Below are 72,089 nucleotides of genomic sequence, written 5' to 3' on the forward strand. Positions count from 1 at the left end.
AGAGAAGGCAAACAGAGATTTCGCCGGGGAATTGAGGAAGACAACGTAGAGATTTTGAACAAAAGTCTCAAAGGCAAGTTTTGTATTAACTCTCTCCCATAGGCTCGTGTTCTTTGCACGTTTAATACAACTCCAGGATTTAATAAGGTTTAAAATTAAACTGGGTTCCTATTGACACCCATTTTGGTAATTGGGTTTGGGCTTCAATTGGACTTGATGATAAATGATATAGTAATATGGGCCAAGAACGTAAAGCCTGGTCAGTGATAATGCGCTAGGAGTTTGGGCCGAGAAGGATATATGGGTCATGGAATGTGATTGGATTGAAGGTGGTTTGGAATAGCATTTTAGTTGGAATAAAATCCATTAGTGCTATACATGAACAGTGACGTGGCAGTTCTCATACAAAATAACGTTATATGCAAAGATGCTACATGGATAGAATATTCTTGAACTTTATGTTAGATAAGATTTATGTGTTTACTTGATTTTTGAATTAGTGTTTATCTAGGAATGTTTAGTTTGAATTTATTTTTAGTTGGTTTATCGATAGGATTAGATTTTATTTGGAATTAGTATTTAATTAGGATTAGTTTAATTTAAATAATTATGTGGTTGTTTTAGAATATAATTAGGATGTTTGTATTTAGGAATTTGTTTTACCATTTATTCTATAAATAAACAGATAGGCACGCTGTATAAGAGGTCTAACACCCTCAGAATCATTATTATTATTTGTTTGCTTCTTCAAGCCTTTCTAAGAATAGCATCCTTGCTATTGCTTCTTCATCTCTCTCTCTCTCTCTCTCTTCTTCTCTCTTCATTCTTTCCTTTTCTTTTCTTGTTATATCCATTATCTCCCCATTTCTATTCTCTCGTTACGTTACTATAATTTGTTTACAGAAAGTCCTTTTAACTAAGGCAATTTTAAACTAATTTAGGAGTTTATTTGTTCCCTATCTCCTATAATCGCCTGAAGTCAACATTCCCTCAGAGACTATAAGTTGACAATTAACAATTGAACCATATATTTGGTTCTGGCACACCCGCAACTCATCAATTTAAGATCGGCTCTAATCGGCCGATTTTAGCGTCAACAGTTCCATGGTTAGATGCTTGCAAACTGGATGTGGTTATATACTTATATTGTTCTGTATTAAATACTTTCTGGTGTAGATTATGTTTTAATTTATGTAAATTGATGAATAATGAATTTTAGTAGACCTGTAACATGTTGGAGAAACACTGGAAGTAATTTAGTTGCAAGGTTGATTTGCTAAAACAGTTGGTGTTCATGAATGGAAATTATCCAGGTTTAAATTCCTTATGGCATAATTGATGTATAATTAATGTCGTTGAGTGAGTAAGGAATTTAGTTATTTCTTGAGCACACTGGAGTCTAATTAAAACCTTTAGGAACCCTAGGGATGAAGAACAGTTCGTCGAAAAATCTCCGGACGCGAAAGGGATGAAGAACAGAGAAGAGACGGCTCAAAGTTTGAAAGAGCAGGCTCTTTGGAAACAAAGAGCAGGCTCTTTGGAAACAAAGAGCAGGCTCTAGGGGACTTGAAGCCGACTCCAAGTCTAGGAGAGCTGGCTCCAAGCAAGAAAGAGCAGGCTCTTTCTTTTGAAAGAGCAGGCTCTTTCAACCGGCTTCCAATTTTATGTTTTCTGCGACCTGTTTGGCTATGAAACTCGGATTTTAGGATTTTCAGATTCTGTAGGAAGCTATACTTGAGTGTTTTGAGATGTTCTAAGTCTAATTAACACTTGTGAGAGTGGATTAATGCTTAATAAACCAGTAGGTGTTTATAACTTGAACATTGGTAAGTCTCGGCGGAAGTTGTTTTATTTCAGTACAGATGAATTTTAAATTACTGAACCTTAATTTATTTATTCTCTGTGAGTGGAAATTTTATTAATATGATATTATTAATAATGGATAAGCATGATAATAAATATGATATTTTTATTAGACTGGTCATGGTTCATGGACGAAAGGAATAAATTATCTGCATGCTCAAGTAAGATAATTTGTAACGGAGTTATGGGATGAACATGATGCTTATCTATTTAATTTGTATTCATCATGGAATTAATTGATATGTCTTATTATTTTGATCTATCAGTTACTGGAGTAAGCATTTATGCTTGTTATGGCTCAGTTGCTATGTACATTGATTATGTATTCTATCAACTGTTGGATGGATTGGATTGTATGTACCAGTATGAGACGGTTACATTCTAGGTTTGGATTAGCTCAAATTGCTAAGTCCTACCTACTTTGGAATAAAGGTATGGATCACAAAAAATAGAATCCTCCTTATGTATAAGTATGTGCAGTTGAATAAGTTGAACGACTTAAGTCTGTACGGTTGAATAAGCTGAACGATTTACTGGATTTCTTATAGATGAATGTGCACGGATTTTAAATATATTATTATGGTACCGTGACTTGAGCTTGAGTCTCAGAGTCAACGGTTAGGGAGCGTATATGCAATAGGACGCGTAGCTGGCTATGCTGGTTGAGGTGTACCCTGTTAGGCTTAGGTAGTCATGCCCAATCAGGTGCGTTTTGCATGTTACCTTCTACTCAGGTTGAGACCCGTATCATAGTCCAGTGAGAGCTCATAGTGTGGATATATATATATATATAGACGCGGATTATATAGTTATTGTTGAGTTGGTTAAAGTGTATATGCGTATCGAGTCTCTACTTAGATTGTAGTAGGATAGAACTTGTTCGTGGGCCTGACCCACTCCTATTTTTCAGGTGTGCGTCAGTTCCAGACTTGAGCTTGTTCGTGCTGAGCAGAGGCGACCACTCATTCTTCAGACAACGTAGGAGCTCTATTTTTTTTATGGTTTTTCTTATAGTTTCAGTTCAGTTTGGTTTTCTTATTAGGGGTCCACAGGATGGATTCCCGAGTTGTACCCTTAGAGGTTTTAGAGTTGGATTATTATTATCTGGGATTTTAAGTATTTAATTTTAAAGGATTTATATTTAGTTTCTTTCAGCTTAAAATTTATTTCTTAATTCAATTTGTATTCTGTGTTCGTTTTAACATATTAATTGTTTGATATCCTTCGGGTTTGGGCCTGGGCCTGATCAACCTGTGTCTCGGATCTGAGGGGTATCACAGTTGGTATCAAAGCACTCCAGGTTCAAGTGTCTCTAGGATGTTTCGTATTAAGTCTTCCGCGTAGCGTTTTTTCTTGATTAGAGCTTAAGTTTAGGATTCGTTGAATTCTTTTACGATTCGCTTAAGAATGTACTGATGTCTGTCTTTTCGTGTTAACAGATGGTTAACGGTAGGAGAAGAGGACAGAACATGCAAAGAAATAAGAGGTAGAAGAGAGCAGCACGTAGGCAGCAAGAACGCCTACAGCGTCAGCTAATGGAAGAGGAGCAGCAATTGCCTGGATTTGAGGATGACAATGGTCAGTTTCGTAATGAGCAGAAGGAAGTTCAGCAAACTCCGGGTCAGGTTAGAGATCCAGAGTTTCCTCCTCACCTTAATGACTTCGTTGCTCGGGCCATAGAAGCTGGGGTAACAGCTACACTTCGGAATCAACCACCGGTTCAGCAGGCACCTGTACTAGCACCGGTTGTTCAGACTGACTCATGGGAAAAGGCTAGGAGTTCTTTCACAAAGGGGAGTCCACCTGTGTTCTCCGACTCTACCGATGCGAGAGCAGCTCACCAGTGGAAACAGGACATTAAGCGACATCTTCATTTGGTTCAGTGTATGGAGGTTCAGAAACAGATGCTTGCTACCTTCAAGCTAGTTGGAGATACACTACAGTGGTGGGACTCAGTTACCACCGCAGATGAGAGGATGTCATTGACCTATGATCAGTTCAGTGCACGCGATGAGAAGTACTTCCCTTATGCAGTCAGGGCAGTTATGAAGACTGAGTTTCTTAATCTGCAGCAAGGGAACATGACAGTGGCGGAGTATGAGCAGCAGTTTACGCGCTTGTCTCTTTTTGCACCAAATGAGATGGATACAGAAGAGAAGAAGCACAACAGTTTCGTTAAGGGATTGATGTGGTCTATCAAGAGAGCTATTACAGGTAGTCCAGCTTATACTACATATGCTCAGGTGGTAGACGCCGCGCTACAGCAATATCAGTTGACTGTAGATATCAGACAGGCCAAGGGTGAGAAGCGGGGTGACAAAGACACTGCTAATCAGTCAGTTAAGAAGGGGAACGTCAATGGTCACCGACAGAATGACAAGGGCAAGTTCCAGGGACAACAACCTTGGAAGAAGCACAAGGGTAGTTCAGATGCTCACAGGAATGGGACACCTATTCAGAGGCAGCCGAATGGGGGACCACAGGCAGGACAGGGTCAGCCACCGGTTAACTGACAGAGGAGGCCATTTGGTACTTTCCAGGGTAGTTGTTACACTTGTGGAGAGTATGGTCATACTACCAAGCAGTGTCCTAAAGCAGGACTTGGACAGGGATAACATATGCAGCCGGGACAGAGGGCGCCAATGCCTCTGCCAGCTTCACAGGTTCCACGGATTCAGGGACAGACACATCTGGCTTTACCGGCACCGCTACAGACTCAAGGACAGGCACAACAGCAGTTGCACTATGGCAGGGTGTACAACCCCGTGCCACAAGATGTTCAGGCACCTCAGGCTGTTGAGGGCAAGTTTTCTATTCATTGTTTGCATGGACGTGTTTTATTTGATACGGGTGCTACACACTCATTTGTAGTTAGGACTTTTGTTGTTTTATCTAGGATGAGGACGAGGGTATGCACTAGACCTCAGGGTATTTCTACACCATTGGGCCATACAGCCATTTTACATGAGAGTGATGGGCTTGTGACACTAGATATTAGCAGACTCAGATTTCTAGTCAATCTACTGGTCCTGGACATGAACACTTATGACGTGATACTTGGGATGGATTGGCTATCTTACTACTATGCCCAAGTTAATTGCTTTGATAGATCTATTATGTTTACCATACCTGGTCAGGATATGTATGTTGTAGCTATGCCACGTTCTAATAGGGGCGGTAACACGTATTTGTTCCATGTGGAGGAGGAAACGGAGGAGGGGACTACTGTATCATTGGATAACATACCGATTATACAGGATTTCCCAGATGTATTTCAGGAGATTTCAGGGTTGCCACCTAGTCGCGAGATCGATTTTGTGATAGACTTAGCTTCAGGCACTGCGCCTATTGCTAGGGCACCGTATAGGATGGCACCAGTGGAGATGAGAGAGCTGAGGGATCAGATTCAGTAATTACTCAGCCAGGGTTTTATTCGTAGGAGTACATCACCTTGGGGAGCACTGGTGCTATTTGTGAAGAAGAATGATGGTTTGCTTCGCCTCTGTATAGATTATAGGGAGTTGAACAAGGTTACTATTCGTAACAAGTACCCTCTACCCAAGATCGATGATTTGTTTGATCAGTTATGGGGAGCCAGATATTTCTCCAAAATTGATCTGCGTTCTGGGTATCATCAATTGAGGGTTAGGGAGCAGAATGTTCCTACGACAGCGTTTCTCACGAGATATGGTTCTTAAGAGTTTCGTGTCATGCCGTTTGGGACGACTAATACACCTGCAGTGTTCATGGATTTAATAAACAGAGTCTTTCGGGCTTATTTGGATCAGTTTGTTATTATTTTTATTAATGATATCTTGATCTATTCTAGGTCTGAGGATGACCATGCTAGATATCTTCGCATAGTCTTGCAGACACTTCGTGAGCACCAGTTATATGCCAAGTTCGAGAAATGTGAATTTTGGCAGCGGGAAGTGAAGTTTCTGGGTCACGTGGTGTCAGAAAGGGGGATAGCGGTTGATCCAGCCAAGGTTTCAGCTATGGTAGAGTGGGGACAGCCTACTTCACCTACCAAGATTCGGAGTTTTCTTGGTTTGGTAGTATATTATCGTCGGTTCATCCAGGGGTTCTCCAAGATAGCAGGACCATTCACTCATCTGACCAAGAAGGGTGTACAGTTCGTGTGGGATGAGCACTGTCAACGAGCTTTTGATGAGCTGAAAAGGAAGTTGACTTCTGCACTGGTTCTGGCTACTCCACAAAGCGGGATAGAGTATCTTGTCTACACGGATGCTTCGTTGCAGGGTCTTGGATATGTTTTGATGCAGGAGGAGTGACTGATTTCTTATGGATCTCGGAAGCTTAAACCTCATGAGCTTAATTATCCAACGCATGATTTGGAGTTGGCAGCTGTGGTCTTTGCTTTACGTATTTGGAGGCATTATCTGTTGGGTAAGTCCTTCAGGTTATTTAGTGATCACAAGAGTTTATAGTACTTGTTCACTCAGCGGGAGCTGAATATGAGATAGCGCAGGTGGTTGGAGTTTGTAAAAGACTATTATTTTTCTATACAGTACCATCCAGGAAAAACGAATGTGGTGGCGGATACACTCAGTCGCCGACCTGTTGGTAGTCTTTCTGCTCTATTCACTACTGAGTGGAATGCGTTGAAGAATGTGGATGAATTGTCGGATGCGTTCATGGCTTGTATGGTAGTTACACCTTCTATCATTCACAAGGTTTTGAAGGCACAACTCACGGATCAGCAGTACATTGACAAGGTTGCAGAGATAGCTTCCGGAGAGGTTCCATTCTACTATGTTGGGGCTGATGGAGGTTTGAGGTACAAGGGACGGTTAGTGGTACCTTCTGCTGATGATTTGAGAAAGGATGTGATGACTGAGACTCACCACTTTGAGTTCTCTATTCATCCAGGAGGCAATAAGATGTATCAGGATATGAAGCAGCAGTTTTGGTGGGCAGGTATGAAGAGGGACATTGCTCTTTTTGTCTCACGATGTAGTACTTGTCAGATGGTCAAGATTGATCATCAGAGGCCGCCAGGAGCTCTACAGCCATTACCAATACCGGAGTGGAAATGGGAGAGCATTTCTATGGATTTTGTGGAGGGATTGCCAAACTCTTTCAAGGATCACAACTCTATTTGGGTTGTCGTGGACAGACTGACAAAATCAGCTCACTTTTTGCCTATTCGTACTGACTACACTTCGGAGCAGTTGGCGCGATTTTACATTGCCGAGATTGTGAAGTTGCACGGCATTCCTTTGTCTATTATATCGGATAGGGATTCGAGCTTTGTGTCAGGATTCTGGAAGAGTTTTCAGCAGGCTTTGGGTACAGAGTTGCATCTTAACACTGTTTATCATCCTCAGACTGATGGATAGACTGAGCGGGTGAATCAGATCATGGAGGATATGCTTCGGTCGTAGGTTCTTGATTTCAAGGGCCACTGGGAGGATTACCAACCGCTTGTAGAGTTTGCTAATAACAATAGTTTCCAGAAGACTATTGGGATGGCACCATTTGAGGTGTTATACGGCCGACCGTGTCGATCGCCTGTTTGTTGGATGGAGATTGGAGAGAGCAGATTCTTGGGTCCTGAGTTTATTAAGAATACTTCTGAGAAGATTGCTCTTATTCGGGATCGCATGCGTACTGCTCAGAGTAAGCAAAAGAGTTATGCTGATCGGCGTACTCGTGCTTTGGAATTTAGGGTTGGAGATCAGGTTTTACTCAAAGTGTCGCCTATAAAAGGTGTTATGTGCTTTGGGAAGAATGGGAAGTTGTCACCGCGATTTGTCGGTCCATTCATGATCACAGATCACGTTGGAGCTGTTGCTTACAGATTAGCACTTCCGGATACTTTGGATCGCGTTCACAATGTATTCCATGTTTCCATGTTGCAGAAGTTTCTACGAGATAAGGATCGGTATCAGCATATCGATGTTGGGGAGATAGAGTTGCAGCCGGATGCGACTTATTTGGAGCTACCGTGTCGTATTGTCGACCGGTGGGATCAAATCCTTCGTAATAAGGTTATTCCTTTGGTTCATGTTTAGTGGAGTCATCACAATGAAGCTGAGTTTACTTGGGAATGAGAGGATGTCATTCGCTTGCAGTTTCCTGAATTATGGGAAGAAGATAAGAGTGAATTTCGAGGACGGAATTCCTTTTGTTAGGGGGGAAGAATGTAATACCCCTAATTTCAAAATAATAGTCCTGGTATTTAATTTATTATTTTAATTGAATTTTAAATTGTTTAAATTGTTGATTGGCGTGTTTATTTGCAATAATTGATGACTTGTTATTTAATGGTGATTTTGTGAATTAATTCATTATTAAATTGTATTTTATTTTCTGTATTAATTATAAAATTGTTTTATTTTCGATATTACGTTACATTAGAATTTATTGTTTCCTTTAATTGAAGTAATTATTAAATGGTTTAATTAATTATTAAATATGAAAATATCGTTAGGGTTTTACTTCTGTTTAGGTTTAAGTTATAAACCGACGTAAATTTGGGTTGTCTAGGGGTCGGCTATGATTCAGATTAGGGCTTGAAGTAAAATTTGGTTTCTTGTAAAAACCTATAAATGTAAGTATTGAGTTCTGCCTAGGGTTTTTAGAAAAACCTTATTCACGACAGTGGAGGCAGAGAGAAACCAGAGAAGGCAAACAGAGATTTCGCCGGGGAATTGAGGAAGACGACGTAGAGATTTTGAACAAAAGTCTCAAAGGCAAGTTCTGTCTTAACTCTCTCCCATAGGCTCGTGTTCTTTGCATGTTTAATACAACTCCAGGATTTAATAAGGTTTAAAATTAAATTGGGTTCCATGGTTAGACGCTTACAAACTAATTGTGGTTATAAACTTATATTGTTCTGTATTAAATTCTTTCTGGTGTAAATTATGTTTTAATTTATGTAAATTGATGAAGAATGAATTTTAGTAGACCTGTAACATGTTGGAGAAACACTGGAAGTAATTTAGTTGTAAGGTTGATTTGCTAAAATAGTTGGTGTTCATGAATGGAAATTATCCCAGTTTAAATTCCTTGTGGCATAATTGATGTATAATTAATGTCGTTGAGTGAGTAAGGAATTTAGTTATTTCTTGAGCACACTGGAATCTAATTAAAACCTTTAAGAACCCTAGGGATGAAGAACAGTTCGTCGGAAAATCGCCGGACGCGAAAGGGATGAAGAACAGAGAAGAGACGGCTCAAAGTTTGAAAGAGCAGGCTCTTTGGAAACAAAGAGCAGGCTCTAGGGGACTTGGAGCCGGCTCTAAGTCTAGGAGAGCAGGCTCTTTCAACCGGCTTCCAATTTTATGTTTTTTGCGACCTGTTTGGCTACGGAACTCAGATTTTGGGATTTTCAGATTCTGTAGAAAGTTATACTTGAGTGTTTTGAGATGTTCTAAGTCTAATTAACACTTATGAGAGTGGATTAATGATTAATAAACCAGTAGGTGTTTATAACTTGAACATTGGTAAGTCTCGGCGGAAGTTGTTTTATTTCAGTACAGATGAATTTTAAATTACTGAACCTTAATTTATTTATTCTCTGTGGGTGGAAATTTTATTAATATGATATTATTAATAATGGACAAGCATGATAATAAATATGATGTTTTTATTAGACTGGTCATGGTTTATGGACGAAAGGAATAAATTATCTGCATGCTCAAGTAAGATAATTTGTAACGGAGTTATGGGATGAACATGATGCTTATCTATTTAATTTGTGTTCATCATAGAATTAATTGATATGTCTTATTATTTTGATCTATCAGTTACTGGAGTAAGCATGTTAGTCTATATCTCTATTTATGCTTTTTATGGTTCAGTTACTATGTACATTGATTATGTATTCTATCAACTGTTGGATGGATTGGATTGTATGTACCGGTATGGGACGGTGACATTCTAGGTTTGGATTAGCTCAAATTGCTAAGTCCTACCTACTTTGGAATAAGGGTATGGATCACAAAAAATAGAATCCTCCTTATGTATAAGTCTGTGCGGTTGAATAAGCTGAACGACTTACTGGATTTCTTATGGATGAATGTGCACGGATTTTAAATATATTATTATGATACTGTGACTTGAGCTTGAGTCTCAGAGTCAACGGTTAGGGAGCGTATATGCAATAGGACACGTAGCTGGCTATGCTGGTTGAGGTGTATCCTGTTAGGCTTAGGTAGTCATGCCCACTCAGGTGCGTTTTGCATGTTACCTTCTACTCAGGTTGAGACCCATATCATAGTCCAGTGAGAGTTCATAGTGTGGATCCGTATATATATATATATATATATATATATATATATATATATATACGGATTATATAGTTATTGTTGAGTTGGTTAGAGTGTATATGCGTATCGAGTCTCTACTTAGATTGTAGTAGGATAGAACTTGTTCGTGGGCCTGACCCACTCCTATTTTTGAGGTGTACGTCAGTTCCAGACTTGAGCTTGTTCGTGCTGAGCAGAGGCAACCACTCATTCTTCCGACAACGTGGGAGCTCTATTTTTTTTATGGTTTTTCTTTTAGTTTCAGTTCAGTTTGGTTTTCTTATTAGGGATCCACAGGATGGATTCCCGAGTTGTACCCTTGGAGGTTTTGGAGTTGGATTATTATTATCTGGGATTTTAAGTATTTAATTTTAAAGGATTTATATTCAGTTTCTTTCAGCTTAAAATTTATTTCTTAATTCAATTTGTATTCTGTGTTCGTTTTAGAATATTAATTGTTTGATATCCCTCGGGTTTGGGCCTGGGCTTGATCAACCCGTGTCTCGGATCTGAGTGGTATCACACGATTCATTGGACCTTTTGAGATCTTGGACCGTGTAGGAGATGTTACCTACAGATTAGCATTGCCACCGCAGATGGACAGGGTCCATAATGTTTTCCATGTATCGATGTTATGGAAGTACGAGCCGGATCCGTCTCACATTTTGAGTTGGGTTGATGTGGACATTGATGAGGATGTTTCCTACGAGAATGGACCAATTCAGATCCTTGACACACAACAGAAGGTGTTGAGGAAAAAGACGATACCGTTGGTAAGGTTCTTTAGAGGCATCATGGAGTTGAGGAGGCTACTTGAGAGCTCGAACAGGAGGTTCGCTCCAAGTATCCAGAGTTTTTTTCTCCCTCAGGTATGACCTGATTTCAGGGACGAAATCTTTTAAAGTTGGGGAGAATGTAATGTTGTGATATATATGTATATATATTTAATGTTAAAAGAAAAAGAAATAAAGTTGGTGGGCCCCACCAATAAATTAAACATAACAAAAGCCCATAAGGCCATTTCTCAGACTCGTGGGTTTTCTCTCTCTGCTGCATCATTCCTCTCGGTAGTTTTCTTATTTTTTTCTCTTTTTGCAATTTCAAGCTTGATCTAGCTCTATCCCTTTGAAATTTGGTAGAACCTTGTGAAACAAAGTCGGAGAGCTCATCGAGGCCTTCAATTTGATAGGAGCCAATCATCATTTGGTGCACTCTAGGGAGTTCAAAATTTTATGGTTCTTAGGCTCAAATTAGGGGTTTTCATCAATTTGAGGTAGGGGTGTTCTAATCTACAACTTCTTAGTTTTTTTTGTGAATTTTCCCCTTAAATTTGATCATAAGCATGCTAATTTTGATTACCTAGTTTGTGGTTGTTGTAAGTATGATTAACTAAAATGAAAGAAGTGTTTCATGTATTATTTGAAATCATATATATGACTAAATTTATTACGGTGAATGAGCATGCTTAGTGTTGACATATTGTATGCTCTAAGATTATGTATTTATTTATTTATTGTTTTGAAAAATTGATGATATGGTCAATAAATAAATAAAAGAAATGAATGTTTAGAAATTTTTATTAAATTGTGATGATGATGTAAATGGAAATGTGTGAAATCATATAGTTAAATTGATGATTTGAAGCATGAAGCATTCATGCATCCATTGGGAAAGAGAAAGGGGGGAAAATATTTGTTAGAACAAATAAAATTGCTTTGGGGAAAATATTTTTCAAAAGTGTTGCGAAAACCGGACGTCTATGAGGCGCCTAGTGGTCCGTGATGTTGGTGTAGTCTAGAAGGGAATGTAGTTGAGTTAACTAGGCCGGATGCGACGCCTTGGAAGTACCTTGTGGTCGTGGATAGTTAACCAACCTTCCTTTCGTAACGCCATGAAGGTGCCTTGAGTCGAACTACACTAACGGTTTAGTTGTTGAAACAGAATTGTTTCAGAAATGGGGAGTGACATTTGTATAACATTGCACTTCATGGCATCGTGGTAAATTTGTGATTGGTTGATATTTGTTACATATTTGTTATTGTGGTTGAGAATGTGTGTTTCCCGATGGCATGATCCCGTTCACTTTTTATCTATTCGTTGTATGGATTCACGAGTACATAAGAAGTATGTCTTAGACACTTCCTACTGAGCTTATGCTCACCCCATTATTTTTAACATTTTTCAGGATATGGAAAAGAGGTGGCGGACGACGATCCACCACAAGTTTAGATGAGCTTGGGGATCTATTATATTTTTGCTATCTTTTGTATTAGAATTCTAATATTTTATAAATGTAATATTAACTATCTTGTGAGACTTTAGTTTAATTAGTATAATGTTGTAAGTTATGGACTTTTAAATTATAACTACATTTTTGGACTGTAAATTGATGTAACTAAAGTGTGTCCCTTGTTTAGATGAGATGGAAGAACGGGACTTTTGTATGTATGTAACCATTTTGGGAATATAATATAATATCTGTATTGTGCGTTGGGACAAGATAGGTTGAATTTAAGGCCCAGTAAGGCCATTGCATTTATTTTTGTATTTCAACAGGTTGTAGAGGGACTTTTTCTGCGGAGGTCATGCCGAAATTTTTATAAATATTATTATTATTTTGGTATCTTTTCGGGTCATTACATTCAGTACCTGGAACTCGAGGGTGGTGAAACTACAAGTCTCAGTAGGAAAAACCATAACAAGAATTTCATGGACGTTTAACAAAATAACTTCACAAAATATACATATTCAAGTGAATATACAAACAAAATATATATGCATTTAATTAAAGCATTTAATAAAAACTATTAAAGCAAAACCACTTTAAGCCATTCAAGATACAGAGACCTCTACACTGAAAAAGAATTATTTCCTCACGAGATCATCAAAGCCTCAAACCTCCGGCCTCCTCTGCAACTCTCAGCTCCTCCTCAATCTCAGCCCTCCTCTGTCTGTCTCTCTCATTTTTCAATCTTTATCCTTCTGTTTTCCTCATACAACCCAAACACATACACCTTAATTAAAAGCCATTCCACCGACACTACACAAAAATCAGCCAATAAACCCACGTGGCTATTTTGCCAAAGTCAAAAAATTGCCAAAAATACTTTTAAGTGAGACCCCACCAAAATCATTTCCATTTTTATACAACAATACACTCTGTCCAAACACATCAGACCAAAGCCCATGTGAAGGCGAAACAACCCACAAGTGGGCCTGCCAAAAACCATCATCACACAACGCTTTCTCTCTTTCCCACTTCAGCTGCTCCCTCTTATCTCCTTCATCAGACAATATAAACATATATATATATATATATATATAAACATGTGACAAAAATCAAAACCCATTACTAAGGATGGCAAATTCCCCATTCCCATCGGGTCCCTGCCCCGCCTTGTTTATAGCAGGGTTGGGGACCCTTTTATGTAAAGAGGGATAGGGATGGGAGTAAATTTTGAAAACCCGCCCCGCCCCGCCCCGCCTCGATTAAGTATTAAATTACTAATATGCCCTTACATTTAATAATTTATTACTAAATTAGATCTATTATATATATGAAAATAAGAAAAATTATGCTTTTTTAAAAAAATAATATATGTTAATCAGGGCCGGGGCCGGGGCCGGGGATGGGGATAAGAGGTCGGGGGCAGGAGCAGGGGCTGGTATAGGGGTGGTGGTGAAATTTTAAGCGGGTATAAGGGTGGTGGTGAAATTTTAAGCTGGAATGGGGGTGGGGGTGGGGATGGGGATTGAAAAATTCAGCGTGGATGGGGATGGGGATAAGGAATGGGATCCCTGCCCCGCCCTATTGCCATCCCTACCCATTACACCATTTCTTGTGTGGTCTGCAAAAACCATCGTCACCATTTCAATTTTTCTTCTTTCTTTCTCCACTGTCGGCTGCCTCTTCCTTCCACAAACAAGATGCAATATATATATATATATATATATAACAACAAAAAAACCAAAATCCAATCCCATTAAAATATCCCGCGGGACCGACCAAACACGCCTTACCCTTTTTCCCTCGTTTCTCCATTTCGACAGCCATGCTCCCTTCACATGCTACACACAAAAATATATATATAATGCAACAAATCCAAAATCCACTAAACAGAGTCTCCAATTTAAAATTAAATAAGATCACTAAAAATTATAAAAAGAAATATTAAATTAAAATGTCAAAAAAAATTCTGGTTATCACAAGAAATTTCTAGAAATGTACAAGGGAGAGTTCTAGACTTCTCTACACAAGTGTGGACCCTTCTGAAACTTTCTAGAACAGTGTGGAGTTGTCTAGACTTGAATAGATGTATATAGAATTCTCTAGAACACTCTGGCCCGTAACAATAGGCTGAATATATGAATTCCCTCAATTGAATTAAACATTTAGAACCTAGATTAAAGATCACATATTCAATAAATTACCTAACGTTGGCATGTGATAAATAGCCGCTCTTGGTTTGCAATTTGCTTCAAGTAAGAAGGGGAGTTTCCATCCAGGTATGCTGTAATGTTGTAAGATACAGGTAGAATTAAACTCTAATGGAGCATTTCAATGGAGAGAAGGGACTTGGTGTTTGCATATGATTGGCTTCCTGAATCTGTTTTTCTTTTTCTTTTTTCCCTAATGTTCACTAACGAAATCAGAATTGGTTTTTTTTCCTTGATTAAGATAATTATCCGATATCCAAACCCTATAATCATGCTGTGATTTATTTCCCTTTATAACATGATCGGGTCTTTTCAGTGGATTAAAGTTAGCTGAGATTTTTTATTTCCATTGACTATAATTTCAGAGAGAGATTTTGGTATTCCTGGAAAATAAAAGGCAATATATTTAAAAATCAGTCAAAGGGTAAAGACCTTAATCCAATCATCTAGGCTTGACCAGATAGGTCCCAACTCCTAACTGGTTCGATCAAAAGGATCAATTAGGCTGACTCTATCCTATATCCCAATGACTTTGAGCACGTACTTGAGAAGCAATTTTATTTTTTTTAAGTACAATTTCTTTTTACTATTATTATTATTTGGTAATGTAACAGACATTTATTATTATAGATCACCTAATTAAAATGTATCCATGAATGAAAGTAAACGAAAAGGATGCAATGGAATCAACTAGTGGTTTCAACTTTCAATACAAGGTGTTGCTAACAGCCTAATGCTTTCTTTTTATACCATTTAATAACAAAAAGGAGACTTCTAAACTTTTTCTTCTTCTTCTTCTTTTTATTCGAATCAAAAGCTTACAAAGTAAAGTAGATTATTTTATAAATAAAATTATCCTTGAAATTTTTTTTTTTTTTTTTTTTTTTTTTTGGCAACTTGAGTGAAATTGTTGTTCAGGGATAAAATAGACATTCAACAGACTAACGGACATATATGCATGTCAACATTTACACGCACAAAAAAAATGTATTTATGTGTGTAATATTGGCATGAGAATATATCAAAAGATTCCACTTTCCAAGAAACTTAGGAAATTAAGTTATTATATTGGTACTCGAATTCTCAAATATATACATATTTCTTGGTGTTTGAGCATTAAAGAGCAAGATCAGCAGTTTAAGGGATTGTTGTCCCCTTCCTATCACCTTTGATAATTGAGAGAGTTCTAGGGAGTAAAAAAGAAAGCCAAAAAATTATAGTTGTAAGTAACATCACAACTTTATAGGTTGGTCCCACATACCTTGCTCCTAAGCATCTGGCATCTAAGAGCCATATATCTAAATATTCCTAATCAGGAGGTTAGCATTACAATTTAAAAATAATGATGGAACTTCAAAAGAAAATAATAATCAAACATTTAATATACAGATTTACCAAAATTATTTGCCAATGCCTTCTTTAAAGGTTTTATGCCAAAAATGCCCATTACGATAAATAATTAAGGGTTGAAAATCCACTCAATCATAGGCCCACTAAAGGAAAAAGATACTGAGAAAATGACCACCTCCATTGAGAATGGAAAAACACAAAAGCGCCAACATAGAGTAAGGGTTTGTTTATGGAATTAATTACATCATCTTGCCACAACAGTACAAAACACACACACACTCTCTCTATCTAGTTTTCTTAGATGGGTTGTCAGAGGCTTATCTTGCTAACTCGACTCCCACACCTACTTCAGAGAACGCCCTCAACCACCATTCCAATCACTCCAGTTTTCTCAAAACCCCAAAATCAAGCTCAATGTTTAAAAATACCATCACCTTCATAGCCCTAGCAACACCTCTCTTCTTCCTCATCTTTTCAACCCCTCCAAGATCTTCCTATCACTCCCTATACATATCAAGTTCTCTTTCAGACAATGCCTCAATATCACGCCACCTTTACACCCTCACTCGCCGACCTCACGTTGCGGGCTCACAAGCCAACGCCGATGCTGCAGCCTACGTTCTATCCACTCTCACTTCCTGCAACATCCGATCACACATCGTGTCCTATGATGTGCTCCTAACTTATCCAGTTTCACGGTCCTTGACACTAACACCCTCACCTCAAGAGGCACCAACAACGTCGGATCTCACACAGGAGATCTATGAAGGTGATCCATATGCTGATGTGGCTAACGAAGTCCTACCCACATTCCACGCATACGCAAAGTCAGGTACCGTTTCTGGACCCGTGGTTTATGTGAATTATGGGCGAGTAGAAGATTATGCGAAACTAAAAGAGATGGGAGTCAACGTGTCTGGTACTGTCGTATTGGCAAGGTATGGACAGATATATAGAGGGGACATTGTGGAAAATGCTTACGAGGCAGGTGCTGTAGGGGTATTAGTGTATACGGATAGGAAGGACTATGGTGGCGGCGGAGGTGATGCAAAATGGTTTCCAGATGACAAGTGGATGCCACCGAGTGGAGTCCAGGTAGGATCAGTGTACGGTGGGACTGGTGATCCTACCACACCTGGTTGGCCAAGTGCCGGTGCGTGTGAGAGGATATCAGATGATGAGGTGGCGAGGCGAGAAGACATTCCTAAGATACCTTCATTGCCTATATCGGCAGCAAATGGTGAAGCAATCCTAAGGTCCGTTGGTGGATTAGTAGCAAATGACGACTGGCAGGGAGGTGCAGATGTCCCTGTTTACAGGGTTGGACCAGGGCCTGGAATTGTTAATCTTAGCTACGAGGTAAGTGTCAATATCAGTATGGTTCAACCTTTAAGACCTAAGCAAAAGCAGTAGAACATCTGCCCATTGCAAATTGATGAATGGGTCTTTTATGGTTCTTTCAGGGAAAGCAAATCATAAACACAATCCAGAATGTTATTGGTGTTATTGAAGGAGCAGAAGAACCTGACAGGTAATTTCAAATCATTCAAAACAGTAATGCAGGTATTCTAAAAGTCATGGGAGCTGCCGTTGCATATGAAATAATCAATTAGGGATTTCAGTATGCCAACAAAAAACTACACATCCACAAAGTGGCACAATAACTCATCTATGTAGAACATTAATTTTTAAAGAAACTCACCTTATAACAATTTAATCACTGAGTTGCAACTATATATAGGTTTGTCATTCTGGGAAATCACCGGGATGCATGGACATTTGGAGCCGTTGATCCCAACAGTGGAACTGCAGCCCTGCTTGAGGTAATTATGTTCCAAGTGCATTCCGTTGTCTACTCAGAAAAGGGGGGATAGAAAGAAAAAAAAAAAAAAAAAAAAAAAAGGATTCCCAAGTTTCTAAATAACAATTAGCCCTTTCCCTGATCTTTTATGTGGAATGGAGGTTGCGCAAAGGCTAGAGAAGCTGCAGAAAAGAGGGTGGAAACCTCGACGGACAATTGTCTTCTGCAATTGGGATGCTGAGGAGTATGGTCTGGTATCTCTCTCTCTCTCTCTCTCACACACACACACACACACACACATAACACACAAAAATTTGACCAAATTCAAGCAACCCGCCCCAGATAGGATCGACAGAATGGGTTGAAGAAAACAGGGAAATAGTAGCTTCAAGGGTCATTGCTTACTTGAATGTGGACAGTGCAGTATATGGAGCAGGATTCTATGCTTCTGCAACTCCGCAGCTTGATGAACTACTCAAACAAGCTACTCAACAGGTATCTCCAAATAATAACTAATAATACTGGCACTAGTATACCTAAGCAATATTTGCAGTTACAGTAATTATCACCAGTATCAACAACTACTACAACAATAAAATACTTCTTCCAGATGTCAGTGTTCTTAGCCAAACCTATTGTATAGCAGCTACAGGAACAAATATATATTAAGAATAATAACAAAATTTATAGCAGATTCTTGATGTCAATGTATTCCAGCGATTTATTTCACCTTCTCACTCATCTTTTCTTTTTCTTGGAAAGTATCTTTTCACAAATCTTAATCAAACTTATATAACAAATTTTGAAGGTTCAAGATCCAGATAACTCATCGCAAACTATCTATGAATCCTGGGTTGGCTCCAGCAATTCTCCCATTGTATGTATTTTAAAGTTGCTTCACTGCAACACCCCCAAACAACTTCAATTAACACTACAAAGAAAAATTTAGTTATACCAATTTACCTGAACTTTTTTATCAAAGATTGGAAGGCTAGGAGGGGGAGGATCAGATTATGCAGCATTTGTACAACATGTAGGTGTTCCAGCAGCTGATTTGTCTTTTGGAGAAGGTAACAAACACATATCTTTTTTAGACACATTTTATCTGGTAGAAGCACACGTAGGCTTATATATATTCCGTTTATGACTGCATACCCGTATTTCTTTATGTATTATGTAGAATAGTTTTCCTTACAAGTATGGTGTTTAAACTTTACAAATTTTCCTTGGTAAAAGCTTTTTAGGTTCAGCATGCGCACAGCCCCACTAAGCATAAACTTTCTAAACTGAGGGGGATAAAAATTTAGAGTGAGTTGTTCAATGGTGCATATGCTAAACATAAGCACAAAAAAATTATCATTTCACACAGGTAGACCCTAAGCATGAAAAAACCAAGAAGACAACCTTGAAAGAACTAGAAAAGAAAAAAGGTGTCACCGAATATAGCTACAAGCAAGCTGAAATAAGATGGTGATGGGGATAAGACTATAACAATGATATGAGGCCAAGTAGTTAAAAATCATTCAAATCTTGAAGATTGGTGGTGATATAAAACGAAATTGTAGATCTCTTCCTAGTTGCACCAAACAAGATAATAAGAGGGCTTGGCTTCCTTTTAGTTTTCAGAGCATTCTGACTAGATTTTGCACCTCAATTCTCAATTACTCTATGCATTGAATTACATGGTAAACAACTTCATCACCATAATATTAGTGATATTTCACATAATCAATTCTAGAAGACAGATCAGTTTTTTATGTCACAAATAATAACTTATAAGAAAAAAAGCAATCTTTGTCATAAAAGTAAATGATAAATTATGCCATTACTAGGGTAAGCAGCATATCCTCTCCCTTTTTCTCAGTTAAAATGATTGCCAAGTGCTTGTCTGTGTCTAAGCCTACTCTAATTACAACTATATTTATTTGACATCTCGATGCATGGTTGTAAAAACACTTGAGCAAGCCTAGGTGATAGCACAACTAGTTGCCCTAGTCATTACCCAATGTACAAATCATACAAGTACTAACATGTTATACATACTATATGTGGCACTCATGCTAAATCATGCACTAGCTGTACATACCCAATAATATGCAGTGAGGCCTAATAATAAGATAAGTCCTAATAAAAGTTGTCTCACCAACAAATACGGAGGAAGAAGGAAACAGGAGTCACTACTTCAGAATCAAGAACGAAGGGAAAAAAAATAATAAACAAGTATATCATGGATATATAACCAAGAAATGAAAATCTGTCAGAGCAACTGCAAAATACAATTTGTAGCCCCAAAATGAACCAGTAAAACAACATTAACTCATGTCAGAAAGACAACACTAGCGATGTTATTATTCGAAGATCCACTGTGAACACTAGAATACAGTGTGGGTAAAAGTAAACAAAAGGCTAGAGAACTACAAACAAGATTTCATACAAAAAGAACTTTTCCGCCCCATGACTTGTCCATGTAAGTGCGACTTTATATGCATGGCTATACACAAATTTCCACTGAGCGAGCTTTAACTTAGTTCAACTCAGTAACCTAACCTTAACCACAACCACCTGAGACTGGCAACATGGTCTGTTTTTTGTTGTACTGTGTGGGGACTCTTGAGCCAAAATCATGTCCTCAAGGCAATCACATAACATACATACAAACAAAAGACATAAGATATGCCTTCCACATATAAAGCCATCAAGATTTATCCCATCTAATCCACTACATCAATATTACAACTAAATGCCCTGTGTCCAGAGAACCTTTACTCTAGATTTAGTGGCTTCATACTCCTAAAATACAGCTCTACCATGGAGTTGTGATGTTCCCATGCATATGAGGTTGTTGCTAATGTCTTAGCACATGATCATTCCATGACCTTTGACTTTAACGTGACAACCATGCTCAATTATGCTCTATTGTCATGACATCATAACCTTGGCAATGGTACTTTTCAAACAACACCATTGTCTCCACATGAGGCATAACCCCTCATATTCCTCACTCGAAACAAATGTCAGGAAAAATGTGCATAAATGCTAATAGGCTTCACCTTGTTCTCTCCCATGATCTCCTTGTTCAAGACTCCAAGCATTCAAGCCAAGTCTTCAATGGTGGTTACAAGGACACAGACAATGCCTCCTTAGTGCATTATCCTTATCCACATTCCAGATTTCATTGGTGGTAGCCCGTATCATGCCAACTTTAATTCCATCACCAATGGCGGGAAATCCTCAAACTCCTCTCTGCCTTGTGCATCAATCTGTGTCGAACAAGAAGCAAGCAAACCATAGCTTATGTAGCATCAGCTACAGAAATATCAAGCTTTATCTACCATTCCTTGTGAGGTAACAATCACACTTGTACCACTTAGGCGTAACATCCTTCATTCTCTATCAAAAAACATAAGGCCCCACAAGAGTGTTAGAAGTTGTGACCATTGCTTCCTTGTTCCACTTGATTGACTCCCCAGCTTCTGTCTCATTAATTCCTACTTGTGCAACCAATCATTACTTCCATCTGTCAGCCTTGACAAACACCTAACAAGTAGGATCGTACCCAGTACAAGCGCTCATGTTTTGGCATCTACTCAATCACTTGCCCACTCACTCACGCCCAATAACCCACTGCCTTCTTGAACTTATGCTTGGCTAAGTCAGGAGCCACCAGCCCAATTCTTACCACTCCTACCCCTAGGGACATGGAATTAGTTGTCACAGTCTAAAGTCCCTGACTGATCAATTCAATGGTTAGGGACAAAAAGTAACCTGAGGCCTTGCGGGAATTGTCAACCCCTCCCAAAAGGATAAGTGGGCAAAATATACACACAAAAGTGCACAAGAATCTCGGAAAATGTAGGGACTTCCAAAACCACCAGCCCAATTGCTACCACTCATATCCCTCCCCTAGAGACAACCTACTATGGCATTAGATGTCACGGGTCTACAGTAGCCCTAACTGATCAATTCAATGTTTAGGGACAAAAAGTAACCAAAGGACTTGCGGGGACTGTCTACCCCTCCCAAACACACAAAAGTACACAAGAGCCTAGGAAAATGTAGGGACTTCCAAAACCAACACTCAGATGTAAAATGCTATAATTGGTGCAACCCTCACTCACCATGACACCCAAGCTCCCACTTCATAGGTCAGCATATCGCAAAACCACCTCCTCAACTAAGGCTGAGCACCAAGACACATATCTACACCTACTGACCATGGCCAATAGATCTTTACAACATTAGAGAACTACTAACACATTGCTGTGCAACAGAAATATCTTCTATATAAATATTAGCCAGTACCAGTAATCAGCTAACTTACAAGCATGTAATAAATCAAGATTGCTTATTGTTGATAAAGGGAACTTTCACTTAAGATGCTTTCATTATCTTCAATGTAATTAATATTCCAAATTGTTTAATAAGGGATTCAACTATTACACTCTTGCATAAAATCAAAAGTCACCAAATTCTGCAGCCACTAAAAGGTTAGATCCAGTTTGAAATGTGGCATCTTGTTTAGAAATTTCAAAGATTATTTACAGAACTTGTAAAATGCAGGTTACGCTGTCTATCACTCGATGTACGATGACTTTGTATGGATGATGAAATTCGGTGACCCTATGTTTCATAGGCATGTAGCAGGTATGTTTTATTTCTTTTTTCCTAATGACAGCATCCAAAACAGTTAAAGATCTCCATGACCAAAAAAAAAAAAAAAAGTTACTTGTGGATTTGAAAGATTACATCATGCTAAGATACGAAGTTCAAGGCATTTTATATTGTTACTTACAAACAAAAGAACACTGGTTTACTTGCTCAATATCAATTATTTCTGTTTTCCTTGTGAAGCACGTTTGCTAAAATGAGTAGTTGCACATCTGATTTTATCAATTGACGAAGTCTGAGTTTTATAAATTGTTCGCAACAATTATTACTATATAGTATGGTTATATGACTATTTATTAACGAAAACAGTGGCAAATGTTTGGGGTTTAGTAGCTCTTCGGCTTGCAGATGAGGAATTTTTGCCTTTCAATTACCTCTCCTACGTTAACGAGCTCCAGGTATGTCTATGGAAATTGGGATGCATCCTAAAATAGTGCATGCGAATTCTATTTGGTGTTCAGTGGCAAAGTAAATGCAACATAATGATCAAAATCCCTGAAAACAGAAAAGCACAGAAGACTTAAAAGGTGATGTATCAGATAAAGGAATAAGCCTTATTCCCTTGTTTAAGTCCATAGAAGAGCTAAAAAAAGCAGCCACCAATATAAATAAGCAGAGAAAGGTATTGCTCAAGTTTCTAACTTTCTATTATTTTTAGATATCATGTCTTATATTGTATCAAATGAAAAAAATTTAACTTTCCAGGCGATAGAAGAAAATAAAGGTTGGGCATCGATGTGGAAAAATGACCCTTGGAAAGTGAGGGAATTGAATGATAGACTAATGATGGCAGAGCGAGCATTCACAGACAGAGATGGACTCACTGGAAGGCCATGGTATAAGCATTTGGTATGTTTCCCACTAAACAACAAGTGATTCCTCGTTGAAGTAAATGCAACTATTCCTTTGTTTCTTTCTCATACATCTCTAAAAAAGGTAAGATATAACTTGCCACTCCTATATATAAGCCTAAATAAACGCTCAGCACAATACTTCATTGATGTCTATGTGACTGTTCTTTTGTTACCTTCAGATCATATTCCCAACAAAAGGTGAGACAAAACTTGCTAGCTCTATATGAAAACTAATTAGAAAAGAAAAACAAAGCAGATTCTACCCAACATATATTATTACAATATGGTAGTTTATATAAATGGACCATATCTAACTACAAATTTGCCTCTCTCAGATTTATGCACCATCAAAGCACAACGATTATGGATCTACATCCTTCCCTGGAATAGGTGATGCCATAGAAAAAGCTAACAATCTGGACACTGCAGAGTCCTGGCTTTCCGTACAACACGAAGTTTGGAGAGTATCTAGGGCTGTCACACATGTATCGCTAGTCCTCAATGGTGAATTAACATGAATATGTGCGACAAAATCCTACATGTAGTTCATGCTTTTCATTTTAAAAGTTGAAGGAGTCAAGTATCCTACATGTTTCTAAATTCTGGTCTTACAATTTCTGCTGGAAACTTTTGATTTAGATCATCACTGTGTCCAAATTCCAACAATTCAATAGTAGCAAAAGAAAGTTGCAGGCACATTCTCCATCATAGGCTGAATATGTGACTCCCCTGGATTGAATTAAATATTTGGAATCCTGATTAAAGATCACATATTAATAATTTAAGAGTACAATCTGATTGAAAAAGTGATACTATTAAAGGGAAATATTAATGTATACCACCATGTAAGGCTTGTAAAAAATTAAACTCAACAGATCAACCAAATTTTGAGAAAGGTGGTCAAGTTTTCTTACCATTGGCCCAACTATGAGGGGACAAAGGTTTTTCAAATGAAAGATTTTCTACCAACTCCACCTATTCCTAATATAAGCCTCTGTTTTGGAAGCCCTCCTTGTACTAGAGGGATCATCAAGCACCATGATATGAGTATATCGGTCAGACAAACTATGACTTGGATGATTTCCACATTTAAATAATTTCTAAATATGCGACTATAACAGACAAACCATGTTACCTAGAGGCATCACCCCAATTGAAATTGCACGTGCAAATGCAAAATCATAGAGAACTCATAATGGAAATAAAGTAAAATTTGACATTCAAACAATATAAAATCTTATTTATCCCAGTATGCTTACTGTACAAATCAGGCACGGTGATGTATTAGAAACTATGACGGTGGTTAGAAAGTTGAATTCATTATCTGGGTGGGAATTTCCCCTTCTACTCTTACTGTATAATTTACAATTTTAACTAGCATTGACACTACATATGTACAGTAAATCACTAGTATGCTTAGGTCCTTTACTTCCAAACCTTGATAGCGCCATCTCTCCCACTGGATATCAGAAGTCTCTGGTTCAATTTGACAGAAGCCAAAGAAAGGACGGAGTCACGGTGACAACCAGCAGAATCAGTGGCAGCAGCTGCAAGGACTGACTTTGTGGTCAACTTGTTTGCTAGAGGCCGTCTCCTTGTCTCCTGTTAAACAGAAGGGGAACACTTTAATTTCAGTCCTACATACTCTAATCCCATGGGGTCCAGCAAATTACAAGATTTTCAGTTACCAGATAAAAAGATACATATGATAAAATTTCAGGGAAAAAGAAGAAAGAGTGACCGTTTCAGAGCTCTTATCAGAAAATCACTTAGTTAAAAGTACAAAATGTCAGTTTCAAAGTTCATATAAGAAATCACTAGGGTCAAAAGAACAAATTAGAGTTGATGGAATTCTACATAGAAAAGGAATTTCTTGTCAATTGTGCTTTGGAGTAATGAATCTAATCCATGATTTTCTGGACCAATAACTTCTTGAATATAGAAAATCAAAATAGAAAAGAGAGCATGGATTATGAGACGACTGATCTCTAGTTGGGCTATAGTGCATGACAACCTACTTTTCCATTAAATATAAAAAGAGAAAAAAGAAAATCTACCACTGCAGCAAGTTCTCTGACCAAAAACTTATTATTCAGACACCAGGTCCACTTTTATGCAACAACTCTTTGATTACAAACATCTATGCACCAGGCATAAAATAAAAAGAAACAAGGGTGAAAAAGAAAAAGGAAAAAGGCAAAGTCCCTTGACCAATTACCAAAAGTATAGTTGAATATGCCCAAATTATTTAATGCAATTTTACTCATTTATTTTGGCAGAAAACTCAGATTGAAATACACCCACTTCCCAAAGTAATTTCATCAGTTTTGGACTCTCCGTTGTTTTGTAACCTACTAAATACAAAATGTCCTACCATCTTACCATCCCACCATCAGCAGAAAGAAAAAATTAAGAAATCCTTTAAAATATTTGAAATACCTGGACAACTTGCACTCCAAAACTAGATTTTGTTTCATAGAAATCATCATTTCCAACTCCTTTAATAGATGGCCCACAAATACAGTAACTTCGGTCAGGTCTGCAGTACGGAAAAACCAGGGTTGATTAGATAAAAGAATGATCATAAGAGAACCAAATGAGCAGAAAGGGAGAAAAACCAAAACCTGCAGTGGTCCCAGCGACGTATCTTCAAGTCGGTACCACCAGTCAACAGATCTCCCCCAGGTAAGGGGAGCAATGAACGGATACCAGGAAGACGGGAAGGAGGTTCATTCAGCTCATCAACTCTGTACTTAGGGTTGACATTCTGTCTTAGATCTGGTTTAGAATTTGCCTTTCTGGATGATCTGGCCAAGGCCCAAGGCAGGTCAGAGGATTCAGCATCACTATCATTATTTGCCACCCTAAAAACCTGCAAACAATATAATACAATGCAAGAATGAATCATCCAGGTAGAAATCTGTATGAACTAATTAAAGACTATTAATAACACAAAGACCTCGTCTTAAATATTTTGAATCACTTAATAGAGTTTATTTCATAAATTACACAACTCGTCCTCATCACTGGCTCACTCAAGACAAGAAGTGTTCTGAATTAATAAATTATTAATCATTTGTCTATTCCCTATTTAAGTATCTCTATAGTCAACAACTTGATACATTATTTTTAAAATCAATAATACAGCCTGTTGCTAAAAAAGCAGGCATTCACTTCATACTGGGTCATCATTGGCCATCATTGTGCATTTCCAGGCCATATCAGATGGCTCTACCCCATTTTATCACCTTATGGGATTATGATATTTCTAGTTTATCAAATGTTATCAATATTGACTTTCTATGAACAATAACCAAAAACATCCACGTACCTGGTGGCAGCTCCCGTTTTCTGCATTCCAAAGAGAAACTTCATTACAACCTGCTGCAACGTAAACAAGGGGCCGTGCTGTAGTGGAAACAGAGTTATTCTGAGGAGGAACAAAAAGACACATTTTCTCTATCGGGCATACAGCAGAATACTGCCATGAATTAACAGGTACAAGGAATCTTAGATCCCAAAGAGTCAGCACACCCCTTGAAGAACCAGAAACAAACCAATTCCCACAAGGGCCAGTTACCAGAGAAGACACATAGCCCTCCTCGGGAGTTACTTTCGAATTCCACGAATTTGAATTTGTTCTGATATCCCAGAGATGGATCCCACAATTTTTGGTGCTGTACATAATCATCTGATTGGCAAAGCCATCCTCAGAGTAGTTCAAAAGGCTGAGTATGGCACCTTCTCCAACACTCTTCTTTTTTACATCAGCAATGCCTGAGTACTTCTCAACAACATTCCCAAGTCCTCTGGAAATGTAATCAACAGAAAAAATATGTATCATGCCGTCACAGTCTCCAATGATGACTTGAGCTGAGCCCTGGAGTGTCGCAATGCACAGTGCTCGGCTTCCCTCAAGAGAATAAGTTAGCCTTGACCTAAATGAGATATCCTTCTCCAGCTTTCTGGAATCCCACACCTTAACAGTGGAATCATCAGATGCACTCACAAAAAAGCTATGGTCTGTGGAAATGGCAATGTCATTAACAGCAGAACGGTGCTCCTGGAGGTGTGCAACCAACACCCCACGTGGCCTCCACCCTGAATCAAGAACCGATGCTCGTCCAAATGATGGCAATCCCGCTGCATCAGTTGGAGTGGAGGCATCTTCTGCTGTAATAGAACTTTTTGTTGTGCTTGACAATCCTAGGTCTTGAAACTTGTTGTTGATATATGCTGTTTGATCAGCTTCCCTGCCTTCTGCTTCATGTACCACCCTGTGAAACTGTTTAGAACCACTACTAATGCTAAATGAGTCGGACACCAGCTTAGGTGCTGGGACTGAACTAGCCATGCTAAAGGATTTATTTACGGGATCCATCCAAGGCATGGATGATGAACCAAATCCAAGAGAGTTCAAATGAGACGGAGAATCAGATGCAGCAGGAGCATTTGCCACTGCTCGTTTATCCACGCTAAAGTAGTACAAAGGTATGCCTTCAGATGATTTATCATAAATGAAGCTGTTCACACCACTAGCCTGTGGACACATCAATCCAGAGAACTGTAACTTTTCTGAGCCTAGAGGATCATGAATATCAAATGTGCTAGAAGCATTGCGCATAAAGGTTCCCATGGTACTCATCTTAGCATCCCCATCATCACGCTTAGCTAGATCCAGCTGTTGCATTGAATCAACAACAGATTTGTGACCCTGAAGATCATGTTGCTTGTCAGACCAGCCTTTTGTTGTTTTCAACTCCCCAGCTCCACTATGGTACAAGTCCAAAGGTTGCCATTGTTTGGACTGTGCTGATGAATTGTACCATATTTTCCTCTGTCTCTCTAACATATCTGAACTCCTGGCATTTTCTAGGACTTGGTAAAACACCTGTCTCGAGACCGGAGGCTTTAGACATGAAAGAAGAGCCTTTTCTGAAGCTAGAGACCCAGGTTGTCTGCGGAGAAAAGGACGTATAACTGGGACAAGGAACACATAAGAATCTACTGCACCTAAGCTCTCACTACTGGCTGCAATAAAGTTGACAACTGACCTCCTTACCCATTGACTGGGATAACATAACAACAGAAAAGCGCGCTCTATCATTTCAAGAAGTATCCTCTTCCGCAGAAAACCACTTTTGCACAGAAAGGCCAAGCAATCCAATGCATTTACAATTACAGCCTCTGATGCATCACTTAAAGCTTGCTCAATGTATGGTAAGAGATATTCCTCGACACTTCTTTGACCCACAAAGAAGCAGACGTAAACAATCTGCCCATAAAATACTGCCCTTAATTGCTCATCTCGATCATTTAGAAAAGCAGGGAGGATGGGCAATAAGAAGTCATTACTCTGTCTCTGGCCAAAAAACCAGCATAGGTTGCCAATATCCTGCAAGAGTGCCCTCCTGATATTTGGAGTTTGCTTTGGGCCCATTACAAGTTCTTGAATTACTTCAGCTATGGACTTCCTCAATTGTGCAAGCTGTGCATCATCGTTTACTCTCTGCAGCCGTCCGGGTGTCTCAGTGGATGAGACTGATGACTTCTGGTGCGAACTTAATTCATTGAGAACCCCTGCCTCACTCAAGCTTATTGAGTGAATTAGAAACCCATAAGCAGTTAATGCCAGTTTAGATATATTGCTGGCATAACATATCCTCACACTTTCTTCTGGATCATCAGGAAGCATGGAAAGCATTGGAATAATATACTCTGGAAAAATTTTCGCATCACTGGGAGGAAAATCTCGGACTAAAGGTAGAATGTCACACAAAGTTTCCAAGGCAGCACAACGCACAATTGCTGCTGGATCAGAAAGCATCGCAACAACATATGGAAGTACACGCTGCAATCGATCTTCATCATCAATATATAAGGAACAAGACTTCAGCAGAAGTACAGCACCCCTCCTCATATGAGGCAACTTAACATTGCGTATGCACGAACAAAGCAGTGAAGCAATCAGAACCATGCCTTCACAGCTCATAGTATCCTGAGGTAATGGTAGGAAAGGCATTCCAAAAGTGTCCGACTGATTGTCATAGTCAGACATCAAAGAATTTAATTCGTTCAACGTAATCCTTTTCATAAAGGGATGGTGATTTCTCTTGAATACATTGGAGATAGTTTGAAGTAGCTCGCCAGGAGATTGCATGCCACATTGTTTGCGCTTTTGAGAATATGCAGAATTGGCTACATCCTCCAGCATCGGCTTCACACGAGAATAGCGACTACTTCGTTTTACATCCCTGAGTAGAGTACTGATATCACCAAGAAGTTCAAGCCGATCGTGAATTAGACCCTTCTCTGCCTCTTCACTCTTTCTTGGTGAGCCCTTTGCCGGATTCAATCTCTTCTTTGTGTCCACATTATGTGACAAATGACCGCCTAAAGCATTTGAAGGTGTGCCTAGAGCAACACCAGTCTCCTCATTTGGCCTATTGTTCATCATTTGTTTAAGTATCTCCTGGAAAAGAGTCTGGCACATTAAAACCTACAACAGAAAAATAGGACAGCAAACAGTTAATGTACGAGTCAAAGCTAACCAATTCTTAAAAGATTAAAATATCAAAGTTCTTTACCCTTGTATCAGAATCAAGAGGATTCAGATAGGAATAATAATTGTGCAGAAATGGCGAGAAGTAGCACGGAAACACAATGCCAGCATAGCTCTGCAGGTAGTTTTCAGCAGAAAATCGTGACCCTGGATCCAACTGAATCATATGAAGAATCATCCTACGGATTCCTGAATCTGGAATCTGCACTCATAAAGCATGCTATTCAACAATGTAATCCATAAGCAAGAATAATAGTCAAGGACAAAAGCTGAAAATAAACTTAAAAGAAAAATTCTAGGAGAAATATCACATCAACAGCATTCATCTTCTAACGTCAACCTGCTCTGAGAATTGATAATAAAATTACCAGTATAGAGTGATTTCAAATTTTCAATCAAATCAAAGGTAATAGAAAAACATGAGGAGATCAAAATAATAATAATAATAAGGCTAAGGCAAAAAGGAATCAATATAGCATTAGAAAGAATACCTTCTCAAGATGTTGGCTAGGATCATACTGCCCTCTACGATAAGCAAGTAGCTGAGACAGTTCAAACAGTGGCTGACCCTCAAGGAAAAGCTCCGCAATTACACACCTGAAGCATTGACCAGATGAGTGCAGACAAATATATATATATATATATATATATATATATATATTTATACAAACAAACAAACACACATATATTATGTGTGTTAACAATGTCATGGGAGAAAGAAAAATGAATGGCTCTGGAAACCAAACCTCACATGATGCACCAATGACTTATTCACGCTTATTCCAGAATACTAAACAAAAATCCAGTGAGATGTAAAACACTATACCTCACACCAACACACCTCATCAATAAAGTAATATGGATTCAGCTGGATGAGAGATAGTAACAATAATTGTATCCCAAAACACTTGTTTCAGTTCCACATGGGCAGTTTCTAGATAACTCGGATGATATTTCAATGGAGAATTGATAAAATGGAACGTCGTTTGATTCTTGTGATATATTAATTCCACGGAAGTCAATGTAGTATAGTGGTTAGTATTCCCACATGTCACGAGGGCACTCGGTTTCAATCCTGGCCAACGGTGTTTATTATGTGTTTGAACACTGCCTATGTCATGCATAGTGTGTTTGTTATATTGTTATCCTTACACAAGATTTCCCAAAGTCTGAAAAAAGGAAGAAGGTTGCATTAGGTAGCTAACAATCAATGCATATCCTTTTGTTAGGCCAAAGGAATCAGCCACATACTTTATTGGTTAAAACAACTACGAAATAACATGTTCATAATTTGAGCTTATCAAACAAAACTAAAGATGTGGTAAGGAAAAAAGGAGGGGTGGAGATAAAATTAGAATTGAATATATTCATGGAACAGTTGGAGTACTCATTTGGAGATGAAATAAGAGAAAATTGAATTAAAAGGTTTGATCATGCGCAGCAAAAACCACTGAGACACTAACTGCATGTGGTCAACATTAAGGAATAGGAGATCCTTCGAGGGAGAGGAAAATCCTATTAGTGTGCTTAAATTCTCTACCCTTAACACTATATTTTTTTGGATATGGGGGAGAAATTGTAAATCTATAGGAGAAATAGACGACTTTTTGGATATTTTTTAGTGTTTGAGGACCCTATTTGGCCTTTGTGTAGTTCTAGGGATGCGCTCCCCTTTTGAGCGTTGTCTTTAATATCTTCTCTTTTTTTGTGGATAAGCAGCGCCGTCTATAATATCTTACTTATCAAAAAACAAAGCATTGAGGATCATGATAGGGAAGGCAAAGAGCAAAATGAACATAGTCGAGCTGATATGAAAATATATGAGTGTGCCTTTGAGTAGAATGACTAAATAGGAGTCATGTAGCCAATCCCAAATAGTTGGGACAAGGCTTTTTTGTTGTTGTTATTGAATTCCATCGAACTATTGGAATCAGTGGTGATACTGGATTTGGTGAGGCTAGGGTGCAACTTAGGCAGCCCAACCTGATTTTTCAGACTTGGACAATTATTTCTGTAGTTAAAGTTGGGCTTGAGCTGAAAATTTTCAACCCGGACTTGGTTAGGGTTGGGCTCGGTTTGAAGCCCGAAATTACACATGACTTTTATATATTTATAATTTAAAAAAATATATGTATAATTATAATCATGGTCAATCTTTTTTCTTTCAATTTCTTTTTTTTTTTAAATATTGATTTATTATATATTAATCCTTTGAAAAATAAATTTTGAGAATTTGTTTAGACTTTTTTATATATATTTACATTTAGTTTTGGACCAGCCTAAAGCTCAACCTGATTTTTCTAACCTAAGTTCAAAATTTTGAGCATCGGTTGAGCTTAGGTTGGGAAGCTTGGGTTGAAGGTCAGGTTGGGTTGGACTTGATTTGAAGGTTTTATGCCTTGGATTGAACATGAGTTGACCCTTAAACCCACCCGAGTTACACCCTTAGTAGAGACAAAAACATAAACATGGCAGTGCGCCAGTAGATTGGTGGTGGAAGGAGTGATGAAAATGTGATGATGTCAAATAACGTGGTAGTTTAGTGGTGGTAGGCAAAACATTGTTGTTCAAAATTTTTTTTCCTTTTTCGTTAGAGTTTATAAGGTGGAATTTTTTTTCTTTTTTTATAAGTAATTCCTTTTTTGTTACAGTATACATTGCAATTTTATTTGTCATAAGCATATAATAATTTAATCAAAAGTCTTGGCCAGGCTGCACTAAAATTCTTGACTTGCTGGAAGCGAAAGTAAAATATAGCATGTGGTTGGGTTGATGACTAAGATTCACTCATTTTAACAATATATACATACATTTTTTCCCCTATGTTGGTGTTCATATTAATACATTAATCAAGACACTCGTAATTTTGGGATCTCAACATCTCAGTTGACATCAACAATCATAAATAAAAATTTCCCTTTTTGGATAAGGATTTTCATGTCAAAAGATGCTCACCCTACAGCGAAGATGTCCATAGATGGTCTTAAAGGTGCATCTTGTGCAACTTGCATCTCACCACCTCCATGCTCATAGAATCTCTGAAAATCAATAAACCACTTACCTATTAGTTTTAATGATCATGATACTAGGAAAAATAAAAGTGTAATAATGTTGTTCACTGACAAAAATTATAAGCATGTGTAAATTGAGCAAATGAGATTTTCTCTTATTAGAGTCAATTAAATATTTATTTAATGACTTTAAAAATATATTTATTAAATAAACTACGATAAAAGTTAAAACAAATCCACACAACAGACAATAGATATTGTCCAAAACATCGTTTATTATTTATAAAGGCAACAAGTATAAATGTCTGACATATGTCCAGTATGGACTCCTCTGGAGAAGTATCTGTTCCACTTAGACCAAGTCCCCACACTGATGCAATTGTGGTCGTTAGAACTTATTGTATATTGGTAATTATTTCTCAATTAGTTGATTCACAATTAGCAATAAAATTCATCAAAATTTAGCTCAACTCAATGGTAAAAATTGAATTCATATTATTTATATTTTTTAGGTAAAGAATGCTTTGGAATTTGAAAGAGAGAATCTTTGATCAAACTCAATCAGTTCCAACACAAATTTAACATTTCGTTTAATAATTAAACCATTGCAACAGATAATAATCGGCAATCCAAAAATTTTAAGGTAAAATGGAACCAAACCTCAGGTGCAAGATAACAACGCCTTCTTCCTCCAGTGTCAAAGAAAAATGAGAAATCAGATGGATCGTCATGGGGAATATAAGTGGGTTTGAAGGATGCAAAATCAGCAAGGTAAAGCCAATTCCAAGAAGTCACAAGCACATTCTCACACTTAATATCACCTGCAACATTTCATGCAATTCTTTTTCACAAAAATCAACATGGTACTGCACGATGATGATAACCTAATGCCCTAAATCAGTAAACTCACCATGACAAACTCCATTCTCGTGGCTCTGTTTCACCGCATAGAGCAACTGCACACCCAACAGATGATGAAATGCTTTGTCAAACTATACTAACCCAAAATCTAATACTCACACATGCGCAAGCTCGCACACACGTAATAATGCACACAAGTACACTCATGGGCGCACACAGAGAGAGGGAGGGAGAGAGAGACCTGAAAAGCCAACCATTTCTTTTCAACAAGACTTAGGAAAGGCCGGGTACTCAATCTATCGTGAAGATTATTGAAGAAGTATTGCCTCAAGAGATAAGCTGCTTTATCTGTTTCAAGCCAAAACTGCAAAGATATACATTGTGAGAATTCTTCTTTCTTCTTCTTTTGGTAAGTAAGTTACTCAGGCAAACACCAAGTATTGTCTCTAAGAGGACTTGAGCCTTCAACCTTCCATTTGCAAGGAGGAATACATACCACTCGAGCTGAAGACTCAATACTACAAGAGAATATTCAAGAACTATCCTTCGGAAATAAGAAAATAAAATAACACAATTGAGTAATTATGATCCACTTTTATTCAGACAGATATCATTTTAATGCAGAGATAATGTTGGAAAGAAAATAAACCTCTCACTTTAGATGTTATATATTTATTTCATTGGGACCTAGAGACAAAAACACTCCACTAAACTGAACTAATTCAATGAATTTTTCAGTCAGTCAAGGAGGGTTTTCTTAAATTCTAATTTAATTTTTCCTTTTGTCTCATTGCTGAGATAAGTAAAGCTCGTAAACGAAAAGGGAATTAAAATTTTTGAAGCTCATGTTATTGATTTGGTTTCATTATAATCAATTATAACAGATGCATCAATTGTAATGGCTTTATTTTCTTCAATTTCCTTGTTTTTCCTACTTTTTCTCGTAAACCAACAGAGCATAGCAGATAACAATTGTCACTGAAATGCGAATCCAAACTCCAAGCGTTTTCTCATGAACCAAACAAACAAAATCGGATTTACGGATAATTACGACTATTACCACAGATTGAATATATAGAGTTGTGAATTGCGACCTGGAATGGCCAAACATGGGGATGATCAAGACCACGGAAGATCTCTCGTATTTGGGCGAGTCGACGCTCGTATTCCCGGAGATCAATCGAGTCGCCACGCTTGAAATAGACCTTCACGAGAACGAGTCCTTCGTCGTGCTTGCACTGAATCGATTTCAGAAATCGTCCTCGACCTAAAACCTCTTTGAGTACCAAATTGTAAGACGAAGGTAGGTCATGGAGGTAGTACTCGGTCGCCGAGGCTTGTGTTGTGCGAGCGATCTTGTTGCCCATACTCTTTCTCTCTCCCTCCCCCTCTCTCTATATGTATATGTTTCTCTCTCCTTCTCTCTCTATATATGTATATTTCTCTCTCCTTCTCTCTCTATAATACATGTGTTTCTCTCTCTCTACTCGGCGTTCTGTTTTCTCACATTCTTGTGATTTAGCTTTGCGGTTTTTCGCCCGCAAGGGGCGAAGAAGCCCAAGCAAAGCAAACCATCGACTCTCTCTGAAACAAAGGGTGTGTGAATTGGAGCCTTTGCTTTACGTATGAACTGGACTTGTGTACAATTTCGTCTTTACAGGTCGTTATGGTTGCCAATGGAATCGTGCCATGTCATTGAAATGGAGAGGCTTACCATACGCACAGTGGAGGACTCGGCATATGATGACTTCTGCTGTATTTTGCTCCTAATGTGTTTTTTTGTGTGTGTGTGTGTTTAGCAGGAGGGCTTAATTGTACTTTAGGGGCCCAAATGTTCAATATATAATTGGACATGGTTCGTAACATTTGGTTCTGGTAAAACCAGTATTGCTTTTTTACTTCTAAAAGCATCTCCAATTCTAAAATGTTAAATTTGGATATCAAATGTATATTTTGATAGTGTTATAGTGCCAAAATGTTATATTTTAGCAATTATGCTCTAATGATACATTTTATACAAAATGCTATTTTTTGATATAACTACTATTTTTTTTCAACTACCATTTACACCATTCATATTTGCATCGTTAATATTAGACACATTACAAGTCAAGTTGTAAACATTAGAAGGAAACTAAAATTAAACTTAATTACAAATAATCAAATATCTAAAATATCTAGTCAAAAAAGGACCAAAATATATATATGCGTGTGTATAAATTTATATATTTGATTATATTATTATATAAAAAAAAATTATATAATTTTTTTTTCCTTTTCAGAAATTTATATATATATTTGATTATATTATTACCAGCAAATCATTGCAGCCTCCCCAATCACCTCCATCTATATTCTCGTTCTCAACTCTAAGAACTTGCCCCTCTCTCTCTCTCTCTCTCTCTCTCTGCAACTGCAAACTACAAAATCTACAAGAATCAGAAGTTCAAAACCCATATATTTCAGTTTATCTATCTGTCTGCAAGAATCCAAGGTTGAAAACCTATTACCTATATTAAAACCCATATCGGCGTATCATTTCATATTGTTTAAAAAATAAAACCCATATCTTTCCGTTTCCATCGCCTGCTGTTCCAGTTCGGGTTCGCCGTTCGCAAGCTTCAGCTGTTGTCTCTCAACTCAGTCTACCAAGAAACATCAAGAAAGAAATTCACCGTCTTCATCAGAAGAATCCCAGGGATAGATCCAAACGGATCGTCGTCGAGGAAATTGCCAAAATTGGAAGCTTTTGCGCTGAAATGGACGAAGGAAGAGAGCAATTGAGGGCGAAGAAGTAGAGGTGAGAGAAGAAGAAAAAGTGGAGAAGCAGAGGGCACCGGTTTCTTCCATTGAAAAGAGAGATTTTGGCAGAGCAAGAGAGAGAGACGGCAGGCAACAAAAAAGGTAAATAGCTATTACTATTTGTTTTATTAGATTTGGCACAAAAAATAGCAAGGCAAATTTTGACAAGTGATATAACAAACCATTGGAAGGCTCAATTTTAACTCACCTGCTATATTTTGAATTGACAATCCATATAATAGGTGGGTTGGAAATGCTCTAACACAGGCAAAAAAGCAAAACACTCCCCTCAATTATCAAAAATCAACATTTTACTCCGCTAAACTATAAAAACAATCAAGTCAATATCATAACTATCAAAAACATGCAAATTACCACCCCACCACCCCACCCCCCCCCCCAATCAGTTCTGGCACCTTTCCGGCCAACAGTGACCATTGTAGCCCTCTTTCATTCTTTGTCTCCTCTCTCCACCTTCCATCACCTACCCCTCATCTCTCTCCATAAATATACAGACTCATACATATGTGTGTGTGTGTATAACACAATTTCATTTTATTTTTCTTATTTTATATATTTATTATTACTTATTTTCTTTGTGAATTTTTATGAATTAAATAAGAAAGAGCCAAGGAAAAAAGAAAAGAAAAAGAAATAGAAAAAAAATAAAGAAAAAAGAAATGGGGTAGAGGCTGCTGAGTGTGAGAGAACTGAGACCTCTGCTTCACTTTCTGTTGCCTTTATTCGTTCACGGGATAGCCGAAGCGATGACCATTCCGGTGCTCGTCGATGTCACCACCGGAGCTATCTGTCCCGGAAACTCCACCTCCACCAGCTCTTCTTGCCGCTAGACTCTATACCTCCTACTCAGCCTCCATCTCCTTCAACCCCAACCCCCAAAATCCCATTTTCCACTTCTACCCCCAACCAAGAGCTCTTTTTTTCATCCTATCCTTCCTCACATTGTCCACCATCTCCTCCATCTCCCTCTCGCTCTTCCTTTACCTTCTTCCTCACCAATATATCTTCTCTCATCCTACCATAAACCACCAAACCAAAATCCACTTCCAAACTCATCCCCTTCGCCGTTGCCCTCGTCATCGTTGCCGCCATTATCACCACTGTTGTCATGTTTCTGTACATTCGTCGTTAGAGACGACGGAGTTTCAGCGACGACAAAACCTACAAATCCGATAACAGTAGCAGATTGTTCCATTACAGTGCTCGATATGCTCCCAATGACATTCACAAGCAGCGAAGATCGCCTCCTAATAGCTCTGAGTTTCTTTATCTTGGTATAATTGTTGATTCTCTCAGTGGCATCGACGCTCATGTTGCTTCCAATAACGGAAATGCTAGTTACAGAAGTAGTGGCAGAGAAAATCAAATGAAACTAGACTCGCCAGAGCTGCACCTTCTTCCACCGCTTACCGCGCAACATTTGCCTCAGAATTTCGAAAATATCATATGGGTTCTGCTGTAATACCCCTATATTTTAAAAGAATTATTTAATTAAATTAATTATCTTTTTAAATGAATTTAATAGATTTATTTATTTTAAATTAATTATTTGTTTACTTGTTTATTCGATTTATTGGTACGATGATATGCTTGATTATTGATTGATTTGTTGGCGTTGATTTTTATTTCTATGGTATAACTTAGTTGTTAATTCTTATTTGATTATGTGCTACATGTATTTAGTTCGTTTAATATTAAATATTTATTTATTTAATTATTTGTTTAAATTTAATGGATTGGGCTTGGATTATTTGGATCAAAGGATTTGGGTCCTGGGTTGGAGAAGGAAGTTTTAAAGGATTTGGGATGGTTTAAAGGCCCGTGGATTTATGCATGAGTATATATATATATATATATATATATATATATATATATATATTATGCATATTAAATGGATTATATATATATAATTATATATTTATAATAAATATATATGTATAGGACTATATGCATATATATGGTAAGTATAGTTAAAAATGATTTATAAATATATATTACATAATATATATATATATATATATATATTTATATTTATATGTTTTATATATATTAATATAGTTAGAATCCTACATAGAATAGGATTTGAATTGGCAATATATTATTTATTTATTTATCTTTATGTGTCAAGAATATTAATATAACTAGAGTGCAACATGGAGGAGGATTTGAATTGACAATATATATTATTTATTTTTATTGCGTGAGGAATATATATAATATAATATATGTGTATATATATTTTATTTAAAAGTATTATTAGTTTTTATTTAGGTAACCATACTAGGAATAGGATTAGGGTATTAATGTGTATATTTATGCACACATAAGGTATATTGTTAAAAGGTTTTTCACGTTAGAAAAAAATAAGAGAAGCAGAGAAAAAGAAGAAGGGAAAGCGAACAACGAGAAGGCCAAATCAGATAAAGAGGACGTCATATTTGGAAGAGACAACCAAGGTTGAAGCGTCGGTTTCGTTTCGAAACCTTCAGGCAAGTTCTTTTCTAACTCTCCTCTTAGAACCCATAAGTTTATCACTTTGAGTATCAAAATCTATAGATTAAATTGGCATGTTAATCACTTAGACATAGGATAAATGCATGTGAAGAAATTGATTAGTAGAAAAGGAAGAATCCTTCTTCAAGTAGGAAACTTTCTCCAATTTCCGTTTTAGTAGTCTGTCTGTATCTCTTTCCTCGAGTGTTAAAACGGCTCAAATCCTTTGCAGTTGATTGGAAATTCGATTATCCACAATTTTGTATTTCACGAAAATTTCGTGAAACGGATGTTTACCTTGTCAAAACTGGGTTAGAAGATAGTACGAATTTTATATATATATATATCTTATCCCATACTTGTTTTAACCAATTTGGATAATTTGTATTGGTTGGGTGTTGACTAAATAATTCTTAATATTTATATTTAACGTGTTATTTGGACATTGCTAAATTGTGTAACCTACGTATTATATACGCCTACGTGTTATAATGTCACACATAAATAAATAAATATAACCTAATCAACTAATAAGTTGTTCATTGATATTTATCATGTTTATATATGTGATGTTGGTGTTGATGAAATCATAATAGGTTGTTTATTTAAATTAATTATATGCTTATAACTTGCATGGAGTGCCTATATATGATTTATTTCATAGTTAATTGTAAAGTTTGGTACATGGTTAAATTGAAGGCATGGATGAGTTGCTAAAGGTATAAATAAATTGTCTTGTTAATTGTATGAATAAAATACATACATGGGAAGTATGGATGAATTGCTAATTAATAGTATGGATAAAAAAAACATACTTTTGGAGGCATGGATGAGTTGCCAAGACATAAACAAATTGTCATTTAATAGGCATGGTTGATTTGCCAAAGTATAAATGTATTACTTGTAGATACATGGTTGAGTTGCTATCGTATAAATAAATATACTTCTAGAGGTATGGTTGATTTGCCAAAACATAAATAAATATTTGTGGAGGCATGGATGATTTGCCAAATTATAAATAAATTGCTAGGTAAGTTAGATAATTAAATATACATCTATGAATATTGTGTTTATAAGTTGCAGGTGATAAATATTCTTATATTATAATAAACTAATGTTTAATGGATAATATATTATTTTATAGTATTGATAAAATAATATTAATGAAGGCATGGATGAATTGCCAAAGTATAGATCTTTGTTATGTGAACTTTATAAATAAAATCATACATTGGTGGAAATTGGGATTTGGATTGAAGGAAAATATTTCTGGGATTATTATTTATTATTTAAATGGTTAAATAACTGTTTAAATATGGAATTTAGGTTTCAAGGAGTTTTATCTTAAAAGTGGAATGTACTTGATGGTTAGTTTAAATATAGAGATAGTCTTATTATTGTTTATGGTCTTGGATTTCAAGGAATATATTAATGAACATATTCTTTATATATTTTTATATATAATATATATGTATCATCTTATTATATTAAAGGTTAAAACTTTAATTAGGATGATTTTGGTTAGAGATGTTTTATTTACTGGTTTTCATAGGCTTGGTAGAGGGAACTTGCTCGTGGGTCTAACCCACGATTTATTTTTCAAGTTATTAGAAGTTCCAATCTCGAGGTTGAGGATCCGCAGCTGGGAGACTGTCATTCATCTACTCGTCTTGTTTACTTTTAAGTAGTATTGTTTTTTTTATTGTTAGATATTATGTATAAACTGGTGGATTAGTAGTTTATGATTTAGGGGTCCTTGACTTATAGGATTCCCGAGTTATATTTTAGAATTTTAAATTCATAAAATTTATTTTTGTCAAGGAGGTTTTATTTTATTAATATAATTTCGTTTAACGATTTATTCTTCATGTATTATGTGTTCGTTTAAATACTAAATTGTTTTGATATTCACGTGTCTTCGGGTGTGGGCCTGGCCAACCTATATGTGGAAATTCGGGGGTATCACAGGGGACAAGGAAGATGAACAGTTTTACTCTCCGATAGGGTCTTTAGGCGGTCGAGAGAGTTCGATTGGCACTAGATTGGCGTCGAGGAGTATGTTTGAGGTCTTAGTAGGGGAGATTTTTGAGAGAAAGAACTTTAAATTTACTTCTTTGTCCTCTTTATCTTCGAGTTCGAGTTCACCAACTTATTCAGTATCACTAAGTATCTCACCGCCGGCTAATTTATCGCCAACACCAAAATCACCAGAATTGGTTGTGGTTCATATTCCTCCGTCGCCTCCCTTGCCACCGCCAATTGTGACCCTATTGCCTAATAAGATTTATTCACTTTCCCCTTTGCCTTCTTCGCCTTATTCGACCTCACGTACAAATTTTAGCAATATACCAAAGGCATGTTTACTAACGCTTTTACTTCCTTACTTTTATTTTCTTCAAAAGTAAAATCATACACTTTTTAGAGATGAAATAGAAAGTAAAATCGTGTTTAATAAGAAAATTTTATTTTTAATATTTTGAAAGTAAAAATCAAAAAGGAAATTTAGTAATTTTAATTTTGCTTCTTTTACCTTTCTCTCTCTATATATTTTTTTTCTTTCTCTAACCGGGTCTCTCAATGCCGGATGAACTTGGTCATATCCGGCGAGCCATTAGTCAATGCATCATCTAAGCCCGTTCCCAGAGCTATACCCCTTGCACAGCACGTACCGTAAAGCAGACCAATAGAGTGAATCACACAAGCTGCAGGTATGGGGTCAACTTCCTTTTTTGACAGGCGGAGTGATGTTGAAGTTGAATGAATTTCTTGTAGAGTTGTTCGCTTCCTTAGCGCATTTCCATTACAGAAAGGGAGTGGAATTAGATTGTTCCTAATGAATTTCCATTTTTGAACTTGATGAGGGCAGGTGAGAACTCGCTTTCACGATCTCTATTCTTGGGAAGAAAGGGAGTGGAATCAGATTGTGCCTTTCGAGAATGAATTTCCATTTGAATCTTTCTATAATGAATTTCCATTTTTTAACTTGATGAGGGCAGGTGAGAACTCACTCTCACGATCTCTATTCTTGGGAAGAAAGGGAGTGGAATCAGATTGTGCCTTTCGAGAATGAATTTCCATTTGAATCTTTCTATTTTTGGTATTTTTGGACCAGGAAGGTCTAATCTTTAGGGATCAAAATTAAAAGCTGACTTTTCATATCTTTTCTTTTTCAACGATTTTTGACTTTTGAAAGCAGAGTAGAAGATCGTCACCACCGTTTATGTCTTCTCTCGCCTCTCATCAGATGCGACTTGAACTCCATCGGCGGCGGCGGCATTTGAGATCACCAGGGTCTCCGATTCGGCAGAGAATTCCGTTGATTTTTACTTCTTTGAGGAGGAATTTCATATTGACCTTGCTCTTTCAAAACGATGAAGGGTTTCAGTTTTCGACAGTGTTTGGTAGTGTTTGTAGAGAAAAGAGAGAGAAGCGATAATGGTGGTGGTTGTCGGCAATGGCAGTGGTGACAGTGTTTATCGACGGCGAGGAGGTGGCAGTGGCAATGACCGTGGTCGAGAGGAGGTGATACACATGATTAGTTAGGATATATATATATATATATATATATATATATATATATATATATATATATATATATATCAATGCTATAGTAGAGGAAGTGATTTCTACAAACAGTATAGAAAATATAGAAAGTGAGGATTTCTCACTTTCTCCTCTCTTCACAAAATCAGGAATTACTTTCTTAAAACAAAAAAGTGAAAGTATTTTATTAAACACAATTTTTACTTTTGATTCTCAATTTTAGGAATTGACAGCAGAAATCAGGAATCATTTCTGTTAGTAAACAGGCCCGAAGTAAATAAAGCATGAAGGTATCAATGTTATTTTCCAATTTTAGTTTTATTTGCCTTTTTAAAATGTTAATTATAGTGGGCATTTTTGTAAATGTACAATGACGGTAACCAAAAATGCGCCGAAAAGGACTGCCAGGGGATCAAACTGCACATCTCTAATAATTGTGATACTAACTTGCTCGATTTTGTAGTCCAATAAATACAATGCTGATTTTTTATAGTTGAGGGGAGTTTTGTGCTTTTTTTGTCTCTAACAAATTCCAAAAAGTTCATTTGAACTTTTTCCTATTGCAAATAATCAAATTTGGACTTTTGTATCACAAATAATCCTTTGTATATTTTTGTTAGGACCAATTTGGTCAAAGAAATAAAAAATAATCAGACATAATATATTATAACATTTTCTCTAATTTTGAAACTCGAATGACAAAAAATGGATTATCAATCTCCATTAGATAAATACCTATTTTTTTCCCTTTTTTTTTTTACAACAAAGGATAAATTGTCGATTGCTCTTCCAAAATTCAATATAAAAAAAATGGAAAATTTAAAAAGTATCCGATTTTTGTTGTTCAGGAAGCAAAACTTAATTTTATAACTGATATCATATAATTATTTGATCTGATCAACTCGCCTTATTTGTCCTTGTTCAAATTACTCCCACTTTGTTCTTAATAGGACAGGTTTAGTTAGGTATAAAGTGAAAATGGGATAAGAATGGTAAAACATAGCTAAACCCGTCACGGGTTTGAGCCAATTGTGGGTTAATGAATTATCCAAGCCTCCCCTATTATATATCACAATGACAAACTTATTGTTATAAGGGGAGACTTGTCTTATATCGGATCCAAATGGGAAGTGAAATGGGTATAAATGGGTGGGTATGCAGTACTACCTAATAACTTAAATTTTTTGGTAAATGGGTAAGCGTCCACCCGTTACAGTTGGTATCAAAATCAGACTCAAATCTTGATTTAGTGTCACGTCAAGCGCCCGGTCTAAAAAGCATCTGGGTATGCTACCCGGGTAGGCAAGGTGACCCAATCGCAACGAGGGCATTGCGAGTTCAGGTGGGGGAAAATATTATAAGGGGAGACTTATCCCACATCGGATCCAGATAGGAAGCCAAACGTAATTTTACATAACTGATATCATATAACTATTTGATATGATCGACTTAGTAGGTTGTTCCAACCTTGTTCTTAATGGGACAGGTTTAGTTAGGTATAAAATGGAAATGGGACAGAAATGGTAAAACATAGCTAAACCAGACACGGGTTTGAGGCAGTTGTGGGTTAATGAATTTTCCGGCCGGCCCTTTTTATACATTATAATGGCAAGTTTATCCTTATTTTGTTTTATAATTTCTTAAATATCCTTATATATAAATATAGATATATACGTATATTTATTAGGGTTACAACACAAGCGGGATAGAAGAAGAACTCGAGTCTAACTTGACACGTGATAGGTTCAACCTTAACCAACATTCAAACTAACAACTCAACTCAAGTCCAATGCATTCTTCTATTTTTAAACTTGTGTTTGTATCTCAAGTTGAAATTTCGAGTAAAAAAAGTCAGGTTAATTCAGGTTACCTATAAAACCAATCTCCACACAGAGTTTTAAAGGCTTATTGCAAAATTTTAACAAATTATTAGAAATTTAGTTCTCCGAAGTGTTAACAAATGAAAAATGTGATCATAATTTAAATATTATATATATAAATATATATATCAAAATAATATTAAAAATTGGGTTGGGTGAGCTTAGGTCCAACCCTAACTAATTTTAGGCTGAGATTTTTCAACTTAGGCAAACCTGGACTTTAATTGGGTTCCGAGTAGTCCATGGAAGTTACATCCCTAAGTTATGATTATCACTTAGACTTCGTTTGGATGGGAGGATTTGGGGAGATATGAAAAGAAAATAAAAGAAAGGATAAGGAATATTGTGTTTGGATGGGATAATTTGAGGGAAAAAAAAAAAAAGGATTGAGAATAATTTGGAGGATAATTATCCCTCGAATTGTATCACTAAAAAAATGAAAAAATTTAGAGGGAAAAGAAAATAAGTTTAGTGGGCATTTTCACAATGCCAAAACTAACATCCAAAATTATATACAGAAATTTATTATTCATCTTTATAACATAACAATGTATGATAATAATTTAGTTATTATCATTTATTTTATTTTCTCTCGTTTGTTTTATCCAAACAAAGAATATTATCATTTACTTTAGTTTAAATATAAATTATAGGGACAAGTGCAGGAAACATTCATAAAGTATACTCAGCGTAGCACTTTTACCTCATATTTTAAAAAGTAAGCAAAAACAACCCCAATATTTTCACATTGTGCAAAAATACCCCATTTGACATAAATTAGTGTTGTAATACCCGTTTTGCCTTTTTACTCTTCCGAAATTGCCCAAGGGGGTATATATACTACTAATAACATAATATAGGTGTATTATATGCACGTTACCTTATATATATATTTTTTAAACTTTATTCTCTCGATATATCTGTATTTGAATTTTTTGAGATTCCAGTTTATGTTTTTTTTATTTTTTATTATTAATTATTTTTATATATTTTATAAAATGGTTCAGTAAGAGTAATTTAGAAAATTGAAGGTTTAAATTTGTCAGAGGAACTTATTTGCACAAGATTGAAACTTTAGGAGTGTTTTTTGCACGAGAGGAGCATCGTCTAATAGTATCATTTTTGGTAATTTTATAAAATTATTTATTTTTATATATTTTATAAAATAATTCGGTAAGGATAATTTAGTCAACTTAAAGTTTAAATTTGTCAGAAGGACTATTTGCACAAAATAAAAAATTTAAATGTGTTTTTTACATATACATTGTAAACGTGCTTTAGAAATGTTATCATTTTAATTTTTCTCTTTTTATCTCATAACTAATGTTATCATTTCATTTATCTACTACTCCCAAATGAAGCCTTACCCGTTTGGCATGCGCTTTGTTTTAGGCATTTTGTTTTTTGCTAAAACAAAAACAGTATTTTTGCTGTAAGAGTATTTTGAAAAAAAAATCGGAAGCACGTTTGGGGACAATGTTTTGCTGTGGAATGTCGAAAACATAAATAAAAAAAACAACTTTTATGATTTTAGGCCATGAACAGTTGTCAAAATAAGAAAAAATAACTTTTTTGGTGTTTTGGTTTTGGGCCACAATTCACGAAGTGTTTTAGCTAAGGTTAGCAATTCGTGTTCATGGGTCGTGTTCGTGTCGTATCAATGTAAGGGTATTATACTAAATAGGTAAACTCAAGCCTAACCCATTTAATAATCGTGTCAAGAATTCTCAACACTAACCCAACCTGTTTATTAAACAGGTAAACATATTAACCCGTTAATGACCTGTTTATCAAAACGATATATTTAATATTTAATCAAATACTAAATAATAGGAAAAAAAATTGTCATAATTAACCCAAATATTTAAAATAAAAAAGAAAAATCATAAGGCATAGACAAGGTTTATGTTGAACCCCTCAACCCTAACACGATACGGTTAAGTAAACGGGTTAATCGTGTCAACCATTTTATGACTCAAACCCGTTTATGCTAAACCCAAACCCTTTTAACTCGTGTCGTGTCGTGTCGTAATTTGTCACCCCTAGTTTTAGCACTATGTAAAATTAAATAAGATTGCACTAAACATACTTTTGCTGCCAAAATCAATACTGTAGCAGCCAAAAGAAACAAAACGCATACCAAACGGGGCCTTACGTTTCAGTCCTTTACCATAAATAGGGCGGCTTGTAATACCTATATATTTTAGAGGAATTATTTAATTAAATTAATTGCCTTTGTGTACACTACCTGAGTAGGCAGAATAATTGTAAACTCGCATATTAGAGTTTGGAAGTTTAAAAGTGAGTCTTTACCTAAATTGTCTCCTATAGAGAGAGTAATGTTGATTGGAAAGGAAAGGAGGTTACTACCTTATTATGTAAATATTTATGTTTTATTTCTAGGTAATAGCCTATAGTTGGCAATGATATAAATATGTATTTTGCACCATGTGTAGAAAACTGGGTTTTCATGCATTTTACTGCAAGAAAATACAGCAATGAGGATAATTAACAACGCATATAAATAGGTGAGATTAGGTTGCAAAGAAATATAAGAAGCGTGGATTAACTTAGCATATTCTTAATAAATTATGAGATATGTCTGTTAATTATGGGTATGCGTGGATGGGTTAATTTCCACATGGAAAAAAATGGAAAGTGGAATAAATAATCAAAGTTTTCATTTCATGAATTCGTAAATTTTAAGGACGGAATTCTTTTTATTAGGAGGGAAGAATGTAATACCTATATATTTTAAAGGAATTATTTAATTAAATTAACTGCCTTTAATTGAATTTAATAGATTCATTTATTTTAAATTAATTATTTGTTTATTTAATTTTTTGATATAATGATGTGCTTAATTGTTAATTGATTTGTTGGCGTGTTGATTTTTATTTGTATGGTATGACTTGATTGTTAATTATTATTTGATTGTGTGCTATATGTATTTAGTTATTTTAATATTAAGTGTTTAATATTTAATTATTTGTTTAAGTTTAATGGACAGTGATTGGATTATTTGGACCAAAGGATTTGGCTCTTAGGCTGGAAGTCTTAAAGGATTTGGGATGGTTTAAATGCCCATGGATTTATGCATGAGTATATAAATTAATATATATATATATATATATATATATATATATATAAAATTATATAAAGAATTATTTATTTATAATTAGTATATATGTATAGGACTATATGCATATATATGGTAAGTATCAGTTAAATATGATTTATAAATATATATTACATAATATATATATATATATATATATTTATATTTATATTTATATGTGTCATGTATATTAATATAACTAGAGTCCTACATGGAGGATGATTCGAATTGGCAATAAATATAGAAGGATTCGAATTGGCAATAAATATTATTTATTTTTATTGTGTGAGGAATATATATATATATATATATATATATATATATATATATATATATATATAATATATTTTATTTAAAATTATTATTATTTTTATTTGGGTACTCATACTAGGAATAGGATTAGGGTATTAATGTGTATAAATATACACATAAGGTTATATTGTTAAAAGGTTTTCACGTTAGAAAAAATAAGAGAAGCAGAAAAAAAAAAAAAAGAAGCAAAGGCTGACAAAGAGAAGGCCGGTTCAGAGAAAGATGACGTCGGATTTAGAAGAGATCACAACCAAGGTTGAAGCGTCGGTTTGGTTTCGAAATCTTCAGGCAAGTTATTTTATAACTCTCCTCTTAGAACCCATAAGTTTATGTGATACCCCCGGATTTCCGGATGTGGGTTGGCCAGGCCCACGCCCAATTACCCGAGGATATCAAACCAATTAGCAATTTAATGAACACAGAATATAATATAGAAAACAAGAATGAATAAAATTTTGCTGAAAAGAACCTAGAATGATAATCCAATAATTGAAAACCTCAGAATAAATAATTTCATTGATAATTAAAACTATTTTGATACAACTGATCCACCACGAATGGACATCGTTCTCCAATTTATACAACTCGGGAATCCATCTAGTGGACCCCTAAAATATCCAATGGTACTCAAAAGACTGGAACAAAACCCAAGTCTTAACATGAAATAAAATCCTACGCCATCAGTAGAGTGAATAACTGTATCTGCTCAGCACGATCAAGCTCTACAGCCCAGAACTGACGAACACCTGAAAAAAATAATAAAAGGGTGGGTCAGGCCCACGAGCAAGTTCTAATCTAACTGCAATCCATACAATGACCCGATACGCAGATACACCATAGATACCTCACAATATCTATCTAGTCCATACATATATATATCCACACTATGGGACATTCACTGAATTACAGTAGGGATCTCAACCTGAATAGAAGGTAACATACGAATACGCACCCAAAGGTGGGCATGAGTACCTAGACCTAACAGGGTACACCAAACCTACTATAACTAGCTACACATCCACTGCATATACGCACCCTAACCAACAAGTTTGAGACTCAAGCTCAACTCGTGGTACCATAAACATATATATCTAAACTCCGTTCCTAACCATTCACAAGAAATCCAATAAGTCATTCGGCGTATTCAACCGTACCGACTTATATATATATAAGGAGGATTTATTTAACAACCCGTTCCCTTATTCCAAAATAGGTAGGACTGAGTATCTTAAATCAGTCTGTCCCTAGTATGCCACCGTCCCATACCGGTGCATACAATCCACAAAGTCCATATAATTGATAGAACTAGTCATACTGTTCACCAATTAAAATCCATAAGGTAAGAATTAGCGTTTCAAGCTAAACCATACCTAGTATGTCACCGCCCCATACCGGTACATACGTTCCTCCATATCCATGTAAATTACATCATATATATTTATTAAGATAGTAATTTACAATCCAAAACAATATCCAAATAATTGCAGCAAAATATATAAAGTTCCAGCAATTTAAATCCAAACAGTTAACCCTATAGTTGTAGGAGATGAGTTAACAAATCAACAACTAACATCCAGAGCAGGCATAGATCACATCTAATACATCAATGACCCTATAATATATTTAAAATCATTATATAAATATACTAAATCCCACTGGAATGCCTAAAACTAAGCTTAAGCATTTAAAACTTCATCTACCCACTAACCGTATACAATATACATAAGTTTTATACGGTTTGATCCGTTAATTTAAAATATAAACCTTAAATCAATTTAGGGTCTTAATAACACCCAAAATTAACTATTTAATCCCTCCGTGAAGTCCCATTAAATTTCTAAAATTTAATCAAGCTATTTAGTTCATTTCTTCGGTTAGTAACATACACAGTTGTATATTTTTACATTGCTTCATCCTTTGTCTTAGAGACTTAAACCATGCAACAATAAGTTTAATAACACTTAGAATTAACTAATTAAATCCTCTGTTAATTCCCTACAACCCATCGGAACCTTCCAATTGCTCACACAGTGCCCAAAACACCCAAACAGAGCTTTAAAAACCCACCTGTACGCACCAAAATTGAGCCTGCTCTTTAAAATAAAAGAGCAGGCTCTTTTTTTTCCATTGAGCCAGCTCAATGAAACCTTGGAGCTGGCTCTTTGCTGAAGGAGATGGCTCTTGGATTTTCAGAGCCGTCTCTCTCTTCCTTGAGAGCCCCCTGTTCAGTCTCTGCTCCATTTTTACCTATCTGCCTGTTCTCTGATCCGTCCCTACCCTTCTGTTTATTTCTTAAACTGATCTTAAGGGTTTATTATCACTCTATTAGCATCCCCAAGGTTTGATTACAGCAATTTAAATTAATTACAAAGCTTAAGTTTGCTATTGAACTTACCAAGCTTTTAGTATCAAAACTGAAACTATATGCAGAAATAGAAACGGAACAGATTACACACGTATTTAAAACAGAATACTAACGTCCGTATGAGTTTTGTATAACCCCAGTAGATTTCCTATATTGTGCCTACAAAAGTTGCCATCAAACACAGAGACTAAAGCTACGATAGAAACCACATGCTTAAAGTACAGAAAACTGAAACAACACTTGCATACACTGTAACAGATATTGATTTCAACACATACAGACCAACAATATAACACATAATAAACATATCAATTCCAATTTCTGCTTGATTAAACCCTAGAGATTATTTAGGTGCACAGAACACGGCTCAAAGGGAAAGAGGAAGATAGAACTTTCCTTTGAGATTTCGGTTCAAAAATCCCAACACCGTCTTCTAGATTTTCCGGCGACTACTGACTACCTTCAAGTCTCCTATGGCTCTAGTTTAATCCACCACAATCCTCCCTTGATCCCCTCTGTTCTTCTCCTTGACAACCCTTGCGGTGCCTCCGTTCCCCACACTCTGTTTCTATGTTATCTCCCGTGTTTTCTTTCTGTGACTTTGATATATGAATAAACTTTGTATTTATGTTTTAAACCCTAAGTCATCACAATGATGTATTTATAGACAAATACAAACCTAGGTCCAAGTAAACCCTAAACTTAAATCCCAATTAATCATGTCGGCAAGTCCATAAAAATACTAAAACCCTAATATTATAGCATATATTAATTATAATTAATAATACAAGTTTTAATTATTAATTAATACAAATAATTGAAACTTATCCTATATACATATATACCCACATATACATATATATCCTTCCATGGGTAAATACTGTACCCATTTATACTATCCAAAAATCCGTGAATCCTATCCAAGCCCAACCTCATTTTAAAAATAAGAAAACAATACATTTACTTAATTAAACATTTAAATGCACAATTAACAATTTAAATCCAATAAAGAACAAAACAATAAAGCGAATTATCATATAAAAATGAAAGAAAATAAATTAAATTCTAATTTTATCCTTTTTAGAACTAGGGGTATTACAGTTTATCACCTTGGGTATCAAAATTTATAAATTAAACTGGCATGTTAATCATCTAAACATAGAATAAATGCATGTGAAGAAATTGATTAGAAGAAAGGAAGAATCCTTCTTCAATTAGGAAACTTTTTTCAATTCCCGTTTTAGTATTCTGTCTGTATCTCTTTCTTCGAGTATCAAAATGGCTCAAATCTCGCGTAGATGAATGGAAATTCGAAAATCTATAATTTTATATTTCACAAAAATTTCATGAAACGAATGTTTACCTTGTCAAAACTGGGCTGAAAGATAGCACGAATTTTGTATATATATATATATATATATTTTATCCCATAATTGTTTTAGCCAATTAGATCGTAAGACATGTTGGTTAAATATATATCTTATCTGTAATACCCCCTAATTTTGGAACACGGATTGATCAAGTCCGCGCACAAAATCAAGGGATATCAAAACAATTTAAGTATTTAACAAGCACAGAATACAAAGATGAATAATAAAGAATAAATAAACCGCTGAAGAAAACTAATAAATAAATATTACTTAATGATTCTCCAACAATTACAATTCGGAAATCCCATAACTCAAGGACCCCTTAAAACATTATCCAATAATCCAATACTATTTAAAAGTACACAAGATGAATAGACGAATGACAGTCTCCCAGCTGCGAATCCTCAACCTCGAGACTGGAACCTCTAATAACCTGAAAAATAAATCGTGGGTTAAACCCTACGAGCAAGTTCACTCTACCAGGCCTCTGAAAACCAATAAGCAGATCATCTCTGATCAAAACCAAACCTAATTAAGCTTTAACTTTAATATACGATGCTACAAATATATATAAATACTTATATATATAGTGCAAGAATCCTACCAGTTAATAGGGCATTAAATTGTCAAAACCACTCACCAAGAATTAATTATTAGTCATACATGTCTATATATAATTATATATACTATACTAATCACATCCATTAATAGGTTTATTAAATTTCCATACATATTAAATAATTATTAAAATAATATTCATACCTAGACCAATCTACCATTTCATTTTATAAAAACTCCTTTGACCTTAATCCCATCCTAGTCAGTTGTCTAATCATTTAAACAACAAATTATAATAAAAGAAATACTCTATTTAATCCCAACCCGATAATGATTTTAATTATTTAAATCACATATCCAAAATTCAAGTTTTGACAAATCATCCACGTCTTCCCCAATATTATTTTATTAATGGAAAATAATACACTAACCAGTAAGTACTAAACTATTCTCATTTAAGAATATCTAACCCTAATCCATTCCATACATACAACAACCATAGATGATATTTTAATCATCTAACACATAACAACGTAATTATGCTTTGGCAAATCAACCATGCCATTGTAAATATTTTTATTTATATATTGGCAATTCAACCATGCCTCCATAAGTATATTTATTTATACATTGGCAATTCAACCATGCCTCCGTGTATGTATATTTATACATTGGCAATTCAACCATGCCTCCACAGGTATATTTATTCATACATTTAATTAGCAATTCATCCATACTTCCTATTTATATTTTATTCATACATATACTTAGGCAATATATATTTACACCTATGGCAACTCATCCATGCCTGCAATTCAACCATATACCAACTGTAGACTCAATGATAGTTAATTCATACATAGTCATCTCATGCAAATTGTAAGCATATCACAATCTTAATTAAAATACAAATATATACACATATATTATATAATATATATGTGTATAATCTTTCCCTAATAATCTTTGATTATTTAAATCTTAGATATATATATATATATATATATATATATACTGATCATACTTTAATAAAGTCCATGTATACACGTATACATATGTAATTATATTATATACATATATACACCACATTCCATAACAATATAATAAGTTATTATATTTACGCAAAATAAATGCTATCAATCATTGTAGTAACATTCTATGGCTTTCAGGAAACCAAGAATACCTCCTCTAATGGTTGTTTCAACCCCAGTGGCCTTAAAACCAATTCTGGAAATTCACTGGACCTCAAAGGACCTTAACAGGACCCTAAACAGTGTTTCACGCACCCCCACGCGCCACCACACGCTCCTAAACACCTCTCACGCGCTTCCACGCGCCACCTTAGCTGGCAGGTTCCATCACGCGCCCCCACGCGCGTTACACGCGCTGCCACGCGCCTGTTCTTTCTTTTGGCTGATGTGGCGTACTCTGATTGGCCACTCTCCTCGCTACCGCATGAGCGCACCACACCGGATCAGCCGCTCCCCATCAGCGCATCTCAGCCCTCCAATTCTTGCGCACACCATATTAATGTTACCCGCAACACACCAGATTTATTCCATTGATCAAATTGCATTCAATGGCCTTTGACTTGTTGCACACCATAGTTCCATGCGCCGTACCACACTGAATTAATCCATGTATTATTTTTAATTCTCAAAGGCTCTGATTCACACGAACACAAAGTTATTGTGTGCTGCACCACACCAAACTATAACCCCCTTTTTGATGCCCTGTTTAACCCAGCCGCCAGTATATACACAGTATATATATTTTTATATTTTCCAAACAAATATTATCCATAAATCAAATATAATTCCAAAAATATATATATAATTACCAGAAAATTCCAGAAAAATATAGAAAATTCCCAGAAAATCTATAAACCCTAAATAACCCTCCTGATCATAGATAAAATAAAACAGTTGAATTTAAACATAAATATCACACATACATCAACAATTTAAAATCCAAAGTTAAAAGAAAACAAAATATAATAATTCATTATTTTAATTAATCCGATCTAACCATGATCTCTAAACCAATAAATTTAATCCTAATTTTGATACTCAAGGTGAAACCCTTATGAGTTCTAAGAGGAAAATTAGAGAAAACTCGCCTGAAGGTTTCGAAACGAAACCGACGCTTTAAGCTTTAATTATCTCTTCCAATTCCGACGTCCTCCTTTTCAGATCCGACCTCCTCCTTGTCAGCCCTTCTTCTTCCTCTCTCTCTGACTGTTTTATTTTTCTAACGTGTAAAACCTTTAACCCTAAAGCCTTATGTGTATTTTTATACACCTTAAATTCCAAATCCTATTCCAACTAGTATTATGAATTAAAATAATAATCTTTAAATAATTTATATCTATAAACATAGATATATATAAATATATATTCCTTCCATAATTAACTCATTAGTTAATTAAATCATATATACTTATAAATATCAATAAATATATATCTATATATATATCTTTCCATAACAATTATTAATTAATTATATTTATATATAATTATATATATATATATATATATATATAATTGATACAAAGTGATCATTTAAATAATTAAATAACCACGGACCTTCATTAATTAACCCAATAAGGTTTCATACAAGCCCAAGACCACATCTTTTGGTCTAACTTTCCTTAAGCCCAATCCAATTAATTTAAATAAATAAGATAATTAATTAAATACAGAAATTAAAATAACTAATTACATGAAGCACATAAACAAATAAGAATTTACAACTAAGTCATATAATACCAATAAAATCAACACACCAATAATTCAATCAATAATCAACCACACAAACAATCAATCATCATACATAATCACGAAATATAACTTAATTAAAATAAGATAATTAATCTAGCACTCAATAAAATAAAATAAATCATTGAAAAATAAAATAAAATAATTAATCCTAATTAATAAATCTTTTAAAATTATCGGGGTATTACATTATCCCATAATTGTTTTAACCAATTTGGATAATTTGTATTATTTGGGTGTTAGCCAAATAATTCTGAATATTTATATTTAACATGTAACGTGTTATTCATTGCAAAATTATGTAACCTACGTATTATATACGCCCACGTGTTATATACTGCCACACATAAATAAATAAATATAATCTAATCAACTAATAAGTTATTCATTGATATTTATTATGTTTATATATGTGGTGGCATTATTGATGAAATCATAATAGGTTGTTTATTTAAATTAATTATATGCTTATAACTTGCATATAGTGCCTATGTATAATTTATTTCATAGTTAATTGTAAAGTTTTGAACATGGTTAAATTGGAAGCATGGATGAGTTGCCAAAAGTATAAATAAATTGTCTTATTAATTGTATTAATAAAATACATGCATGGGGAGCATAGATAAATTGCTAATTAATAGTATGGATAAAAATATCCCTTTGGATGCATGAATGAGTTGCCAAAACATAAACAGATTGTCATTTAATAAGCATGGTTGATTTACTAAAATATAAATAAATTACTTATAGAGGCATGGTTGAGTTGTTATAGTATAAATAAACATATTTCTAGAAGCATGATTGATTTGCAAAATCATAAATAAATATTTGTGGAGGCAAGGATGAGTTGCCAAAGTATAATAAATAAATTACTAGATAAGTTAGATGATTAAATATACATCTATAGATATTGTGTTTATAAGTTGGATGCGATAAATATTCATATATTATAATAAACTAATGTTTAAAGGATAATATATTATTTTATAGTATTAATAAAATAATATTAGTGAAGGCATAGATGAGTTGCCAAAATATAGATCTTTGTTATGTGATATTTATAAATAAAATCATATATTGGTGGAAATTGGGATTTGGACTGAAGGAAAATATTATTTAAATTATTATTTATTATTTAAATGGTTAAATAACTATTTAAAAATGGAATTTAGGTTTAAAGGAGTTTTCTCTTAAAAGGGGAATGTACTTGATGGTTAGTTTAAATATGGAGGTAGTCTTATCATTATTTATGGTCTTGGATTTCAAGTAATATATTAATGAACCTATTCTTTATATATTTATATATATAATATATACGTATAATCTTATATTAAAGATTAATATTTTAATTAAGATATTTTTGGTTAGAGATGATTTATTTATCGATTTTCAGAGGTTTGGTAGAGGAAACTTGCTCGTGAGTCTAACCCACAATTTATTTTTCAGGTAATTAGAAGTTCCAGTCTCGAGATTGAGAATTCGCAGCTATGAGACTTGTAATGTTTTTTATTTTCCTTTCTTTTTTTTTTTCTTTTCATTTTTTGGGATTTCATTTTTTATTTTTTCGGGATTTTTTTATGTACCTCGTTTTGCGTGCTGAACATAGTGGGGTGTGCCGGGTGAGTTTCAGAGTTGGTTTGGGCATTTCTTCGAATTCAAAATTCTTAGAAATGCATTGTAGGCCATTTTGACATTTTTCAATTTTTCGGACTGGGAGGTCCCAGGCAGGACCCGTAGTATTGTTTTGCATTGGAATTATTTTTCGGGGCCGTTACTCTTCATATATTATTTTATTATATAGATTTATGTGGTTATGTGTTTGGAAATGTGTGGTTGTAAAGTGTTTAATATACATATATATGTTTATAAATAAAATAAAATAAAAAAAAGGGTAAAAAGAGAAATTTCTTTTTGGGTGGGCCCCACAAGTCATTGACCCATTATATATCTATCACATGGCTTCATTCTTAGCCATATAATCTCTCTCAGTCTCTCGCAACTCTCTTTTCCTCTTGTATTATTTCATTTTTTTCTTTTCTTTTTAGGCTTCATATTTCTCCTCCATTTTTCGGCATATTGGTCAGGATTCCGGTCTTGGTTCCTTAACAGGAAATGTTTTTCTCGTCGTTCTCTATCACATAGTCAAAGAGTTTATTTTTCAGAGGAGCGGTGATTATTTTACGAATTTTTGAAAATTTTTGGATCTAAGGCTTCGGATGGGGTTTTGGGCAACTTAGAGTCAGATTCCGGAGCTGAGCCTTTGGAACAATAGAATCTCCTCATCAACGGCTACGTTCCCACTGAACAGTTTTTTGTTCCGCAGCCGTTGACTGGCATTGACTTTTGTTGACCGGTATTGACCGACGTTGACTTTTTCGGCTAGGGTTGTATTTTGGCTACTTTTGAGATAGGGGTGCTCTAATTCACAATTTCTTAGGTTCTATGTAAATTTTCCTTCTTAAATTGACTATAAACATGTTTAATTTCAATTATTTTTGATTATTTGATTGTGGTGGATTATATGTAAAGTGGTGGATGTATATTATGTGATAAATGAGTTTGTAAATTTAGTTACATCCTTGTAGTGAAGAAGCATGCTTAGAAATGACAAGTTGTTTACTTTATATATTTCAATTGCCATGAAAATTTGATGTCATAATCGTAGGAATAAATGTTTAAAATATTCTTTTACAAGTTGTGATTATGATATGGGTAAAATGTATGGAATATAGTTGTTGAATTTGGCATTTGGGATCATGAAGTATTTATGCATCCATTGGGAAAGAAAAGAAGGAAAAGTATATTTTTTAAAACCATTGAAATTGTTTTGGGGAAAAGTTTTTGAAAAATGTTTGTAAAAACCCGGACGCCTAGGAAGCGCCTAGTGGTCCGTGGTGTTAGTGTGGTCTAGAGAGGGGACTAGGGAGAGACCCTAGTGTGGTTGAGCTAACCAGGCCGGATACGACGCCTTGAAGGTGCCTTGTGGTCGTGGATGGTTACCCAATCCCCCTTTCGTGACGCCTTGGAGGTGCCTTGGGTCGGATTACACTAACGGTTTGGAAGTTGAAACAGTATGGTTCGGAAACGAGGAGTGACATTGCATGGCATGGCACATCATTGGCATACGTGGTGCATTTGGTAATTGGTTGAGATATGTATGTTTGTTGATGATACAGTGGTTTTACTTGACTCCCGAGATATAATTCCGTTCTCTTACTTTCTATTCTCTATGTGGATTCATGGGGTCATAAGATGTGTGTCTTAAACACTTTCTACTAAGCGTTTAGCTCATTCCATCATTTTAACATTTTTCAGGTCACGGGAAAGTAGTGGCGGACGGTGTTATTTTGCAGGTTTTGATGGTTTAGTGGACTGTTTGACATATTTTGTAATTATGATCTCATTTTTTTTAATTATTATTATTTATAGACCTTGGGATGACACGTATATTATGTATTGATATAAGAAAGGACGGTAACATTTTTAGTTGATCTCGAGTTCGGTTGAAGACCCGGTTAGCGATTCGAACCCTCGAGTTCAGGTTGTTACAAGATTGTCATTCATCTACATATGAAAATTCGGGGGTATCACACGGCTCATCTCTTACTCCCTCTCTTTCTGCAGCCCATCAGTGCGATCGTCTTATCCAGCAAACAAGTGGCAGCAAATCTATCTATAAGGTTTGTATTGTATTTTTTATATTTTCTCTCTCCATCTCTCTATTTGCAACATTTAAATTTTATTTCTATTCTATTTGTAATCTATCTATATATACGTTATACATCTGGATCAATCTCTATCTTCTCTCTTTAATTGTTCCAAGTTTTCATGCTTAATCAATGACTGAAGCTTTGGTAATAGAACGTGAGCAAAAGGTTGGGTTCAGACCGGGGACGAACTGTTTTGACTTTTGGGATAGAGTGGAAATAAATGGTGCGGATAGGGTTCAGGAAAGATTGACATGTTTCCATTAATCATTCCAGGCCCTTTTATCTAATGACATGTCGATATTTTTCGAACTAGGAAAAGGTACGTAATGTTTTGTAACTTGTTTCAATAATATTGATCGGTTCTGATTACGGATTTGAAGCTTGTAACAAAAAATCTGTATTTTTTTTTATAAATTAGTACTTAAATACATTAAAAATAAATAATCAAAATTATAACTTCAAAGCTCCAATAATGTAAATAAAAATAGATATCTTCAGCACCAAAAGTAGTTTATTAATGAAGCTGAAATCTGGAGATAGAGATGACAAAATAAAAATCTAATTTAACCTTAGAATCAAACAAAAATCATATATACATACAAAAATTTTGCAACAAATCCTGGTTGCGGATTTGAAGTTTGTAACAAAAAATCTGTAATTTTTTTATAAATTAATACTTAAATACCATAAAAATAAATAATCAAAATTTTAACCCATAAAAATAAATAATCAAAATTCTAACCCCAAAGCTTCGATAATGTAAATAAAAATAGATATCTTCAACACCAATGGCAGTCTATCAAGGAAGCTAGAATCTGGAGATAAAAATGATAAAGTAAAAATTCAATTCAACCTTAGAATCAAACAAGAATCATATGTATATACAAAAAGTTTGCAGCAGACAAGCATAATTTTTCAAAAAGATAACACTGTTCTAATAAATCTAAAAAATTAAAACATGTTATAATAAATTAAAAAATAATCAAAATTCTAAGGTTTAAATTTGTTAGACGGACTTATTTGTACCAGATTGAAACTTTAGGGGTGTTTTTTTTTTACGAGAGGAGCATCGTCCAAAAGTATAATTTTTGGTTATTTTATAAAATTATTTATTTTAATATATTTTATAAAATAGTTCAGTAAGAATAATTTAGTCAACTTAAAGTATAAATTTGTCAAAAGAACCTATTTGCACAAAATTTAAATTTTAAAAGTGTTTTTTGCATATACACTGTAAACATACTTTAGAAATGTTATCATTTTAATTTTTCTTTTTTTATCTCATAACCAATGTTATCATTTAATTTATCAACTACTCCCAAATGAAGCCTTAGCCGTTTGGCATGCGCTTTGTTTTAGGTGTTTTATTTTTTTCTAAAACAAAAACAGTGCTTTTGATGTAGGAGTGTTTTGGAAAAAAATCAAAAGCACATTTGAGAATGATGTTTCGCTGTGAAAATGTCTTGAAAAAAAAAGAAAAAAAAAAACAACAACAACTTTTATAATTTTGGGCATGAACAGTTGTCAAAATAATAAAAATAACTTTTTGGTGTTTTGGTTTTCGGCTACAATTCACAAATTGTTTTAGTAATGTGTAAAATAAAACAAGGCCGCACCAAACATACTTTTGCTGCCAAAATCGACACTGTAACAGCCAAAAAAATATAAAAAAGAACAAAATGCATGCCGAATGGGGCCTTACGTTTCATTCCTTTACCATATGTGGGGCGACTCATTTCTTGCTCCTTCTCAATCTGTAGCCCATCCGTGCGATCGTCTTTTCTGGCAAACGAGTGGCAACAAATCTTTCTATAAGGTTTATATTATACTCTTTATATTTTATCTCTCCATTTATCTGTTTGCAATCATTCAGATTTTATCTCTATTCTATTTGTAATCTATCTATATATACATTATATATCTGGATCGATCTTTATCTTTTCTCTTTAATTGTTCCAAGTTTTCATGCTTAATCGATGACCGAAGTTTTGGTAACAGAACATAAGCATAAGGTTGGGGTTAGACCAGGGACGGACTGTTTTGACTTTTGGGATTGAGTGAAAATAAATGGTGCAGGTAGGGGTCAAGAAAGATTGACCCGTTTCCTTCAATCATTCTGGGCCCTTTTATCTGATGACATGTCCCATTCATACAGTAGTAGTTTTTTGTGAACATATTTTATCAGAATATGAAAAAGTACGTGCAATACACGCGATGAATGTTTTGTAACTTGTTTCAATAGTATTGATCGGTCCTGATTGCGGATTTGAAGCTTATAACAAAAAATCTATAATTTTTTATAAATTAGTACTTACATATCATAAAAATAAATAATCAAAATTCTAACCTCAAATATTTGATAATGTAAATAAAAATATATATTTTCAACACCAATAGTAGTCTATTAAGGAAGCTGGAATCTGGAAATAGAGATGACAAAGTAAAAATCAAATTCAACCTTAGAATCAAACAAAAATCATATATATATACAAAAAATTTGCAACAAATCTTGGTTGCGAATTTGAAGTTTGTAACAAAAAATTTGCAATTTTTTTTATAAATTAGTACTTACATGCCATCAAAATAAATAATCAAAATTCGAACACATAAAAATAAATAATCAAAATTATAACCTCAAAGCTCCGATAATGTAAATAAAAATAGATATCTTCAACACCAATAGCAGTCTATCAAGGAAATACAACAATGGGGATAATGTATACAGTTAAATTGTGTATTTTGCTGTAAGAAAATATAACAATGGGGATAATTACCAATGCATATAAATTGGTGAGATTAGGTTGTAAAGAAATGCAACAAGCATGGATTAGCTTAGCGTATTCTTAATAAAATTAAGAAATATGTCTGCTAATTATGGGTATGTGTGGATGGGTTAATTTTCACGTGTAAAAAGGAAAAATGGAAAGTGGAATAAATAATCAAAGTTTTCATTTCATAGATTCGTGAATTTCGATAACAGAATTCCTTTTATTAGGGAGGGAAAATGTAATACCCGTATATTTTAGAGGAATTATTTAATTAAATTAATTACTTTAAAATGAATTTAATGGATTTATTTATTTTAAATTAATTATTTGTTTACTTGTTTATTTGATTTATTGGTATGATGATGTGCTTGATTGTTGATTGATTTGTTGGCGTTTTGATTTTTATTTGTATGGCATGACTTGGTTATTAATTCTTGTTTGATTATGTGATACATATATTTAGTGGTTTTAATATTAAGTATTTATTTATTTAATTATTTGTTTAAGTTTAATGGACTGGCTTGGATTATTTGGACCAAATGATTTGGGTCTTGGGCTAGAGAAGGAAGCCTTAAGGCTTCGTTTGGATTGAGGGATTTAGAGAGATTTGGAGAGAAAATAAAAGGAAAGATAGTGATGAGTGTGTTTGGATAGGAGAAATATGAGAGAAAATAAAGGATTTGGAGAGATTTAGAGGGATAACAATCCCTCAAAATCCCTAATTTGGAATCCCTCTAAAATTGACAATATTTTGAGGGATTTAGAGAGAAATGGAGCAAATTTACAGATGGGGCAAGAGAGTTGAGAGACAGCCGGCTGAAGCTATTTATATGTATATGCCGATATATATATATATATATATATATATATATATAGTTTGGTTTTGATTTTTAGAACAATCTGAAATGATATGCCGAGATATGGGTTTTGATGTTCTGATTCTTGTAGATTTTGAAAGATTTTATAGATTTTTGAATGATTCACGGGTAATATATATAATATATGTGTCTATATATAGAAAAAGAGGAGAAACCTAATCCACTGAGGAAATGCATGCGATTGAAGACGAAATTGATGATGCTAAAACTGAAATTAATCCAAATACCTGATTGAACCAGAATGTGTAAGCCATGGTTGATTGAATAGAGAACGAGCTAGAGACCTCCGTCGCAAACCAGAGCTAGAGAGATGCATATCTATGTTCTGTAGTAATTGATCATTTTTTATTTTTGGAACAATCTGAAATGATATGTCGAGATATGGGCTTTGATGGTCTGATTCTTGTAGATTTTATAGTTTCTAGTTGGAGAGAGAGAGAACGATGGAGGCGAGAGAGAGAATGATGGAGGCAATTGGGAGGTTGAAATGATTTTGCCCTACCAAAAAAGGTAAGATGGTAATTTCATTATTATCCTTTCATTTATTTTCTCTCATTTGTGTTATCTAAACAACAATATTGTCAATTTATTTATTTTCTCTCCTATCCATCCAAACATGAATATAAATTATAACTATCATTTCCTTTATTTTCTCTAATAATCCTTTCCTTTTTTTTTTTTTTTCTCTCCTGTGTATCCAAACGAAGCCTAAAGGATTTAGGATTGTTTAAAGGCCATGGATTTATGCATGAGTATATATATTAATACAAATATAAAATTATACAGAGAATTATATATTTATAATAAGTATATATGTATAGGACTGCATTCATATATATGGTAAGTATCAATTAAAAAGAATTTATAAATATATATTACATAATATATATATATATATATATATATATATATTTATTTATATGTTTTATGTATATTAATACAGTTGGAGTCCTATATGGAAGAGGATTTGAATTGGCAATATATATTATTTATTTATATTTATATGTGTGTGTTATGTATATTAATATAATATATAATATATAATTATATATATAATATAATACATGTGTATATATATTTTATTTAAGATTATTATTATTATTTTTATTTGGATAGTCATACTAGGAAGAGGATCAGGGTATTAATGTGTATAAAATATACACATAAGGTTATATTGTTAAAAAGTTTTCACATTAAAAAAAAATAAGAGAGGTAAAGAAGAAGAAGGGAAGGCTGGTAAAGAGGATGCGGATTAAAGAAAGAGGACGTCGGATTTGGAAAAAACAACTCAGGTTGAGAGATCGGTTTTGTTTGGAAACCTTCAGGCAAGTTATTTCCTATCTTTCCTCTTAGAACCCATCACCTGGATTTTGTATTTATATATAATTAATTAGATATTAAGACAAAGGAGTTTAGCTTAAATTATATCATACTAGTACATTATATGAGTGGTTCGTTAACACATTAGAAGAAAGGAATAATCCTTCTTTAATTAGGAAACTTTCTTCAATTTTGAACAATAATTTTGGTTGGTTAATGAAGAAAGACAAAAGAAAAAAAAAGCTAAGGTAAAACATAATAATGACATTTAGGGAAAAAAAAGAAAAGGTAATTATTTTAATAAATTTACTAGTATACTTTTTTATATTTGAAAAAAAAAAGAAGAAGGTTTATAAGCCCAAGGATGATGGGCCAGCAGCTATATATATATTTTTTAGGGCAAATAATTTTAGCCTCCCCAATCGCCTCCGTCTCTATTCTCGTTCTCACTGAACTTGCTCCTCTCTCTCTGCAACTGCAAACTACAAAATCTACAAGAATCAGAAGTTCAAAACCCATATATTTCAGTTTATCTATCTGTCTGCAAGAATCAAAAGTTCAAAACCTATTACCTATATCAAAACATATCGGCCCATATCTTTCAGTTTCCATCGGCCGCTGTTTCAGTTCGGGTTCGCCGTTCACAAGCTTCAGCCGCTGTCTCTCAACTCTCAAGCTTGCCTCCCTCTCTCTCTGCAACTGCTACCACTTGTATGTATGGGTTTTGTTTTAAATTTTTTTCTAAATCAACTAATCAAGTTTGTAATTCTTGTTTTGCAAACTAAAATCAAGTGTAATCTTGATTTTGTGTAAAGGTAAATTTGGCATCAGAAATAATACATCAAGCCTCTCCTTCTCAAATGGGAGGTTAAGAAAGTTACCATTTATGTTTCATGTAATCCTTCCAAAACCATTCCTTTCCTTTACTTCCAAGTTCCAACCATTTATGCCCAACACAAATTTTTAATAATCCTCCATCACCTTTCCTTTCCCCCCTTTTAGTAGCCGAGAAGAGAAACTCGAGGGGTGTATAAAATCAGCCGCACATTCGCCCTCTTACTTCAGACGATCTCTCCTCCAACCCTCTTTCTAAAGTTCAGTCGGCTCTTTCTCTTTCAGCATTCTCTTTCTCTCTCTGCAACCTATAAGCCCATATACATATATATGTATATCTGTATATAATCTATACATGTTTCTGTGCATACACATATATCATTCTCCTTCTATACTTTGCTGTCTTTTTACGCGTCTCTCTCTACATATATACGCGTGTATATGTTCTGTCATGAGATTTAGCACAATCAGTCTAAAGTAGATTTTTAGAACTATTGCTAATTTTGTGGTGTTATCGTGAAACTAGACAGATATTTTAAGAGCTACCTCTAGAAGATTTTCTTCGACGACAAAGGCACAGTCAATATCGTCAATGGCAGCTGTAAGTTGATTCAACTAATACACACATATTTATATAAATTTTATATACATTTCTGTGTTTGAATATGCAATATATATGTGTAATTTAAATGTACAATGTACGTATACCATGCCAATTAGATATTATGCAATTTTTGGGTTTTAGTATGTAGGTCAGAAACGGTAGAATATTTTTATCATATTTGCTGTAGATTATTGCTGTTTCATCACCCGATCAAGTTGTGCAATCTAATGTTTTGTTGGTACAGGCTGAAGGGACTGTTAAGCAACAATTGGAAAAACCATTTGAAGCCTCGCTTAGAACAACGGTTCCTAGTGAGGCAGATGTAGAACCCTTGATTGCTGCCTGCAATCCAAATTTTGGCGACTATCAGTGGTATGGCTTCAGCAATATCTTCTTTGCTTTTTTATCAAGCTGAAAACCATCTGTGATATGATGTCTCAGGTTTGTAGTGTGTTAGGTCTCTCATGAATTTATAGCACTACAAGTAGTTGTATGTGTTTTTTTTAAGGAACACACTATTTTGGTGCAGCAACAATGCCATGAGTTTATGGATAACAATAAAAGGGAAGGGCACCGAGTTCACAGGTCCACAACATATCGGACGGGTATATTATTATTCTTGTTTAATTGTTTTATCTACTAATCCATTAATCAGAGATGTTGTGATATCTGGATTGGACTTGGAGTTAATTCCATCATACAAATATTGGTGGCCTTTTCTTCTGCAGGCCATCATAACAAATCTTCCTGCATCAGAAATGATAGAATCGTGCACCATAGCTGGACCTGGCTTTGTGAATGTTGTATTATCTAATCAATGGATAGCAAAGGTGTTTGCACATCATTAACTTGTACTTAAAGTCAAAACTCAAAATTTATTTTTGTTATTTGGTTTACGACAAATATCATGTTTACTCAGTGATATTGTTACTGCAGAGAATCCTAAAGATGCTAATAGATTGTATTGCCATATGGGCACCAAAGCTTCCAATTAAAAGGGCAATTGTTGACTTTTCCTCACCCAACATTGCGAAAGAAATGCATGTTGGTCATCTAAGATCCACAATTATAGGGGACAGTATAGCCTTTATGCTCGAGTTTTCAAATGGTGATGTTCTTCGGAGAAACCATGTTGGTGACTGGGGTACACAGGTAGATACAATTTTGTGAAAAATGTCCATATTTGTTGAGGATTTTAATCATTTTCTTACTAATCAGGGTTTTAGTCATTTCCTGTCAGTCTTTTCTTCTGCATTATTACTACTGTTGATCAAATATGGGATTATTATGAAAATCATCTCATAATCTATATTCTATGTGCCTCTTTGAAATTTGCTATTGGTTTTTATCGATATATAGGCTGATAACTTTTTATCATTTCTTCTACGTCACAATTATGGTTTAGTCTGCAAATATATTACTACTACTTTTCTCTTATGTCATGTAGACTGAATAAGTTACACATGTTTTGCAGTTTGGTATGCTAATTGAATAGCTTTTCGAAATGTTTCCAAACTGGGAAGCTGAAACAGATCAAGCCATTGGAGATCTAGAGGTGAGAGAAAAAACTTTGTAATCTACACAGGCTTCATAGCTCAATTAAGTATTTACTCACATTTTTTTTTATAAAAAAAAAAAATTAAAATTGAATATTTGCGTATAGCACAAGCTAAATAAGATTATAACCAAAGTATTGCATATGACTAGTTACACATGCTGTTTGGTTTGAGCAAAAGTCATGTTACAGATTTACCGGAAAAAAAGTCATGTTATAGGATACATGACACTGTTTTTTTTAAGCATGCCAATTCTTGTTTTCTCCAATTCTGAGTTTTACATGTATATTCCATCCCTTTATAATTGTGTCAAACTCTTTTTTCTCTTGTTAAGCATGATATTTTGTAAAATTGGGAGATATCATAATTGAAATTTATGTTCAATATACGGGTTCGTGATAGGTATTTAAGCTTATTACAAATGCCTGACATTAACGAACAGACTCTTGGAGAGGTCAACATCAATATTTTGTTAGGCAATTACCTCATCACTAGTCCATATGGTTTTTGTTCTTTATCAGTTCCTATAATTGGAACTTGGATGGTGATATTGTGGATGGGACATCAAGAATTACTTCCTTAATATAAGAATGTTTTATTGCAAGTGTTTAATCCATTACCACCATTTCTTTTATGCCTAGGAGTGCAACAACTATTCAAGACGCTGCATTTTTGTTAAAAGAAAGTATGAAATTTAGTGCATGAAGGTAATGTTGTTTAACTTGAATGGTGCTCTTTTAGGTGTTCTACAAGGCCTCCAAGCAGAAATTCGACAGTGATCCTGGTTTCAAGGAGCGGGCACAACGGGCAGTGGTCAGTCTTCAGGTGAATAACTTAGTTTTATCGCTTAAGCACTTGTGAGGTTGACTTCCAGTGATGAGGACATTATTCCATTTATTGAATGATCCTATTGGATATTAATTCTAATTATTCTTACTGAAAGATTTTTTTTTTTTTAATAATGATTTCTCTTATCTGTTGATTTATTATTCACTTCTTTCTGCAATGGCATAACTATAAATTATCTCGCAGGGTGGGGAGGAGAAATATCTCAAGGCATGGGCTCAAATTTGTGAAATCAGTCGCAAGGGATATGAAAAAGTTTATCAACGACTTGGAGTAAAATTAGAGGAAAAGGTACCATATTCTTTCTATCTTCTGGATATAAAGTCAAACCTCAAAACATCTAATTCATAGCTGTTTTTGCATTTTGTTTTATGTGTAATTTTGTGGCAAGTTCTACATTTTTTTGAACCCTCTTAAATATATACATCATATTACAACAAATAGATTTCGTCTATTGCTTGATGATTTTTATAAGAACAAGAGGTTGGATGAAGTCAGAAGATTGTTTTCTTATAGGTATTTACTATAAACACGCACACACACCATTTAATATTTCCCGTGGAGCAGATTAGGTGTTAGTGTATATAACAAGTTTATGCTTGATTGACACTTATCAAAAAAAAAAAAAATATTTATGCTTGACTGACACTTAAATTTGTACTTCTATGCAGACAAAGCATTTTTATTTCGTCAATTTCGTTTATCTATAATAATGTTAATATGTAAATATAAATTTAAATTATCCTAGGAAAGTTGACGTAACAAGACTCACCTACATTTTGTCTGTTGTGGAGTTTGAGGCGGGGCTGGTCGGTTGGCAGAGATCAATGGTTTAAAGTAGTGTTGTCAGAACTGCCTGCAGCCTAGGTGCATGGTTGACAAAATACTGCATGTGCAATCAGAATAATTGATGTGGTTTTTGCTCACTGTATTGCTATATGTAAACTAGTAGATGTGACTAATTATTTGGTCTTTGAATACTTAAGTGAGGTGGTTTGTTAATTTAATGAAATTAAACTATTTTTTATTTTGAAAGATGAGATCAATGGTAGCATATTCGTATGGACTTGAAGTGGCATTTGATGTTGGGGATTGTGGTATTATTACTGTGGATTTCTCTAGACATTGTAAATTTATATTATGATATATCGTACTGAAATTATATTTCCATGCTCTGTTAAAAAATTAATTAATCCATCTGTGAATATTTTTATATTGGCAAGTTTAATGTCTATGTTCATTGGAGGTTATTGAAATATTAGAAAACTTACTGAATTGACAGGTTTATTTTATATACTTAACATTCACAAGCCCATTAAATTTTGGTTTAGATTAGAGCAGAGGCCACTTAAATAATTTTTTCCCCCTTTAATTCATTTGTTATCATTGTGATTTTGTTTCCAAATAGTTATAAATGTGCAACCCTATTTGCAATTCTAAGATATTACAATAAACAAGTAACATAAATAATTAACATGAACCAACTTTTTGGTCGTATTTAAAAAAGGATTTAAATTGTTCTGGTATGGCATAAGTAGTATTTTGAACATGTTCATACTGCAGCCTTTATTAAAAAATGGGCTTCTTTGTAGACAATGGTTAGTAATGAGCATCATCCATAAGTTGTAGTTGCTTTTTGGCTAATAGATTGTGTTTCTGGCATTTAAGAGGTTCCAGGTGCTGAACAAAAAGGTGCACTGTTGCAACATATACTTCTTAGTTAGTGGACCTACTGTTATCCAATGATTGTGTGCATGGTCTTTATATCATGTCCTGCAATGGATTTGCATTGTCTGTGGCATCTCCATATGATGGTACATTTAACCTAATTAAATTTGCATTCTAAACTGAACTTTTGTATGTCACCCATATTGTTAGTTGTTTTTAAAACTGACATGCAAAGCGACATGTAATTATTTTGTTTTGCCTCTTTTCAGGGAGAAAGCTTTTATAATCCATTTATTCCTGGAGCTTTAGAGGAACTAAATAATGTGGGTTTAATCAAAGAAAGTGAAGGTGCTCGTGTGATCTTTATCCAAGGGAAAAATAGACCTCTTATTGTTGTGAAGAAAGATGGTGGCTTGAACTATGCTTCGACTGATCTTGCAGCTCTACGGTTAGTTTTTTTAAAGCTTGAAGTTGATGAACCCTTAATAGCTTAAAATTATTTGATCCTTGTATGTGCCGTTCATACGTTCCTCATTAAATGCTTGTATCCCAGTGTAATGTGCTATCTTATCTCAATAATTTAAAAAATGCATTCTCAAATGCTTTTTTCCTTTATTTAAAGGGTTGCATTAAATGGCTAAAATTATTAATAAAGTGTTGATCATTTTGTTCATTAGATCTAAAAGAATCTGTTAAAATGAAGGACATGATATCTTTTGTAATCTGACACGACAATGTGTGGTATTAAAACCTACAATAACGGGAAGGACTTGCGTAACAAAAAAGGTGTCTTCTGCTAGTGTAAGTGGGAAATGAGTGCATTTTTATATGTCTTACTTCTTGCAATTTGTAGGTATCGACTTAATGAAGAAAAAGCCGAGTGGATAATCTATGTTACTGATGTTGGCCAGCGAGAGCACTTTGAAATGTTTTTTGCTGTAAATATATAAAGCCATGTTGTATCTTTGAATCTTTTTTCCTCTTTTGTAATATAAAAATATGGTAATGTGATTGCCACTGGATTTTGATAGTCAGACTTGGTTTATCCTCTTTTTCTTTCGGGCTGTAAAACTTGCAGGTTGGCTTCCAGCTGGTGATAATGTATACCCTAAAACTAGCCATGTGGGCTTTGGTCTTGTTCTTGGAGAAGATGGCAAGCGATTTCGAACCCGAAGCACTGAAGTTGTTAAATTAGTTGATTTACTTGATGAAGCCAAGAGTCGCTGTAAAGCAGCTCTTGTTGAACGAGGTATAACAATAAGTGATCTATACCAGTAGTCTTATTTTTTGCCAAAGATGCAGCTCCTTGAAAGATCCTTGTGTCTCTAAATTCGTATGTGATATATCATTTGTTTTCATTTTGTAAGATCTATTATGTGGTGTCTATGTATTCAAGATCTTGTTATAAGCAAATAGTGTTAGGTCAGTAGGACTTCAGCTGGCAAATTGTGTCTCATAAACTTGGAGTGAGTATATATATATTTTTTGGGATACAATTGAAGTGTTAATTAGAGCTAGTTGGTTACCTCTTGTCCAAGGACATAATTGGAAATACAGCTGCATGCAAGGGCAGAAAGGTACACTTCATACTCAAGCGTAAAAAGGGTAATTTAACACATTTATGCACATACCACTCAGGGTTCGTGCATTCTGTCCTCTGTTTTTTTTTTTTGGTGGATAGATTTTAAAGTGTCCATTAGAGCTAGTTGGTTACCTCTTGTCCAAGGACATAATTGGAATTACAGTTGCATGCAAGGGCAGAACGGTAAAACTTCATACTCAAGCGTAAAAAGGTTAATTTAACACTTATATATGCACTTACCACTTAGGTTTCATGCATTCATTAATTAGGGTTTCATATATTCCATGTTTGATTCAGTAAAATCTGTTTTGATTTACAAATATATGTTTTTGAAAACTTAAAATCAAAATTCAAGTCTAAGGACTGGGCAGAAGTCACTGGCCTTGTGTCGTTTGATCGACATTTGGCTTGATTAATCGAGCAATGTGAAATCAAAGTTTTCTTTTCAGATGTAATCTATATAAAGACCTCTCATAGCATATTGAGTGCATTCTAGCAATTCATCTAGACTAGTGAGTATGCTTATATGGTGTCGATCATCTATTGTTGTTGAACTTAAATCAAATTCGACACCAACATGGAGCAATCACACAAAGCATCCTGATTGGACCACTAATCTAAAATCAAAGTGATTGGGGAGAAGCAGGTAACATGAGAAACATATATTTTTTCAAGGTAGACTGAAGGCTTGGAGACTCGAGTGAAGAGTATGGTAATCAGTCTGTGTCAAGAGGTAACTAGAGGTTTCTAGGTTTGGGAAACTAGTCAACCTTGTTGTAGTATCTCTTTCTCATATAGTGGATTTGATTTGTTGAATTAAACACTGTGGTTTTCCACTTAAAAATATCTATTTCCATTGTGCAATTGCTTTTGCTACTTTTACTTTACATATTTGTCATTTACGTGAATGATTGATTGATTGATTTAGTTAGTTAGTATCTACTTCTAATTTTTTATTGTAGTTAATATACTTAAAATTTAAAAAATTGGTTAAAAGTCTGTTAACAAGCTCGGTTAGAGCTATTGACCCCAATCTAGGCCTAGATCCTAGGATTCCGGTCCTACAACCCTTACAGTGTACTTGCATAGCTTCAAAGTTCTGAAATTTTTATAATATATTTGATTCTTATCAGGTAAGGCTGATGAGTGGTCTGAGGAGGAGCTTGAGAAAACTGCTGAAGCAGTTGGATATGGGGCTGTGAAGTAAGTTCCTTATAATCCTACAGTCCTACATGCTTTCACTTGATTATGGCGTCTATTGTTGTTATCTTGATGCTACTTCTATTGCTACTACTTTTATTGGTTTTATTTTGTGACAAGTACATGAAGCAAGTAGGAAAGTTTGCCATATTGCATCTTTGGATGAATCGGAAGTCCCAGTAGACATTTGTTTCAAAATGT

General features: G+C 34.9%; 2 protein-coding genes and 1 pseudogene across 3 annotated transcripts; 2 read left to right on the plus strand and 1 right to left on the minus strand.

Moving 5' to 3' along the window:
- Nucleotides 1–16,205: 16,205 nt before the first annotated feature.
- On the plus strand, nt 16,206–23,887 carry LOC132280147 (probable glutamate carboxypeptidase LAMP1). 2 transcript variants are annotated; one of them, XR_009471478.1, is made up of 13 exons: nt 16,206–17,285; nt 17,390–17,457; nt 17,668–17,749; nt 17,889–17,981; nt 18,070–18,222; nt 18,536–18,604; nt 18,710–18,797; nt 22,288–22,371; nt 22,705–22,793; nt 22,901–23,017; nt 23,101–23,331; nt 23,429–23,447; nt 23,585–23,676. XR_009471478.1 is itself a non-coding variant. In XM_059782277.1 (12 exons), exons 1-12 carry the CDS (start codon nt 16,341–16,343, stop codon nt 23,765–23,767), a joined length of 2,115 nt encoding a protein of 704 aa, XP_059638260.1. In that variant the 5' UTR covers nt 16,207–16,340; the 3' UTR covers nt 23,768–23,887. The 2 variants fall into 2 exon arrangements, 1 of the variants encoding a protein (XP_059638260.1); XM_059782277.1 differs by lacking the exon at nt 23,429–23,447 and having other exon boundaries at nt 16,207–17,285; nt 23,101–23,244; nt 23,585–23,887.
- Nucleotides 23,888–24,445: 558 nt separating this feature from the next.
- Nucleotides 24,446–35,301, minus strand: LOC132280146 (serine/threonine-protein kinase VPS15). Its single transcript, XM_059782276.1, has 11 exons — nt 34,778–35,301; nt 33,925–34,047; nt 33,733–33,778; nt 33,483–33,643; nt 32,767–32,849; nt 30,303–30,408; nt 29,837–30,013; nt 26,581–29,748; nt 25,874–26,121; nt 25,689–25,788; nt 24,446–24,851 (listed from the first exon to the last, which is right to left on the minus strand). Exons 1-11 carry the CDS (start codon nt 35,048–35,050, stop codon nt 24,675–24,677), a joined length of 4,662 nt encoding a protein of 1,553 aa, XP_059638259.1. The 5' UTR covers nt 35,051–35,301; the 3' UTR covers nt 24,446–24,674.
- Nucleotides 35,302–63,984: 28,683 nt separating this feature from the next.
- LOC132280149 (arginine--tRNA ligase, chloroplastic/mitochondrial-like) overlaps nt 63,985–72,089 on the plus strand; it is a 12,137-nt pseudogene continuing 4,032 nt past the window's right edge.

The sequence above is a fragment of the Cornus florida genome, unplaced genomic scaffold (genome assembly GCF_030987335.1).
Source record: "Cornus florida cultivar Cherokee Brave unplaced genomic scaffold, ASM3098733v1 CherokeeBrave_3.0.0_Hap2_Chr10, whole genome shotgun sequence".
NCBI classification, from domain to species: domain Eukaryota; kingdom Viridiplantae; phylum Streptophyta; class Magnoliopsida; order Cornales; family Cornaceae; genus Cornus; species Cornus florida.

What these genes read in the sequence shown, in the direction of transcription:
- LOC132280147 (XM_059782277.1), top strand. Translation starts at nt 16,341, where the DNA reads ATGTTTAAAAATACCATCACCTTCATAGCCCTAGCAACACCTCTCTTC. An exon ending in ATGCTGAGGAGTATGGTCTG is followed by an intron (nt 17,982 to 18,069) that starts GTATCTCTCTCT and finishes AACCCGCCCCAG; the next exon opens with ATAGGATCGACAGAATGGGT. An exon ending in TCAAACAAGCTACTCAACAG is followed by an intron (nt 18,223 to 18,535) that starts GTATCTCCAAAT and finishes CAAATTTTGAAG; the next exon opens with GTTCAAGATCCAGATAACTC.
- LOC132280146 (XM_059782276.1), bottom strand. Translation starts at nt 35,050, where the DNA reads ATGGGCAACAAGATCGCTCGCACAACACAAGCCTCGGCGACCGAGTAC. An exon ending in CTAGCCAACATCTTGAGAAG is followed by an intron (nt 30,014 to 30,302) that starts GTATTCTTTCTA and finishes TTATGAGTGCAG; the next exon opens with ATTCCAGATTCAGGAATCCG. An exon ending in AAAACGGGAGCTGCCACCAG is followed by an intron (nt 26,122 to 26,580) that starts GTACGTGGATGT and finishes TATTGTTTGCAG; the next exon opens with GTTTTTAGGGTGGCAAATAA.